The sequence below is a fragment of the Nicotiana tabacum genome, chromosome 19 (genome assembly GCF_000715075.1).
Source record: "Nicotiana tabacum cultivar K326 chromosome 19, ASM71507v2, whole genome shotgun sequence".
NCBI classification, from domain to species: Eukaryota; Viridiplantae; Streptophyta; class Magnoliopsida; order Solanales; family Solanaceae; genus Nicotiana; species Nicotiana tabacum.
The window spans coordinates 135,086,522-135,158,610 of NC_134098.1; the positions used below are offsets into that span (position 1 = coordinate 135,086,522).

The following is a 72,089-nucleotide window of genomic DNA, read 5'->3' on the forward strand; positions in this document are numbered from 1 at the left end:
TTTTAGGAAGATGGGTAACAGTGAATTCTAGGAACTATTCAATTCATTCATTAGTAGCAAAGCACCTATCAATTCTTTCTAGAATCAGATCCTGCCTCCTAGTGTACCTTCTATTAGTCCAAGTGTATTTAGACCATTTAAAGCCCAGATCAACTAGCTTAAAAAGGTTCAAACAGTTCCGAAATTTGTTACTTCTATTGGTGTTCAAACTATTGCCCCTAACTTATCCTTGACTTTTAGGACTTCATTGAAATCCCCTCTAACAAGCCATCTTCCCTTGTACACTAATGCTAGGTCCTCTAACAGAATTCACAGTTTATTCCTATCATTAACACAAATTGCTAGCATAGATAGCAGAAAAAGCCATTTAGAGGATGAGGGGAGTACCTTCACCATGATATGGACCCCCTGTGGTGTAGTGGCAACCTCCTCAAGCTTAACAAAGTCATCCTTCCACATAAACACAATACCCCCAGATTGACCAATGACAGGGGACTGGAATTGAGCATCAAATTTGAGCTCAACGGTGAGGTGTTTCTGGCCAGTCATCCTTGTTTCCAGCAAGACCAACATGGCAGAGTTGTGAAGCTTCACCATTGAGGTACAGTGTATGCGGAACTCAGTATTGTTGGCCCCCATAGCATTCCATATTATGAAATTCATTAACAGTGGATTTTGAGATGGGGCCTTCCTCTTGCTTTCCTTCCCCCTGCCCACAAAGTTTGGCTTCAACATGGTCCAGAGTTACTGCTGAGTTCCCTGAGCTTGGAGATGAGGGCACTCGAAGAGTTTGGATCCCCGCTAGATGGTCCCCAACATGGTCCACAGAGTTTGCCCATAGAGTTTGGATCCCCGCTAGATGGTCCAGAGTTACTGCTAAGTTCCTTGAGCTTGGAAATGAGGGTACTCGAAGATTTAGTTTGCATCTTATGAGCTTTTTGGGGCAAAGAGCAATAAATATTTCTCCGAACTGCTCTTTGAACTATATCTCCAGAGGCTCCTGTACGAGTAATGCCTTTGTCTTTGGCACCCATTATTTTGCTAGCATGTTCTCCAGGTCCACGTTGGATTCCTGAGGTAATCGAGTGCCATGGTGGTCCCTCTTCTCAGATGTTCGATGAGGGATAGTGGATGACGGGTTGGTTGTGGGATTTGAACTACTAGTGTCCAAAGTATGAAGAAAGGTGATAGGATTAGGGCTTCCAGGTTCATGAGAGAGAAGAATGGCATGATCTGGCAAAGCTGACTCGTGAGGTTATTGAGTTCCTCCATTGACAGGGGTTGTTGGTTCCCCATGTGCTGAGGTTGTAGCAGCGTGGACATCCACAATTGGTCTCCAAAGATTTTCAAACCCTGATGAAGCAGATGGGTCGCCATGCGTGCTAGGTAGCGAGGTTTTTAGATGGTTATTTCAATCGGGACAGCCCCCACCATCATCTGGAGATTTTGAGAGTGTCTTTGTAGTGCCATCTTTAGCCATGATTCCGACGTGTGATCCATAGTAGTGGGGTGGAGGAGATGGTTAACGTAGCCGTGGCTTGGACTTGGGTGGAGGTATTGTGGTTTTCCATTTATGACTTATTCTTCGAAGAGTCTGCTGGCTTTGTTTGGATTGGCCACAGGACTAAGGGGAGTTTGGCTATAAGCCATCTCTTTTCCGTTGGATTTCATGTAGGGAGGTTTTGCTTCTGCAGTCGATCTTGAGGGATTAACAAGCAGTGTCATCTCACTGATGGTAGTGGGAATTTGATTTGTTACCGGCACTCGATTATCTATATTGGGAGAGACATAATCAGAGAAGGGATTGGGTGAGTTGAGTGTGGTGAGGGTGCATACTCGTTATTGTGGCCTTTCGGGGGCGAGTGGGCCACCTTGGGAATGAGTTTGCACTGACATGATATCCTTTTCCAAAAAGGATATACTTTCATTTTGTGTAAGAGTACCCGTTTTGGAGGAGACAAAGTCAAAATTGATGATGGAATCTTTATTCCCTTTTTTGGTGTCTAATTTTTTATTGTGTGGGTGAAAATATTCCCCGAAATGATATCTTTGGAGATAGTGCCCGAGTTGGGCAGATGCCTCTTCAAACCTGTGATTTTGGCGTGTGGAAAGCCACCAGGTTGGACTAAGCCCATGTTATGGGTTAGGCTTTTGTCATAATTGGGCCAGGACGACCTCAATTCTTGATGGTTCCCTAATGCCCGCCCATAAGAGCCCAACTGGTTAATCAGGTCAATTTCTTTATGGGCCTTGGGGATGCTCCCGTTGTTGGTGGTGGTTGAAAGATCAAGGAACGTACTTGTGGCGTCGCTAAACCATTTTACCTGGGTTTGGGTCGCCTCTACCATTGGTCTGGTATGTCGTTGTGGGCGATCACCTTTGTGCATGCCTCGTTTGTTCTTCGTGAAGGGGACTGTCCGCCATAATGAGTCCTCGTCTAGAACATGCCTTCGTTGAGGGGAGTGTTGGTAGGTTCTAACTAACTATTATATTTTTTAGGTTTAGATAAGAATGAATAGTTTCTCAAGGTATGACTAATTATCCCACATCCATTGCAAATGATCCCTTCTCTCTCATATGGGTTGGTTATGGGTGCCAATGGTAACGGAGGTGGTGACGGGATATCAAGAAGGACTCGGACACAAATCCTGACATACCTCCCACAAAGAGTGGATGAAGTGCATGTGTCGATTTTCAGGAGCTTACCAATCATGTTTCCCACTTGTTCTAGGATTGATTTGTCGTAGAATTCTATTGGTAATTGTGGTAGCCTGATCCAAATTGCCGTTGTAGATAATTTGGACTCTACCGTAACAAAATTTGGCTCCCACCGGCTTATAGATAGAAAATGGCCAGTCACAAACCATGGTCCCTCAATTAGAATTTTATTCATGCTCTTTTCTAGTCTGAATTTCACAACGAAGAAGTCCCACCCCAGATCTATGAGAATTAGAGGTTCAATGGGCTTCCATAGTTGTGCAACCTTTGCTCGCAACAACTGATGTGGGATTTTCCCCATATAGTTTTATTATTAGGGAGTGTTTCCCGGGGTGGTATAATCTATTTTTGCCTTCTTTTGATAAGGAATGGGGATATCCCCGCATTCAATTCGAACAGAGGCCTGGGTAGCGGAGGGTGATTTAACTCATAAGAGGTGGAATAGACTAGGTTCTTTTCCAATAGGATTTCCTCAAAGGAGTTTTTTTTGAGGAGTCCTCCATATCATTTTGGGCTTCAGTAGGAATATCCGGTGGTTCCGGTGGAATTTTGAATGTTAGATCCTTTGCCGGGAGTGGGGATGTGGTCATCTTGGGATGCTGTTTTGGTTAGAGAATAGAAAGAGTGTGGTCTTTCTCTCTCCTAAATTTGTAAAGAAAAATACTGACCAAATAATTACTTGGCCAAATAAATATGTAAACTATGTAATTACACTTAATTACACCCAAATTTAATTCCCAAGTGGCTTTCCAAACATGCTTTAAAATAAATGAGTTATGAAAAATAAAACAATGATGCTCATATTTTAGTTTAGTTACTTCTTGACTTGCAACTACAAACAACAATAATAGCAAAAATTTCATTGTAATCCCACAAAGTTGGTATGGGACGTAAACCTTAGTATCTATTTATCATATTCAAAATTCAAATATAATAAATAACTTTATCAAAACATGTAGGTCAATTGGTAAATAGTATTCACTTTAATTTAAAGAAAGTAGACAGATATAAAGAACATTTAAAGAGTAAAAGTCAATCTGCTAACATATTACTGAATTCCGCTTGACACTTGAAAAATTAATTAAAAATCTTTGAACACCTTTGGCGCAATTTTAGGATTGCAATCCACCACCTGTGTAAGAGCTAAAACCCTAGCCTCACCTGAAACCAGCATCTCTCCCGGCTCCACTCTCCTCTAAAAAGCTCACCTCCTCTAAATTCATCAACAAAACCCTAATCAATTTGTTTGAAAAAGTTGAATGAAGATGAGTTATTGTATGAACCACTGTGAAAATGCTCATATCGGCTCATCTCTTCATCTTCTTCCTCTGTTATTGCTCCTTCCAAAATATATTCATCAAAAACCCACCTTTTCCCACTATTTCCCCACTCTGCGAAATCCGCAGTTTACAAAAGCTCCTCTTTTCTGCACCTCCAATCTCGGCCATCCGTTTTGGGTCACACCCATTTGCGCAAAAAGGTGAATTTTTCGATTGTCAATGAGCAAAGCCCCAGTAATGATTATGTTGTTCAAAAGCAGAAATTGGGGAAAAGAACAGATATAAAGAAGATTTTGATACTGGGTGCAGGGCCAATAGTGATAGGACAAGCTTGTGAGTTTGATTATTCAGGTACTCAAGCTTGTAAGGCTCTTAGGGAAGAAGGGTATGAGGTTATACTTATTAATTCGAACCCTGCAACGATTATGACCGATCCCGAGATGGCGGACAAGACTTATATTGAGCCAATGACACCTGAACTTGTGGAGCAAGTCTTAGAGAAAGAGAGGCCTGATGCATTGTTGCCCACAATGGGTGGCCAAACTGCTCTTAATTTAGCTGTAGTGTTGGCGGAGAGTGGGGTGCTCGATAAGTATGGGGTCGAGTTGATTGGGGCGAAGCTTGGCGCCATAAAGAAGGCGGAGGATAGGGATTTGTTTAAGCAGGCAATGAAGAATATTGGGATAAAGACTCCACCTTCAGGCATTGGCAATACTTTGGAGGAGAGTATCGAGATAGCCGGTGAAATCGGGGTTAGCAGCTAGTTTGACATCACAGGTTTTGGTTGAGAAGTCTTTGTTAGGTTGGAAAGAATACGAGCTTGAGGTTATGAGGGACTTGGCTGACAATGTGGTTATCATTTGTTCAATTGAGAATATTGATCCTATGGGAGTTCATACGGGGGACTCCATCACTGTGGCTCCTGCTCAGACTTTGACAGAGAAAGAGTACCAACGTCTTAGGGATTATTCAATTTCCATCATCAAGGAAATCGGAGTTGAGTGTGGGGGTTCTAATGTGCAGTTTGCTGTAAATCCAGTTGATGGGGAAGTCATGGTAATTGAAATGAATCCTAGAGTTTCAAGGTCTTCGGATTTAGCCTCAAAAGCTACTGGCTTTCCAATAGCTAAGATGGCTGCTAAGCTATCAGTGGGATACTCTCTGGATCAGATTCCTAACGATATCACAAAGAAGACTCCAGCTAGTTTTGAGCCATCCATTGATTATGTAGTAACAAAGGCAAGTATCTTTATCTTTAACTTTATTGCTGGTCTTAAATTCCGATCGCCTTGTGTAGTATGTTTCTCTTATGTATTAATTTTATCCCTAGGAATTTAATGAGCTGTTACTTATATAAAAGAATGTGATAATATTCATTTGGTTGTCTCAGTTCAGTTATATAGGAGTAAGAATGGTATCTTGTTTCTACTAAGGTATCTATTTATGGCCTTCACACATACTCATCTCTATAACATGCTAGTGTAACTTGACAACCAGAAATATTCACCACCCTTTTTTTTTTTACAATGAATTATTTGGTCCCAGTTATGACGAAAATGTGGCTAATATTTCGACCTGGATTGTGTAGAGACAGGGTAGGATAAAGAAACAGGAACATATGATTCTTACCAACGGCAATGATCCCTGACATCTCTGTCATCAGCTTGATTCCTATAATTTGTTCTTTGAATTATGGTAGTTTTCTTATTGTTGCTGGCAAGTTTTTACAAGAGTGTCTATGCAGCGTTGTTACAATCTTGACACACTATTTCAAAATCTGGTTGCGGGATAATACTTTAATTGGCATTTTTTATTATTTCATGATCTGGATATGATGTAAATTGCTGTTCCTTTTTTTTTTCCCCCTTCCGAACTCCATTATTTATACATTCACAGTTAGTTGTCCAAACAATGTAAATTTTCCAGATACCTAAATTTGCATTTGAGAAATTCCCTGGATCTGAGGCCATACTGACAACTCAGATGAAGTCTGTCGGTGAGTCCATGGCAGTAGGTCGCACATTCCAAGAATCCTTCCAAAAAGCAGTGCGGTCTCTAGAATGTGGTTATTCCGGGTGGGGCTGTACCCAGGTTAAGGAATTGGACTGGGATTGGGACAAATTGAAGTATAGTCTTCGGGTTCCTAATCCTGATCGCATCCATGTGGTATATGCTGCAATGAAGAGGGGGGTGAAGGTAGATGCAGGTTAAGGAATTGGACTGGGATTGGGACAAATTGAAGTATAGTCTTCGGGTTCCTAATCCTGATCGGATCCATGCGGTATATGCTGCAATGAAGAGGGGGATGAAGGTAGATGACATCTTTGAGCTCAGTTACATAGACAAATGGTTCCTCACTCAGCTAAGGGAGCTTGTAGATGTGGAGCAATTCCTTCTGCCTCTCAGTTTGTCGGACTTAACAAAGGATGACTTCTATGAAGTGAAAAAGAGAGGTTTTAGTGACAGACAGATAGCTTTCGCGACAAAGTCCAGTGAGGAGGAGGTTCGGTCAAGGCGTTTGTCTTTGGGTGTGAAACCAGCATATAAACGAGTTGATACCTGTGCTGCAGAATTTGAGGCTGATACGCCTTATATGTATTCATCTTATGACCTTGAGTGTGAATCACTCCTACCGATAGGAAGAAAGTGTTGATTTTAGGTGGAGGACCAAACCGAATTGGACAGGGTATTGAGTTTGATTATTGTTGCTGTCATGCATCCTTTGCCCTTCAGGTTTGTGGTTCTTTATGATTGATTTAGGGTCTAAATTTTGCTGCATTGCCTTTTAGGGTATACTTTTTCAACTGCCAATGAATAACTTGAATAGAATCTGAGTAGAGGCTTATGTTCTGATAAGGTTTCTTCAAATTATCTGATTATTCTGCAGTACTTTTGAAATTCAAAAGTTGATAAATTCTGGGAAATGAATGGCACGATCTACAGGTTCCTTTTAATATAGAAGACTCCTATAGCATGGCTCCAATAAGAAATATAACATTGGTTAATGGATTTTCACCTTTTTAGAATGATGAATTTCTGATTGCGCAATGCAGAAAATAGAAAAATCAGAGTTTTCGTCTTCGCATGTGGAGTATTTGAAAAATAATATATTGTTCTTTTGTTCTGTCTTGGTTCTCGTAGTTGGCGTTTTATGGTTACTACTTTGCTCCTATGTTGCTTTCCAACCTTGAAATTTGTTTTTTTCTTCTTTTCTTTTTTGGTTTATACAGGACGCAGGCTATGAAACTATTACCATAAATTCCAATCCTGAGACAGTTTCTACAGATTATGACACAAGTGGTCGTCTCTACTTCGAGCCTCTGACAGTCGAGGATGTTCTTCATATCATCGACTTGGAAGGACCTGACGGTATCATTGTGCAATTTGGAGGTCAAACCCCATTGAAACTGGCTCTTCCAATTCAGAATTACTTGGATGAGCTGCCTAAGACGAGAAGTGGAGCTGACTTTGTTCGCATTTGGGGTACATCACCTGATTCCATTGATGCGGCTGAAGATAGGGAGAGGTTCAACGCTATCCTGAATGAACTACAAATCGTGCAGCCAAAAGGGGGTATAGCAAAGAGCGAAAAGGATGCTGTTGCCATTGCGACAGAAGTAGGATACCTTGTTGTCGTCCGACCCTCTTATGTCTTAGGTGGCCGGGCAATGGAGATAGTTTACAACAATGACAAATTAGTGACGTACCTTGAAAATGCTGTTAAGGTAGATCCGGAGCGCTCTGTCCTGATTGACAAGTATTTAACTGATGCCGTAGAGATTGATATTGATGCACTTGCCGATTTGCATGGTAATGTGGTCATCGGTGGAATAATGGAGCACATTGAGCAGGCTGGGGTTCACTCAGGTGACTCAGCTTGCATGCTTCCGACACAAACAATTTCTGATTCATGCTTGGAAACTATTAGGTCGTGGACTACGAAATTAGCAAAGGCTAAATGTGTGTGGCCTCATGAATTGTCAATATGCCATTAGTGCTTCTGGTGAGGTGTTCTTGCTCGAAGCTAACCCCCGTGCATAACGGACGGTTCCTTTTGTTTCCAAGGCGATTGGGCACCCGTTGGCTAAATATGCTTCTCTAGTTATGTCAGGAAAATCGCTACATGACCTAAACTTCACCAAAGAGGTTATCCCAGGACATGTATCAGTTAAAGAAGCTGTTCTTCCATTTAAGAAATTCCAAGGATGTGATGTACTTCTTGGTCCTGAAATGCGAAGCACCAGTGAGGTAATGGGTATCCACTACGAGTCATCAATTGCATTTGCCAAGCACAAATTGCTGCTGGACAGAAAATGCCACTTTCGGGCACTCTATTCCTCAGTTTAAATGAATTAACAAAGCCTCAACTTACCACAATTGCTCGAGCCTTTTTGGGGCTTGGATTTCAAATCATTGCAACTTCTGGAACTGCACTTGTACTCGAATTAGAAGGCATGCCAGTGGAGCAAGTGCTTAAAATGCATGAAGGGCGGCCACATGCTGCGGATCTCATTGCCAATGGGCAAATTCAGTTGATGGTGATCACAAGTTCAGGGGACACACTCGATCAGATTGATGGCCGGAAGCTGAGAAGGATGGCTCTCACATACAAGATACCTGTAATAACAACAATGGCAAGGGCTTTGGCCACCGCTGATGCAATTAAAAGCTTGAAATGCAACAAGATTAAAATGACAGCACTTCAAGATTACTTTGATGTCTAGAAGGTAGCAGCTGAGCTCAAAAACCTGCAGTCTGCATCATCTCTTTCTACTAGTTGACTTGCCATTAGGTGAATCAGTCTTCTTTGGTTGCTTGTAAGTTTTTTCTCTTGTTCTGATCTCTATGTTATAGGTGTCCTTGTTGTTTTATGGATTTGGTGCCTCATTTTTCCCAAATTTTTGCTTCCTGAACTAGCTTTACAAATGTACTGGAACATCAAAATCTACTTATAGATTAACATGTTTTCCTCATTTATAATCTTGTGTATATAAATCAACAGAGATTGTCCATCTCTTTAAGTAGGTTTCTCCTCATTTGCCTCATGCATCTTCTTCTTCACAAAGATGTCCCTTCTCTTTCAACTTGCAAAGTTCGTCGACATTCATCATATGAGTGCAATTGAAATTAAGCTCACAATTTTTAAGTTTTTCTTTTTACACACACACACACAATCACACACAAACATATATATATATATATAAAATTAGTGAAAAAGTATAGAAAATTTAAGTAAGTTGTTGAAACCTACAAAATCAAACATTTAAAAGTTGAACCTTTTGTAGATCAATAAAACATAGTAGTTTAATCGATAAAAAGATTATTGTAAAGGTTCAATGAATCACTAATCTTTGCACATGCAGGGTATGAATCAGGTGAACACTTGTTCTTCCAGTGCAGCTACTCAAATGAACTGTGGACTAAACTAGTTAGCTGGCAAGGCGTTCAAAGACATGCAAGGGAATGGAGTCAGGAGTTAAAACTGGGCAATCAATTGGGCAAAAGGAAACAAAGCTGCAGATGAATTATATAGGATGGCATTGGCAAGTTTTACTTATTATATTTGGCAAGCAAGGAACCAAAGAATATTTCAAGGAAAGAAGAGAAATGTTGATACAATTAGTAGACTTGTGGTCCAGGACATTCAATGCCGAGGGAAGAACAAGAAGAAGCTAGCTGGACCCCTGAGAAATTTGAACTTTTATCCCTTGGAATTCTGTCATGTTGAATCTAATGTAATGGAATATGAAAAGGGTAGATGGGAGTAGTAGTAGGGAAGATGGTGTATGGCAATTTTGGGATGTTCTTGTTGTACATATTTTCTTTCCCTGGTAAATAAAATATAATATAATTTGTTACCACAAAAAAAAATAAAAAAATCACTGATCTGAAATACACAGTTGAGATAATTATCTGGAGATGGAATGCTAATACAATGTTTTATTAGCAGCCTTTCCTGATTCACGTCTTAGTTGGTAAATAGTCCACAGCGTCGATCTACTATGAGCAACACGATATTTCTACTATTCTAACAGTAGATCTACTATAGCTTGTTTGAATTGTGGGCCCCAAAAGTTCTATCTTTTCACATGGTAACTTTGAGTTTGACTCCATATTTTACACGTACTATTCACATGTTCCACCTCCAACTTTTTTTTGGGGTATTTGTGCTCTCACAAATTTTTTCTTAAACGTGTTTCCCATCTTTAAACTTGTAAGCATCTTTTCTAATACTACTACTATAGTCAACAAAATAAGGCTCATTTTTGTAAAATATAAAGGTTAGCATGATTAGACAGAGGAAGAAATTTGTTGTAACGGATGTATTCATTTTTAGGTTTTATTTTAGTTAAATTAGTTTGACACAAACAAATGTTGCTTTGGAAAACCAAGAATTATTTTTCTATTCTGATCCAATAAATGATACAAAATATGAAGACACACAAAGAATAACTAGAAAAGATATAAGGATAAAGTTATTTAAATAATTTTTACAACAGTGCCATTAAATAATTTTTTAATGTGTGCCAAAATCTTTAATTTTTTTTTAGGGGCAATAGTATTATTTGCAATCTATCTATAACTATTTTAAACAAGTTAACATTGTCGGTAAGGTTTTTTATTGTCAGCATATAAGTTAAATGGAAAATATACTTATGTTAATTAGCGCAACAAAATCATGAAGCGAGCTCTTCTTAAAATTTAGTTTTTAAGGTAATAATTGAGTCTAACAAAATTATAATTTGTTTACTTTTTAATGACTTTGGATGATTTATAACTTTACATTTTTTTTTTTTAGAGATGGATTCTATCACAGGGATCTTCTTTATAACACCCTGAAACTCATCTCCCTCAACATGCCTGCTTGGTTATCCAAGTTGAATAGTGGGGACATTTTAGTAATTTACTGTGAAAGACTTGTTTTGATTGGTTCACATTATTTATTCCGAAAATAGCTTTACGGACTCGATATGGGCACTTTAAATTTCTGGTGATGTTTTTTGGGCTAACAAATGCCCCACAGGTGTTCTCTTTTTTAGTATATTAATTAATTATAACACAATTAAAAACGACTTCAACTAAAATGAGCCAATGTAATATACAACAGAGGTAGACAAAGATATGATTTTTTTTTCTTCGTAACGGTAAAAATAGGATGAGTCACTGTATGATATTTCGTTAGTAAGGAATTCAAAAGTTTAAACTACTGAGAAACTTTTACGAAGATATAACTTTAATACAGAACATGCTTAATTCAAAAGGTAAAGAGAGACAAGCTTTAAACACCTACATTTGGATTACTGGAATTTTTTTTAAATTTTGTTTCATTGTTCTAACTTCTTTTATAATTTAGTGGAAAATTAATACGCTTGTTTACCACGGATTTTTCTTTTAACCCCTAATTAGCTTAATAATGAGAGGTTGATAATAAATACCTAAAAAAGATCTCCATAAGCCATCCCACAAAATACAAGCTGTTGGATGTATTAGGTTTGACAAAATCATTACAAAGAGGATGCTAAAAGTTAATACAATTACTTCCTCTACGTCTTGTGACCATACACAATCGGAAAAAAAATAAAGTCACTAAATATGAGAATGAGTGAGAACGAACCTTGTTCTTTCAGTCAAGAGATTGGAAGAATTTTAAAACCTTGATCAAAATATTTATATATAACATTAACATCTAAAAGAAATAATATATACCATGTTGATACCATGCGTCAATAAATTTGTCTATTCTAAAAAGGACGATGGCGGCTAATTGTCATCTAGGCTGCTATTCATGATATATATATACTAGAAAAGAGAAAGATATGTCATAGATACATTCTAAGTTAATTAACAGACATTGGTTAGACCAAAATTGTACCATAGATTTGAAGCACACCTTTACAGATTATAACTACGCCTAAGTAAAATGACAAAGTCATTGCAAAAGACAAATCCAAGTGTTCAAAATACCACAAACATGAGAATGCAACTTCAATCTCAAGTATGGCAAAATTATATTATCTAAGGAACATTAAATAAATAATTAAAAATTTCTAATCATATTAATAGTCTAATAGAAAAACATATGAGCTATAAAAAATTTAACCCATGCAATGCGAAAATTGAGCCCGCGGGCCAATCACTACCAGTTCAAGTTATAATGGAGAACATTGACCAATGAAACCCAATCTATGACAAATGGTTTCGAGTTATAGATGCATCATTTAACAAATTCTTGTGACTAAAAAAGTATAACATCAACTTTTCTCAAAAAAAAAAAAAAAGTATTTCTTGTACAATGTCGAATGAAACAACAATATAGTAGTAGAAAGAAGTATTTGTAAAATGTTGAATTCTACACCATTATTAGCACCTTTAAACTATTAAAACTTGTAGATTAAATCAGAGAAAACCAGGATATTAGCATAGCGTAATTGGCAATATTCACTGTCTCCTTGGCAGAAAACAGTACAGTAGGGAATATTGTCTCAAGAACTTTGAACATAAACATGTAAATATATGAATGTACAGAGTGCAACACAAAGCACCATGGCCTTGAATGAAGCAAGCTAGCTATATTACAGAGGAATATCAGCTACTACTGTATTTACAAAGTCTGATATATATACCTCTTAAGAAAGGAAACCAATAGAAAATCTGATGTTTGCCTAGAAGATTGTCAGAGCTCTTGGCTGTTGGAATGAATCAAAGAAAGAAGAAATTCTTACATCTGCCAAGATGTAATACTCTAGTATTTTTCAATTACTTTTGGTTTCCGTTGAATTGGCAATCTAGTCGAACTCCAAGTCCTCTTATTTTGTTTAGCCGGAGTACAAGTAGATGCTGTTTCTGGTTTTCATTCTACACTCAAGACTTCTAAATATGTCCCTTTTGACTGGAAATCCGAAAGCAACAGAAGTCTCTGAGCTAATATTCTTGATCAAAAAGTTTCCCAAGGCACTCAGTTACGAGAATCAACTCAAGCAGAAATGCAATTAGCTTTCTCCCAACCTCATATTTTCACCTTAGCATGTCTCCAGCAGCCAGTCGCAAGCAACTCAAGGCCGGTGATATGCTAAATGTGTTGCCATCAGCATTATAAAATGAAGGATGTCCAAGAGGTGCTGGCCTATCTGGAATTTCAGGAACCTCAGTATCTCCTTCCAACATTTTCAGTGCATCCAATATAGTTGGCCTCAACGCCACCATCACGTGGGCGCACAATATTCCAACGAGAAGAAATCTTACCATTATAGACCTTGGATTTGCGTTTCCTGAATCCTCATCATTCTTTACTAGGACAGCATCCAAAACTTCATTTATCTTTCCAGCTTTTACCTTCGACCAAGCCCAATCTGTGATCAGAAAAGCACGAGGCGACCCTGAAGTGAAATCAAGGACCTTTCTTCCACACATTATTTCCAAAACAACAACTCCAAAGCTATAAACATCGCTCTTCTCAGTCAATTGCCCATAGAGAGCATATTCGGGAGCTAAGTAACCATGTGTTCCTGCTACACGGGTGGTAAGATGAGACTGTCCTTCTCTACTTTGCTTAACCAACCCAAAATCAGCCACTCTTGCTCTCATATCAGCATCTAACAGTATATTCGTTGCTTTAATGTCCCTGTGATAAATTGCTGGCTTTACCCCATAATGCAGATAAGCTAATCCTTTTGCCACATCCAAAATTATGTTTTTTCTCTGAGGCCAAGTCAACGGTTGCTTCATCTTTCCATCTTGATTTACATGAAACAAGTGATCATCAAGATTTCCACTGGGCATGTAGTCATAAACCAGGTATCTTTCACTCTCCCCACTTTCAATCCGATTCTCATCAGTCACACAACACCCTCTAAGCGGCACAAGATTACGATGCTTCAAGTTACTTATGATCTCAACCTCATTGCAAAATTCATCTTTTTCTTGAAAATCAGATTCTATAACCTTTTTGACAGCAACAACAGTACCATCTGCTAATGTTCCTTTATAGACTACTCCAAATCCACCTCTCCCTATAAAATTCTTTTGGGTAAAATTATCTGTTGCCTTCTCAAGCTCCTGAATTTTGAACCAAACAGCAGTTTTAGGCCTCATTCTTCGCCTAGACACTGTATCTTCCATTTCCACATCATCATTTTTCCTCCACCTTTTGTTCCACCAGTAATACAATCCCAACATAATAGACATGCATAATATTGCAATACCAGCTCCAGCCAACCCAAAGATTAAAGCTAAATGTCTCTTACTTGATGAACTTTCATTCAAATCAATACTAAAAATACATGATATGGCACCAGTACTTTCAGGACCAAACTCATTGACAATTCCAGCAGCATACAAAACTGTGAAGTAAAAACAATCAGTGGAATGAGATTTATTACCATCAATTGCAATCAACTGTTGCTGAACTCTAAGGCCAGCTGCTACACATCCATCACAGGCAGTAAAATCCTCAAGATCAGACCTACAACCAGAATCCAAAACAGTTGAAGGCCCCAGCTTTTTAGTCCAATCTTTTGTGGTCTGAATTGAAGCACAAATATTTGGTGTGATGACAAACTGAGAAGGGTCAAAACAGAAAGAGGAAAGATTTGAAGGCAGAGACAAAGAATTGAGCTTTGATTGGAATTCTTGGATGCAAGAAACAGAAGTTTCCAAATTGGGCAGATGGAAAAGGGAGGTTTCTTTAAGATGTTGAGCCATAGCAACACCAAAAAGGGACAAAAGGTTCTGACAACACTGGCCTTTGCTTGATGTAGGAATATCAGAACCATTGGAAATCTGAGGAGTTGAATTCAGAACTTTGCATTTAGAACTGGACCATGGAACTCTTAGAACATAGCCAAAATCTAAGGGACAAGTTGCAGACAGATTTCTGCTATTTTGAGCTGAGGACATTGAAACTACCCAAGAAAAGAGACAGAACAACAAACACACAATCCACAAATCACCCTTCATCTTTTAGCGATCTATCAAAAGGAGGACCTTTGATTCAAGAAACCATTTTAAAGAGTTTTTGTAATGATTGATGATCTGTGTAGTTTGTCTTGTTGTGTAAGAGGGTGTGTGCCTAGAGTCAAAAGGTTAGGTTCTTTTTCCTGTTCCTGGATTTTGTTAAGGCGGCTGACTTTATAAATCAACTAACAAAGAGGAATCAAATAGGAACGTGCCTCAAGAAGCTACTTAGATGACAATTTAGGATAATGTAATTTTGATAATTAAGAAATATTTAGGTTATTTCCTAGAAACATCAGAATTTAGTACTCCTAAAAGATTTTCTAGTTATTGCCTAGATGTCATCACTAAAATAAAAGGGACAGAGATGTTTGCTCACTGTTTGAGAAAATGATAGCCGCTCTCGAATAATAGTCGAAAATATTTTTTTATATATTTTTTTTATATATATATTATATACAAAAATTATATAAATTTTATATACTTTTTCGATTTCGGAATGTAAATAGTTTCTGACGCAGACTAAAAGTGATATTTGCCCTTACTTTCTGCAAAGGAATTTTGTTATATTCTTGTTGCTATTATTTTTTTGAATGTAAGAAAAAAAAGAAAAAAACATTTTAATTAATCAGTTATGATAGAATCTATTACATGATGATAATCTCATTTTGTTTGTTGATTTCTGAATTTGTATTTCATTAATTAAAGTCAGACCAGACAACATCGATATTCTTTTAATAGTCTTATCATTTTCTTTTAATAGTCTATCATTAAAAAAAAAAAAATTGATTCTTTGTCTATCTTTTCTTTAAAAGACAAGGAATACAATTTTGAAATGATTATTTGCTTATGAAAGCATGACATATGAACTAAACAAGTTTAATTTGTCAATTCAGATTAATTTTTGCCGGTTAGATTGTATTTAGTTAAATAATCTAAAACCTTATTGTTTGAGAGAAGTTGGAAGTAGTGAAGTTGCAAGGAAACGCATTGGTTTTGTTTTATCTCTCTACTGATTCATGGTTACTAGTCAGTCTTGACGTCTTGACTTTTATGCTTTTGCCTTTCTTACACCATACTATCAAAATCGGGTTTACCCTTCGAGATTGTCATTGTAATATCGAGCCATGATGCGGAATTTGATTGTCGAGCTCGAACCCCAAAAATCAATCTAGATCGATATCGATCAAGATCGAGCTCGAGACATCGAGGTCAAACAAATAGAGATCGGCCAAGATCGAGCTCAAGCCCCAGAAACCAATCAGGATCGAGATCGGCCAAGATCAAGATCGAGCCAAGAAACAAAAAAGCCATTATAGCCGCAATTAGGGGGAGAATCTCGGCAGAAATCTCGGCTTGAATCAAGAAAAAACTAATTAATTAATCTATCATGAGATCCCCAATATGTATTTTTAATTATATCCAAATTGGAATTCCTCCACTATATTAAAAGTTGTTATCATTTGTAGAGAGGACACATTCATTCTGAGATATACAGAACATCAAGCAAATACTATCCTTTTTTGGCTTTTGATATTTAGTCATATTGTTTCTTCTACCAATCGTTCTTCACTCAATTTGGAGGTGATAAAACTTGAAGGCTTAGGCTAACTAGTTCATTCGGTTTGTATTCATTTCTTTTATAACTAATTTCAATATTCATTTACATATCTTTCCCAATTTGTATCAATTTATATCACGTATCCTTAGAACTACGTATAAATTCAACTCTATCCGTTTTTCAGGTAAACAGTTTGGCGCCCACCGTGGGGCTAAGGATAATAGTGGTTATTTGGTACGAATCTCTATAAAACGCACTATTTTACACTTGCTCTTGGAAGTATCTTTGATTTCAGGTTAAAAATGATGAACTCTCAATTAATGGCCCTACCTATCGACAACGAAACTGGCCATGAAGGTGAGAATAACAACCTGACGCCCGGGGATGAAAGGCCACTCGTTGACCCCGTTGGAACTCTGGCCGTAGATCCAATTGACATTAATTTACATGTGGCCATTGAAGCGAACCAACATTCCGACCCCGAAAATACCATTCATGGTGGAACTCGATCTGCAGTTCGAAATACCCAAAATGCTGGAGAAGACCGGATCAACCTACGTATGATTTCCGAAATGTTGCAAACTCAACAGGTAGCGATAGCTCAGTTGCAGAGCCAAACCCAGGAACCGAGCAGGCCTGAGCTCGGTCCACCCCGAGAAGTCACCAACGGAACGGGACCAGCTGTAGTAAGGTCAAATGAACAAGAATCGGGGACTAACCCCGAAATTATAAATATGCTCGAGGAACTAACAAAGCGAGTTGAATCGGGGGAAAAGAAGATTGAAGAAAACGACAAGAAGGTGGAAACTTATAACTCCAGGGTTGATCAGATCCCGGGGGCACTACCAATATTGAAGAGTTTGGATTCCAAAAGGTTCGTACAAAAGCCCTTCCCCCCGAGTGCGGCTCCCAAACCGATCCCCAAGAAGTTTTGCATGCTCAAAATTCTCAAGTATAATGGAACGACCGGCCCCAACGAGCATGTCACCTCCTACACGTGTGCGATTAAAGGGAACGATCTAGAGTACGACGAGATCGGATCCGTATTATTAAAGAAATTCGGGAAAACCCTGTCAAAGGGAGCAATGATATGGTATCATAATTTACCACCTAACTATATCGATTCTTTTGCCATGCTTGTAGATTCTTTTGTAAAAGCACACGCCGGAGCCATAAAGGTCGAGACTAGGAAGTCGGACCTTTTCAAGGTAAGGCAAAAAGATAACGAGATGCTAAGAGAGTTTATATCTCGTTTCCAAATAGAACAAATGGATCTACCACCTGTCACGGACGATTGGGCCGTTCAATATTTCACCCAAGGACTGAACGAACGAAGCTCGATGAATTTGTGACAGTTGAAGCAAAACTTGATCGAATACCCGGTTGTTACCTGGGCCGATGTACATAATCGATATCAATCGAAGATTAGAGTTGAAGACGACCAGTTGGGTTCTGGGTTCGTTATTAAAAGGGACATCGACCGAGAACCAAGGTTGAACAGGGACTGATACCAGCCGTATAATGAAGATCGTAGGGGCAGCGAACCAGGACGCAACTCCGTACGAGGTGAAAGGAGAAGTGATCGAGGCCAAGGGTCTCGAGGGCTGATGAACAAGAATGGTTTCGACAGGCATATCGAACCTAAGGAAGCACCGCAGTTATCAGAGTATAACTTCAACATTGATGCATCCGCCATCGTATAAGCTATAGGATGCATCAAATATACTAAATGGCCTCGACCTCTGCAGACCGATCCAGCCCAGAGAAATCCCAATCAAATATGCAAATATCATGGCACCCATAGCCACATAACGGAAGATTGAAGGCAATTGAGAGAAGAAGTAGCTAGTTATTCAATGAAGGGCACCTTCGAGAGTTTTTAAGTGACCGGGCCAAGACTCTTTACAAAAACAAAGAGTTCAATAGATAAAACAAACAAGAAGAGCCACAACACATTATCCACATGATCATCGGAGGGATCGATGTCCCCCATGGGCCAGTGCTTAAACGCACTAAGATGTCGATTGTAAGAGAGAAGCGATCTCGAGCTCATGATTACATACCTAAAGGAACCTTGTCCTTCAATGACAAAGACGCAGAAGGAATCATGCAGCCCCATAACGATACACTGATAATATTTGTACTTATGAATAAAACTCAAGTTAAGCGTGTGTTAATTGATCCAGGTAGTTCAGCCAATATCATTCGATCGAGGGTCGTAGAGCAACTCGATCTACAAGACCAGATCATGTCCGCAACCCTGGTACTAAATAGATTCAATATGGCATGTGAAATTACTAAGAGCGAGATAATTCTGCCAGTAAACATGGCCGGGACCATCCAAGAAACGAATTTTCATATGATCGAGGGCGACATGAGGTATAACGCCCTGTTCGGGAGGCCGTGGATCCACAACACGAGAGCAGTACCCTCGGCCCTTCACCAGATTCTAAAATTCTCAACACCAGAGGGATTAAAAACAATCTACGGAGAGCAACCAGTCGCAAAGGAAATGCTTGTCATCGATGAAGTGATTCCGATATCATCACTCTCATCGACAAAAGGATCAAATTCGAAGGAAAAATGGGATACCAAATAGCAATCACAAACGTCGGCCTCGACCCAACTAGAGAAGCAAAAGACTGACGAAGATGATGATTATGGGATCCCTCGATCCTTCGTGGTCCCCGATGATTCCGATGCTACCAAATCAACGGTCGAAGAACTGGAGCAAATCATATTAATTGAACATCTTCCCGAACAAAAGGTATACCTGGGCACATGGTTAAGTCCCGAGCTCAGGAAAAAGCTTATTCAATTTCTTATACCTAATATGGACTGTTTTGCTTGGTCTCATCTTGACATGACAGGGATCCCACCGGAAATCACCATTCATAGACTAAGCTTGGATTCGAAATTCAATCCAGACTCTAGAATGCCAGCAGGCCTTGGAGGAACTAAAGCTGTATTTACTTCATACCTCGAAAGTGAACGAACAACTTTACCTGTACTTAGCTGTCTCGGAGATAGCAGTAAGTGGAGTCCTGGTCCGAGAAGAACAAGGTACGTAATTCCCTATTTATTATTTCAGTCGGACCTTAGGTGAGGCCGAAACTAGATATCCACACTTAGAAAAATTAGCGCTTGCTTTAATAAGAGCCTCTAGGAAACTAAAACCATATTTCCAATGTCATCCGATATGTGTTGTAACAACTTATCCTCTTCGAAATATTTTAAACAAACCCGAGCTTTCGGGTCGATTGTCCAAATGGGCCATAGAAATCAGTGGGTACGATATTGAGTATCGACCCTGAACCGCCATCAAATCTTGGCGGACTTCGTGGCTAACTTTACGCCGGCCTTCGTACCCGAGATTGAGAAAGAACTACTGATAAAATCAGGGACATCTTTGGGAGTCTGGACCCTCTTTACGGACGATGCTTTGAACGCGAAGGGGTCCGGACTAGGTATCGTACTAAGATAACCCACCGGTAATGTAGTTAGACAGTCTATCAGAACTACAAAATTGACTAACAATGAGGCCGAGTATGAGGCCATGATTGCAGGTCTCGAACTAGCTAGAATCTTGGGAGCGGAGTCGTAGAGGCTAAGTGTGATTCCCTCCTCGTGGTAAACCAAGTTAACTGGAGTTTTGAAGTCCGAGAAGATCGAATGCAGAGGTACTTGGATAAACTACATGTGACTCTACATCGATTTAAGGAATGGACCTTGCAACATGTACCTCGAGAATAGAACAACGAGGCCGACGCTCTTGCAAACTTAAGTTCATCGGTCGAAGATGACGAACTCAACTCGGGGACTATCATACAACTCATGAGATTGGTAATCGAAGGTCACGCCGAGATAAACTCCACAAGTTTAACTTGGGATTGGAGAAACAAATACATAGAGTACTTAAAGAACGGGAAGCTTCCATCAGATCCAAAGGAATCGAGAGCTCTGCGCACAAAGGCAACACAGTTCATCTTGTCCGAAGATAGAATGCTGTTTAGAAGGACGTTCGATGAACCATTGGCAATATGTTTGGGACCGGGAGATACCGATTACATCTTACTGGAAATTCACAAGGGCACTTGTGAAAATCATTCCGGTGCCAATTCGCTGGTCCACAAAGTAATCAAAGCAGGGTATTATTGGACCAATATGGGCAAGGATGCAAGGGAGTTCGTTCGAAAATGCGGCAAATGCCAAAGGCATGCGCCCATGATTCATGATTCATCAACCCGAGGAACTATTACACTCAGTCCTATCCCCATGGCCCTTCATGAAATGGGGAATGGACATCGTTGCTCCTCTCCCATCGGCCCCAGGTAAGGTTCAGTTTATTTTGTTTATGACTGATTATTTCTCTAAATGGGTTGAAACACATGCTTTCGAAAAAGTTTGAGAAAAGGAAGTCATAGACTTCATTTGGGACCACATCATATGTCGATTCAGGATGCCATCCGAGATTGTATGTGATAATGGAAAACAATTCATTGGCAGCAAAACAACTAAATTTTTCGAGGATTACAAGATCAAAAGGATCCTATCAACACCTTATCATCCTAGCGGGAACGGACAAGCCGAATCGACCAACAAAACTATCATCCAAAATCTTAAGAAGAGACTGACCGATGCCAAAGGAAAATGGAGAGAAATACTACCCGAGGTCCTATGGGCATACCACACAACATCGAAATCTAGTATCAGAGCAACACCGTTCTTGTTGGTTTTTGGCGCCGAAGCTCTGATCCCGGTCGAGGTCAGAGAACCTAGTATCAGGTTTCGATATGCAACAGAGGAGTCAAATAACAAGACCATGAATTCGAGCGTAGAATTATTGGACGAAAGACGAGAAGCCGTTCTCGTCCGATTGGCCGCCCAAAAATAGCGGATCGAAAGGTACTACAATCGAAGAACTAATCTTCGACATTTTAACATCGGGGACTTAGTGTTAAGAAACGTCACCCTCAACACCCGAAATCCGAATGAAGGGAAACTGGGTCCGAACTGGGAAGGACCGTATCAGGTTCTCGAAATCATCGAAAAGGATCCTACAAGCTCGGCATGATAAATGACAAATAACTACCGAGAAATTGGAACGTATCGCACCTAAAACGATTCTACTGCTAAGGTACGACCCTTCCCATTTTTATTTATATTTCAAAACTAAACTTTGTAGGTGTTCGACCAGGAACAACGATGGATTCTTCAACACAAAGCCTTTAGGTCTGAAAGCACGTGTTACACTCTTTTTCACTTAGACCAGATTTGTCCCAAATGGGTTTTCCGGCAAGGTTTTTAATGAGGCAACCTTTGATCGTGCTAACTTAGAAAAATTCAACAGTATCCGAGGCCTCTTTACAATCAACCTCGAATACTGGGGGGCATTTCCCTCGAATATCAAGTTTGATGCAGGGAAGTTACTTCATGGCAGCAGGGTCTCGATAGAAAAAGTTTGTAAGGGCCAAACGGTCAAACGAACCGTAGTTTGCTCGAGCCCTGGCACAAAACATGTACGGATGTATAATGATTTATAAAGAGAAGTATTCTTCTTTACCAATATCTCATACCTTAGAAAAGTTTTTCTACTTTATATTCTCGATCTATTATGTAAACAAGCTTAAGGGCCGACCATGACCGGAGTTTGGATGATTACCCCCACAATCGGGGACTGCCGTCCAAAAAATAAACGAGATCGAATTATATAAACTCCGAGATCATAAGACCTTTTAGGCAACCCTCAATTTTATAGGCCACGACCACCCTACTCGGGGACTGACACTTCGGGTAAGCTCGAAGTAAAATGGGAAAGTAAGTCCAAGGGGTAAATCCCGAACTAAAAAGGCTATGGCCGAATTAACACGGGTCAGAGACGTCCGAATTCCGTAACAAAACAGGCCTTCGAATCCTCTCATAAACCAGCTAAAAAGGCTACCCCCGGCAAAATTCATAAAAGGCTTCGATAATATCAAGCCTCGAAAACTCTAATGAGTACAAAATTGTTCGAACACTCGAACAATTCCCTATTTCATGCTAAGGCATTACAGGTTTTGCAAATAAAAGCCGAAAAGGGGACAAAGCCATAAAAAATCTTTTTATAAAAGCCTAAGGGATATGTTTTGTCTTGAGTTCGAGAGACCATCCTCGCTCCAAAAAAAAACCTAAGGGTTACCTTACTTTGAGTTCGAGCAAGCACTCACTCGATCATAAAGCCTAAGGGCTATTTTTTGTCTTGAATTCGAGAGATCATCCTCGCTCCAAAAAAAAACCCTAAGGGTTACCTTACTTCAAGTTCGAGCAAGCACTCACTTGATCATAAAGTCTAAGGGCTATACTAATTCAGTTCCAATCAAATTGTCTAAATCTCAAATCTTAGAATAAAACTTCATAATTTTATAAAGCGGAAATGAAGAAAGTTTTTATATATATGTCAAAATCATTTACAAGGACAGCATGGCCCGATCAAGTTTCTCTATAAAAGACCAAAACGGTCTTAAAAGTAACACAAAAAATACTAATCCTAAAGGACTTAGTCCTCTACGGTAGCAGCATCTTCGCCCTCGGGGCCTCTTTCACTTTCAGATCCGCTCATACTCCCGGTATCATCATCATCGGAAAAGGCCAACACTCTGGTTTCGGCTTCGAGCTCCTTAGCATTCTCGATCTCGGCTATAAGATCGAAGCCACGAGCATGGATTTACTTGAGAGTCTCCCTTCGAGACTGACATATAGCATGCTCGGCAACCCAGTTTGATCGAGCCTGAGCAGCCTCGACAACCTCCTTTGCTCAAACCTGAGCAGCTTCAGCATCAGACCGATAGACGACCACCATTGCATCAACATTAGCCGTGGCTATTTCGACCTCCCGATTTGGCCGCTTCAAGTTCTGTGGCCAGTCTCTCTCGATCAGAAGTTGCTGATCCCAACCGAGACTGGAACTCCTCGATTTTCTTGGCTTGTACCAAGGTTCTCTTTCAATCTTCGGAGTTGGGTCTCAGCCGAGGCCAGTTGAGCTTGGGCGGGCTCCTTTTCTGAGGCAAGGCGGTCCATGTTATTCTTCCACTCCTCGGCCTTCGCTTTCACTACGTCCACTTCAACACGAAGCTAACTGATCACATCGAGCTTTTGCTGGACCTGTGGGACCAAACTGTTAGCCATCATTGTCATGACCTAGACCGATAGGCCGCGACGGGCACCCGGTATCTTACTCAACCGAGTACCAATGTAACGTATCATACTATTATAGGTAAATGAACCAAAAAGTCTTTCATGAGATGACTAGAATAAAGCATGAGGGAAAACTCAATATAGGTTGACCCAACTTGATATACCGACTTATACATATGACGTACAAATGAAATGCAAGGGAAAACTCTTAACCTGTCTATCGGGACCTACAGGCATGAAACGCAGCGTCCCCAGGCAAAAGGGATGTCAGTACAAATAATGTACTGAGTATGTAAGGAATGAAAATCAGTAAATAATAGATATGAGAGAAACATGGAGTAAAAGACTCAACATGTAAGTCTGAATAACTCTGTGAATCATTTCATATTTATAATGTCATGCATATGCGTATAAATGTCATACCATGCATAGGTATATGCGTTCATAACATCATCAAGCCTCTGAGGGCATCCCATCATATCATCTCGACCACTGTGGGCATATATAACGCCGTAATATTTTTCCATATCCCATATACATATTATATACATATATAAGCATATATAAAGCTATCTGGTCATGGGTCAATGTAAATAAATGCAATGCATGAGAAGTATGTCAATAAAATCTCTCGAAACGTCATAAAACCATTATGCCTTTGATTAATATCATCAAATAAACTTTATCAACTTACGTATTTTCCGAGACCCATGAACAAATGATATAATAATAAGACATATGGGGAATTAAGAACATAGGAACCTCTAGTATTTCTATGAATAGAGTCATTTATGGAAGTTGTGCATCTGCTCATTTTGTTGGTATCGTATGGATCATGCCAAAAGGAAAGAAGGGATAGCCTTAACATACCTGAGCCGATTCTCTTGGCAATCCCTCTAATACACGTTAATTGCGACAAAACACGTGACGGTAAGATCAGAGTAGGAAAAAATCCGTATGATATTCTTTAGAAAGATTGCACCGTACTTTCTTATAATTGCAAAATCTCACGTTGCTTAAGATGCTATGAAATTTCGTATGAATCTCTTGTTGAATCTATTCACGTTGCTATGAAGATAGATACATCTCTCTTTTGTGAATTGATCATATTCTTGTATGAACTTTGTAGCAAATTACGTTGCTAACACTTTGAATGAGTTTGCTGAAGCATTCTTTGACATGTAGAGATTCAAAAATAAATTAGAGAGTTTATCTTAACCTTTGGGAGTAGGCCCCACTTTGTGGCTTAGTTGTCCATAGACTTCTCCAAATTTTGCCACCTTTTGTGTGATTTTAAGAGTTACATTTACTAAGGCTCTTGTTGCCACGTGAGGTTCTTTAACTTTATCCAAAGATTATCATTAATTATCCACTAATCTCTTAATTAACTTGTTAATCTTCAACTGACCAATAATTATCAATTATCTACATAATTAAGAATTATCTTAAATTACTTATAATACTACTCACTTTTAACATACTTTATACATCTTGCTATCATGGTCATGTGGTACCTTGTATGACACTAGTCCATAAATACGTGGTATTATAACTTGGACCGCATTTTACCTCAAATTGTCAAAGTTCGACGAAATTTATTTTCTTTGATTTGCTTACCTTCTCACCTTCACGAATTTACTCATCACTTGTTTGAAATAGCATAATACTTATAATCTCAAAATAATCTCATTCCCAAGTTTACGTCGATTAACTTATGACGAAACGTTAACATACGAAAATGCGGGATGTAACATCTCATTTTCGAGCTTATATCAATTTACTTATGGCGTACTTTCACGTATGAAAATATGGGGTGTAACATCATTCCCCTCTTTGGAACATTCGTCCTCAAATGTTGACCGATGCACTTATCGTTATCATAACCTACAACTCTTGCGAATACTTTAGACTCTCCTTGCCATCTAGGCAACTATTTTGTAAATAAATCCAAAGGCCAGGGAATTCCCCCCTTTAGGCCTTTAATGCTTATTCATCACTGTTCATCTTAAGAATGATGGCCTATTCTCATCTCATACTTTGTAACTTTTATCCATCCATTGTTGATTCATCTCAATGTTGATTTGCAATCTACTACTGATAACTTGACCTCTTATGTAACACTGCTGCCAGGGCTCACGTCTCCTCAGGGAACATCTGAAATGATTAGACTGATCCACCTAGGGGCGATACTATACTTCCATAACTGTATTTCATAGCATTCCAATGTGATTCATCTTATGGGGGGGGTATTTTAATCCCATACAATTCATGAATCCCTTTTTTTCAAATCATTACTCAATCGAAGGCCCAAACGTCATCCTTTATTTATCACAGTTACACCCTTGTTCTATTATCAGGGCAATATTTCATCTCTTCTAAATACTACTAGCCTTAGACTTGTTTGAGTTCATTCAGGCTATACTGAGCTTTCTATAACTTAGACAAGCCATCAGCTCTTTTGTTTTCATAGGCTTAATCCCGAGGACTTATCCCTTCTCGTCGCCTTCTCACTCGCCTTTCCTTATCCTTACTAATGTCTTCTTAAAACCTTGCCGCTCTACCATACTTTAGCTTGCGACCTACACATATCTATTTATACTATTCACAATCTTCCTTCAACTTGCTTGCACCATAGATTTCCTTGTGTTATTCTGGAACATCAAGCGAGACATCACATCGTCTCTAACTTTTCTTTGCTCTCTTAACTAGACCTCTTAGTACTTAGAAACCATGGGCTGGAAGATATGCCAATGACGCCGCCGCTACCATTCCTGGATACTGAATCCCAGCGCTTCTAGCCTTCTATCTACAATATGGATTATTTGCAACCTTCTGCATTTGGGTATCTCGTATGTTGTTCACCTTTACCTTACTTACCTTAAAATCTTGCATCACATCTTCTATATCTTTCATGGCCTTGCTTTCACACAGGCATAATTCACATCCACAACTTGAAGCTCTATTATAATACTTGCACCTCTGGTGCATACACAATCCGGTGAGAGCTTCATACTGACTTCTTATGAGGCTGGTACTCTTCTAACTAGCTTTATCGTAGAGCCATTATAGAATATGGCTACTGTACTATCTCTCTTGTACCTCTAATATTTAAGGGTGATCCTACAATGTTCTCAATCACTATTTCTATAATTTCTTGGGTCCAATAATCAGATTCCTGATTTACTTGGTTGATGTAACTCTTTAGTTTCCTATTCCTTCTGATCAACCTTTATGTAGGCTTAAGCTATCTTCCGTTCTATGGCTCCTGGTATTAGTTATTACTTTAGCCTTTCATTGGCGCTATGGAATATCCATGATATAATCTTCTAACGATTCAATCCTTTGTGTATGACCTGGACTCAATTCTTTCTTTTAACTTATACCAGAGTCTTCTACGACTGTATGATTGTCAACATATATGCTGCATGGATAATACTCCGAAATCTTAGGTGCATTCATAATGTAATTATCTCTGGATCATTGATCGAATAATTCCTTTCTTTCCTTCTCAACTTTCTTTAAATGCAAGCAATTGCTTTTCCTGGCCGTTATGTCACTTGTTGCATGAATACTTGGCTTATATTAGTGCCCACACATATTAGAATTACATACAACCCATATGATCTTGAATATCACCTTTTGATTTTTTTTCTTCTTCCCGTTCATTAAACACGATAGGTGCCACTTTCTTATGGGATGCATACAATATTGTTGTGAGACTGTTGTTACAAGACCATTTCCTCTTTAGGTCACTGTGCTTAGGTTGAAGCCTTCTTCCTTATTTTCTCAGCTAATCTTTTGTTGTAGTACTTAGGGAAGACCATCCGACTCTTGTAAAGCTGCGAGCTTATTACATCGTATACCCAATAAATTTTTTGATGTTCGTACTCACCTATAATTATCCTTAGTTACTTACCTCCACACTCATGTGCTCATACAATTGCTTCTAAACTGAAGTTTTCACTGTCTTCCCAGTGGCACTCTCTTTTATTTCCGTAATACTCATACAGTACCTTTAACTACCCCAACTCCTATCTGATTCTCAAGTATTACAATGTCATAATTGTGAGGCTAAATTCACTATATTGGGTTTTACTATGTTCATCTTACATGATCTGCTGTCTTGTCTGTAACCTCTTGTGCCATAGCCAGGCTATTCCTAAATCAACTACTAACTACTCGTTGGCACATTCTCATATCAATATTCCGCGTGATCTTTCTTGGGTTATTTCCTTTGTCTTAACTTGCCTCTCGCACTGGCTCCTTATTTATCAATAACATCCCTGACAGGAACCCTTACTTTCTTTCCTTGATGTCGTGCTTGCATAATGTTATGAAATCGTAGCATATCTGTAGGCTTTTATGAGACGGTAATTAAGTTCCGAAAGATTCGGATAAGTGCAATCTCATTCCTTTCTCATTTTTATCGCATTCTTCCTTTACCATTCCATAGTTACTAGAACTACTTAATTCTGACTTAATGCTATACCACTCCATATTCCCCCCTTTAAGGGAGTGCTAAGATTTAGAGCTATGGAGATCTACTTCCAGATATTTTACCTCTTCATCTTTGGCATCTTTTCACATCAACGATGACCCTTACTCGCCTTGCGGTAATCCTTTTGTACCAAGGATAACAAAATTCCTTACTCACAAGGGTGACGCTTAGTACCTTAAGCTTAACTTTGCTCACATTGCTTGCTTTAGGGAAGCGTCTTCCTGAATGGCCATTCTCTGAATTTCTCCCGAATATTCTTCTGTCGTCCATTCTATTATTGCCGGAACGCAATCTCTGAATTTCTCATGATGCCGACTATTATCAAATCACTGAGACACTAATTCATGTTTAGTTTATCTTGTTCATCAGCCCATACTGATTTCTATTACTTTTGGTCTATCTTTTTCCTTTTGGTAATCACGTTAGAGTCATGAACTTATTTCTCGAAATGAGGGTATGACTTTATGGCCTATACTCTTTTGTTGTCTCAAGGCCTGTCACCTCTCGTCTTTTACTTCCCTTGACTATAAACTCTGTAATACTATCATTTTTTTGATCTACCGTTGTTATCCATGTATCACATATTACTCATAATGATTTATTAACTCTCATTATTTCCCGCTAACATTTATGTCTATCACTTTATTCTGAAAATTTCAATAAGACATCCTCTTGCTTTTAGCTCCCCTTGCTCCATCCACTGGCTCTTCGGGTTGCCTAACGTTCTCTCTCTACTAGAGACGTGAGTCATACTAAGATAATATTTAAATCTTCCAGGTTTCCACTGTCTATCTTTGTAGTACTCATATCTAGTTGTACTATTTTAGAGTGCACCATCTGGGTGTCTCATACAATCCATTCACCAATTTGGGTTACTCTAAACCTAGCCGGATCCTGATATCCCATCCTTCTCTTAAACTATATCTGTCAGCTCCCATAGTGTTAAGACCCAAAATCCCGCCAGAGAGGTCGTGATGGCACCTAGTCTCTAAGACTAGGTAAACCGATTTCAATTACATTTTGAAGCCATTTTTTTTAATTAAATAAGTTATCAAAACTAATAGCGGAACAAATATGAATATACAACCTCCCAAGACTGGTAGTACTGAGTCACGAACTCTAACTGAATACATGGAATGATCACGAGGACCGAATATACAATACCGTTTGATTAAAAATTAACAGTACAATGAAATGAAAAGACTCCAAGGGACTGCGACGACCAAGCAGCTCTACCTTGAATCCTTACGATCCCGCTTTAAGTCTGTTCAAGTCTGGTATCTCCAATACCTGGCTCTGTACAAAAATATATAGAAGTGTAGTATGAGTACACCACGGTCGGTACCCAGTAAGTATTAAGACTAACCTTAGTGGAGTAGAGACGAGGTACAGTCAAGACACTCACTAGTCTAATAGCCTGTACAATAAGATATACAAAATAATAGGAAACAAATAACAATAAGGGTAACAAGAAAACCATTAATTACGCTTAACAAATTATGAATATAAGTACACCCAATTACATCAAGTATTTCAAATAAATATCTTTCACATATAATTCTTCCGAATAAATCTCTTTCAAATATAATTCATTCAAATTAATACCTTTAGAAAGTAATTCTTTCAAATAAATCTTTTTGAATAAAATTCTTTCAATTAAAAAGTCACCATGGGACACTTCATTTCATAATCATACAACTACGGGTCTCAGCCCATTTTTATATTTTTCATAAACACGGGTCTCAGCCCACTTTCATATTTCTATGGTACTTCGTGCCTATAATAATATCATCATAGTCCCCCGGCATCTCGTGCCCTCATTTCATATCACAACTTCACAGACAATTCACGTGCCAAATATCATTATCAATGCATTTAAGATCCACACGATCAATTTATTTCCGATAAAGTAAGTTAAATTTTTTTTTTAAATCAAGTAAGAAAATCAACAAAGAAATGAATTAATTTTAGAAATCATTTGGGTGAAGAAAATAACATTTCAATTAAAATGAAGCACCTGATAGTTGCTGATTTGGATGTAAAACTTATAAGAACTAAAGCACACAATAATTTCTTTTATTCCAAACAACTTGACCTTGCAAAAATCTTAATTTCTTCCATTTAAATCCGAATTAAACGATGAATATAATCATAGATTCATGAAATATAAATATTTTAGGATATAGAACACTTACCTAAGTCAAAGTCTTGAAGAACTCCTCCAAAATAGCCCAAAACCCGAGCTCCAAAATCTCAATCGAAAATGGTGAAATGACCAATTTTGGTCCTTAAATGTTTCTGCCCAGTTTTGCACCTGCGGACGCGTCGCCGCATCTGCGGAGCCACTTTTGCGAACCAAAATCCGATTATGCAGAAGTCCACTGACCAGAGGCCCTTCGCACCTGCGGAAGATTTTCGCTTCTGCAGTCACGCAGGTGCGGAAAATGCTTCGCACCTGCGACCTTTGCCCTTCTCACTCCAGGACGCATCTGCGACCATTTTGTTGCTTTTGCGGTCGCGCACCTGCGACCATTTCCATCGCAGGTGCGATGGTACCAGAACTAGAAAAATTCCATAATTCCATCAAGCCCAATTTTGGTCCGTTTAACCATCCGAAACTCGCCCGAGGCCCCCGGGACCTCAACCAATTATACCAACATGTCCCAAAATAGAATACAAACTTAGTCGAGGCTTCAAACCACGTCAAACAACGCCGAAATTACGAATTGCGCATCGAATCGAATTATAAGTTTTCAAATCCTCCAACTTCTATATTTTGCGCCGAAACATATCAAATCAATCTGGAATGACTTCAAATTTTGCACACAAGTCATAATTGATTAAATGGAGCTATTCTCATTTCCTGAATCGAAATCCGACCTCATTATCAAAATTTCACCCTTCGGTCGGACTTTTCAAAATCTTTTATTTTCTAACTTTCGCCAAAATGCGTCGAATTGTCCTACGGACTTTCAAATTCGAATAAGAACATACACCTTATTCCAAAATCATCATACGAAGCTATTAAAATTATCAAAATTCCATTCCTGGGTCGTTTTCTCAAAAGTCAACTCCCCGGTCAACTTTTTTCTTTTAAGCTTCTTAAATTAGAATTGTTCTTTTAATTAAATTTTGAATCTTCCGAAAATCAAACTCAACCACACCCCGCAGGTCATAATATATATTACGAAGCTGCTCGAGACCTTAAGCTACTGGACGGGGCACTAATTCTTAAAACGACAAGTCGGGTCGTTACACATAAGGTATAACTGAGATGGGTGTGGCCAATTGTACATACCTCTGTTACTGTTGAAAGTAACTCAGAATGCTTATATTTCTCTTCTTGAATTGTAAATATTGTTAATCTTCATTAACTGGGTGCCTCGTACCCTTCTTCACCTTGCTTCTTTTACTTGCTGAAATTTGTAACTACCTTCCGATTCTCTTATTCCTTTTTTACCGTAAAAGTGGATAGATATTCTTCCCTTAGGGATCCTTATCAAAAAGCTAGTACACATATGAACTGTTAAATACCTCATATTCACCATCATAAGCATGATGCAAAAATCGAGTTCCTCTGACTCCACTCTTCCACGACTACATCTCTTACCAACCGTCTTTCTAGATGTAGGTATCTTCTTATTACGAATAAAATAGAGTTTAAGAGTTTGAATTTTTACAACTGAGCTCTACCACACGATCTAGAGTAAGAAGAAAGAGTGACAATCCTAAATGCCCTATAGTCTCCTACTTATAAGTGTGGTACACAACACACCCATAAACAAGACTCTACTAGACACGACTTGTAGACTCCCTAGGATGGAACTGCTCTGATACAACTTTTGTCACGACCCAAACCGATGGGCCGCGACGGGCACCCGGTACCTTACCCAATCAAGTACCAATGTAACATATCTTTTCGTATCATACAATTAGAGGTAAATGAAACAGAAAGGCTGTCATGAGATGACTAGAATAAAGCATGAGGGAATACTCAATATAGGGTGACCCAACTTGATATACCGACTTATACATATGACGTACGAGCATATAAGGCCGGCATGATCCTTAATATACTCAAAACATAGGCCGACAAGGCCATACAAGTATCCGTATATATGATATCTGTCTACAAGCTGACTAAGAGTACATAAATATCATAAAGGTCGGACAGGGCCCCGCCATACTAATCATACATGTCCAAATCATACTGACCAAATAAGCAAATCATTAATTATCCACTAATCTCTTGATTAACTTGTTAATCTCCCACTAATAATTAATTATCCAATTTTCCACATAATTAAGAATTATCTCAAATTACTTATAATACTACTCACTTTTAACACACTTTATACATCTTGCTATCATGGTCATGTGGTACCTTGTATGACATTAGTCCATAAATACGGGATATTGTAGTTTGGACCGTAATTTATCTCAATATGTCAAACTTCGACGAAATTCATTTTTTTCGATTTGCTTACCCTCTCACCTTCACGAATTTACTCATCACTTGTTTGAAATAACATAATACTTATAATCTCAAAATAATCTCATTCCCGAGTTTACGTCGATTAACTTACGACGAAACTTTAACGTACGAAAATGCGGGATGTAACATCTCATTTTCGAGCTTATATCAATTTAATTATGGCGTACTTTCACGTACGAAAATATGGGGAGTAACAATCACGCCCAAGTCAGTGTCATTAACTTCAAAGATTCTTTTTACCTGCTCGGCCAGATCAGTTTATTCTTTCCGAGCTGCTTCTAGCTCAGCCTGAAGTCCTTTCGCTTCTCTTTCTCTCTGCTCACTGAGAAGCTTGAAGGCATCTCTCTCCTCATTAACCCCTCAGATTTCGGCTTCGTACCGGCTCAGCTCCCCTCGGTATCGGAAAAATACCTCGTGATAAAGAACAAAGGCCTACAAAAATAGAAAGAAGGAATTATACAAGGAAAGAAAAATACAAGTATGAAAATTGACAAAGAAAATATGAACTTACCCAATTCAGGGTCTGTTGAGCTTCGTTGAAAAGACAAGAAGTTCCCACCTCACCCGAGCTCTTCTTCGGAGCCTCCAAGTCACTCAGACCGGTGACATCTTCTATCCCAACAAAATAACCACGGAAAGGATCTTCCTCTCCATGGGCTCCCTCCCCGTGATAAGTCTCCACGGCCTGAGCGTCACGTATCATCGACTGGGAAAATGAAGGAAACGACGGGGAATACCCGATCTCTATTGCCCCAAGTGGGTGTTTTAGGGTGCCGCTTCCATCTTGACGAGCCTCAAGCCCGGTTTCTACATCGGCATCCACCGCCTCTTCAACGGTCTCTTCGCCCCGAGGTAAAGCATCTTCGGTCCCCCTCGGCTCGGGAACTTGGGCCGGAGTCTCCTCCTCGATCTCATCGAGCCTAGACGGAGCAGTATTAACTCCCACCGGTTCCGAAGTTTTCTGAATATCGGTGCTAGCTCGTGCACGGGCCACCAACCCAGAATCACCTTCTTCTTCTTCTTCTTATTCTTCTTCTTCTTCTTCTTCTTCTTCTTCTTCTTCTTCTTCTTCGTCTTCTTCTTCTTCTTCATCCCTTAATCTTTGGACTGACTTCATAGTCAGTGGGATTGTTTTCCCCTTGGGTTTATGGGCCGCTCTCTTCTTGGGTTGTTGACCCTCGGAGTTCGAGGCCCTTTTTCTCTTAATCACCTTCGCTGGCTTTGAGATAGGCAGTAAAGCTTCTTCATCACCGGATGGGGGTCTCATAGCCGCATCCTTTTCCGAGACCTACAAAAGGAGAAAGTAAGTAAACTCATGCTTGAAAAATGCTTGAACGATAGGCAAATTGGTAAGCCAAGAAGAAGGCTTACCATGAGTACGAGCCTCCCACCGGCCCTTTGACAAATCGTGCCACGCACGCTCGGCATATGTTGACGTCGATATTAGGCTCCTGACCTAGTTCTCGAGGTGGGGAACCGCACCTGGCATCCAAGCAACGGCTGCATCGAGAAAAAAAAACACTGATAAGAAAGGATGAAGAAGTAAAAACAACAAACGGAAATTAAAGACAGGATCATACTTACGTTTCATATTCCATTTCTCAGGAAATGGCATGCTCTCAGCCGGGAATAGGTCCGTGGTCTTCACCCGAACGAACCGGCCCATCCAACCCCGATCTTTGTCTTCATTTATAATTGAGGTGAACGCCTTGGCGCCCAACATTGAAGCTTTATCAGCCCACCTCGGTAGAGTCGAGGGCTATATAATCTTACGAGGTGATCGAGGGTGAAGGGAAGCCCGTCGATTTTGCTCACAGAAAAACGGAGCTGTATCACGATCCTCCAGAAAGAAGGGTGAATTTGGCCGAGGGTCACCTGATATTTTTTGCATAAATCGACGATGACCGGATCGAGGGGACCCAGCGTGAAAGGATAAGTGCAAACACTAAGGTACCCTTCCACGTGGGTAGTGATCGCTTCCTCCGGTGCTGGTATCACAACCTCTTTGTTTTCCCAATTGCAATCTTTCTTCACCAGATCAAGAAGACTTTGGGATATCGAGCATATATATCTCGATACTGGCTCGCATAGACCATCAACCAATAAGGGTTTCTCAACCTTAAAGTCGGAATCAATAACACACCCTCGGGAATAAGTTCTTCAAGGCGTGGCTCCACCACTGGTTTCTCGCCGGCCGGCCGAGATGAGGAAGCAGCCTCTTTCTGCGGAACAGTTTTAGATGTTTTGGCCATTTAGTTTTTGTGAACAAAGAAGAATGGAGATTGAAGTATTTGGTGTTTTAGGAAGAATAAGCAAAGAAATTTGAAAACCTGAAAATAGGGCGCTTTGGAGAAGGCAAAGAACTATGAAGATTAGAATGGAAAAGATTTGAGAGTAAAAGTTTGAAATGATGAAAAAGGGGGCTATTTATTGGTTTCACAACGACGGTTCAAAACTGGTAGTGGCCGACCATCGACTGACGCACATTTAATGCCTTGGTAACTGGACCGACGGGACGTTTGTCGCATATGTCACAATCGGGCTCGTCGCTGATGTCATTGCCCATCTAGTTGGGGTTCGAAAGTTCATATAGTTTCTCGCTATTTTCTTTCCGAGAAACGAGGGGACTATCTGTATACGGTCAAAACAGGATTTGCCCTTCGAGATTGGAACATGATGGACCAAGGTTCGTCATTGTAATATCGAGGCATGATGCGGAGTTTGGTTGTCGAGCTCGAGCCTTAGAAACCAATCTAGATTAAGATCGGTCAAGATCGAGCTCAAGGCATCGAGGTCAAACAAATAGAGATCGGCCAAGATCGAACACGAGACATCGAGGTCAAACAAATAGAGACCGGCCAAGATCGAGCTCAAGCCCCAGAAACCAATCAGGATCGAGATAGGCCAAGATCAAGATCGAGCCAAGAAACAAAAAAGTCGTTATAGCCGTAATTAGGGAGAGAGTCTCGGCAGAAATCACGGCTTGAATCAAGGAAAAGGTAATTATTTAATCTATCATGAGATCCTCACTATATATTTTTAATTATATCCAAATTGAGATCCCCCCCACTATATTAAGAGTTGTTATCATTTGTAGAGAGGACACATTCATTATGAGATATACACAACATCAAGAAAATACTATCCTTTTTTTGGCTTTTGATATTTAGTCATATTGCTTCTTCTACCAATTGTTCTTCACTCAATTTGGAGGTGATAAAACTTGAAGACTTAGGCTAACTAGTTCATTCGATTTGTATTCATTTCTTTTATAACTAATTTCAATATTCATTTACATATCTTTCCCAATTTGTATCAATTTATATCACGTATCCTTAGAACTATGTATAAATTCACATATATCCGTTTTTTTTGGGTAAACACTTACCTCATCAAGGGATTAACTAATTAGCAGCGTCTGCCAATGAGAAAAAGGGCCAAAATAAATGGTTACCTCAGAGTTTTAGTTTTAATTTACCACTGAAAAAAAAAAAATTACACAATTAGTATAGGTAAACTGTTATGATATAGTATATCAAATGGTAACGTGATAATTTTTTAGTTGCTAAAGGATTATAAAAGCTAATACCAATACTACTTTACTTTACTTTACTTTACTTAACTATACTATAATATAGAAAAGCCACAGGTTTCGACCTCTGTGCTTAAAAGGAATTAAAATCCAAGCTGAGGGTAGTTCAGTCATTGCATCTATTTACTTTTGTACATGTACAGGTGTTAGAAATTTGGGAGCCACTATCATTACATGGCTTTTATTCTTGCTGCCAACACGTATTTGTACAGATCTCCTCCTTTTTTTACTTCATTTTCTTCTCTTATTATGGACCGGCGTCTCTCTTGCTCTCTCCTCTGTGCTTTCTTGGGTTGCTTAATTTTTAACAAAGGTTCTCTATATTGTTTTCAATTAATCTTTGCTCTTTGTTTTATTTTTGGATTCTGGTGAGTATTTTTCTTTTCTTCCTTTTGTTACTTCATAGTAATAAGTATTTGATGAATGTGTTAATCTTTCTATTTGTTTTTCTGTTCTTTTGAATCATTTTTTGCTGGGGTTGTATCTGATTCTGTCCTTTCCTTCTCTGGTCTCTCTATCTTCCTCTCCAATCCCGAATTATTCTTATTTCAGAATTTGGGGAAATGCCCAAATAAAAAATTACTATTTTCTGTCAATTTATTTGGCATTATCCTTGGCCCTTCTTGTTTTGATTCCTTTATCTTGCTGTCCTTTTTCTTTTAAATTTCTATAATTTTATTGGGGTATTGTTTATTAATATTGAATATATTTATTTTTAGTTATTGAAATTTGACAAGAGTGGGTTGCTCTACTGGTAATCATTCTTCGTTCCCAACCAAGAGGTTGTGAGTTTGAGTTAACTCAAGAGCAAGGTGGAGAGTTCTTGGAGGGAGGGAGCCGAGGGTCTATCGAAAACAGCCTCTCTATCAAAGGGTAGGGATAAGTTCTGCGTACACACTACCCTCCCCAGACCTTATTAGTAGGATTATACTGGATTGTTGTTGTTGTTGTATATTTATTTTTGGTGTTTGGCAGGCTACTTTTGTTTAGGCATATTTGGCAAAAGCGCACCGGTTCTTGAGCTTGAGCTGTTGCATTTTCTCTCAGGAATGCTTTTGAAATTTGTCAATGTTAGTAGCAAGACACTTTAGGTATTGCTTTGTTTGATCTTCAGGCTTTGAATTGAAATCTGACGATCCCTTACAAAAACTGCCACTATATGATTAATCAAGCTAAGGTAATTATTGTGCATGGAGATTAGGACGAGTTAGTTAGAATTGGTGATTTTGTGAAACATATGTTGTCTAAAAAACTTTATGATTGTTGTGAGCTTCCTTATCGTCCTATTATATCTATCTATACTATATTAAAATCATATATTAAAAATCATGAATCCTTAAAAGTTAAATTACTTAAATGTCCCTTTAAATAATATTAAAATCCTAATTTATTTATTAAAAAAATAACGCCTACAAGAGGACGTTTCATGCTTTATTAAGAGATACAATTTACAACCATTTTATGAGGGTAAAAACACATTGAATAGCTAACTCCAAAAGGTGTTATTGTTGATAATCTGATGGCCGATAGGTACCAATCATTGTCGAAATATGACAATATTAAAGGGTAAAAACACATTGAATAGCTAACTCCAAAAGGTGTTATTGTTGATAATCTGATGGCCGATAGGTACCAATCATTGTCGAAATATGACAATATCCAAAGGCAGATCAAATACCAACATTACCTATTTAACCGAATAAGTTGTATTTGACTCTATCAAGATATCTCTACATGTGCAAAAATATTTTAATATGTATATATACCTTGAAATTGCACTAAAATTGCATTCATTTACCATTGATCCTGAATTTCACATTTACATTACCTCTCTTCAATTTTTTACATTCACACTTTGCTCCACTATATATTATGTTCGTCAACAATCCGTTCGCAATATTGCACGCAAATCAATAGATAACCAAAACTTAATCCGTTTGATACCTTTGAGTTTGCTTTTAGGAATTATAGTTAAAGGTGGTGACTATTTTTCGAATTAGTTTCTTCATCTATGTTGCTATAACCTCATTTTTCTTCTATGTCGGAAAATTTGATTGGCAATGGATGTGGATTACACGTGAATCTACTATATCCAATCCTGCAAATGACCGAAGGTAATTGATCTAATCTAATCAAAACTACCTTCAACTTGATATACTACTTAGTTATCCATTATATTTAATTTTCATTTTGAATTCAGCCACAAAATCAACAAACAATACCTTACTTCTTCAATTAAAATTTTGGTGACAAGTATCAGCTTCTTCTAGAATTCGTAAAGGTACTGCCAATATTCTTTTGTTCCTTTCTAATTTAATTTATTTATTTTAGATTTGGCATATTAAGATGAATGAAGGAGAAGCATTGTTCAATACTGTAGTATTTTGGAATTCTAAAACAGCAATTCGGAACATAATGCTAATCAAGTTGGTGTTGAGTAATCATAGAGAATTAATTTTTTCTTTTGTCAAAATTGATAAGAAAAGTGCAATTCTGTCTTCAACTGAGTTTACTCGACTGATTCATTCACTTGAAATTTGTGTAAAAATTACTAAAACAAAAAATTATATAGGAAGAACTTTAATTGCTCAAAAAAAAAAAAATGAACTTGACAATGTTGATGCTACCACAGTTGAGGAAGAAGATAAATCAGTTAACCAAAGGAAGAGGATGAAAAGAACCAATGAAGATTAACGTTCACTAAATAAAGATTAGTGGTCTTTCTTTATAGTGGAAGAAATTATGAACTAATTTGAATTTTTAAGTTGTATTTACCGAAAAAATATTATTGTTGTTGTATCAAGCTATATATCAAATTTCGTGTTTTTCTTCGTATAAAAAGCAACTTGTGCTGGCATAATATTCAAAATTAGATTTGTATTCTTGCCTTTTTCATTTTAATCCATAATTATTCTAATATTTCTATTTTATTAATTTTCACATATTATCTATCTCTTATATATGCAGACAATTATTCAATCAAAAAGAAGCATCGCTGTAATCTGTACTATAGGTATAAGTCAATTCGATATTGTTATCTATATAGCTAAATGATTGAGGGTGTGTTGTAAATAAACTTATTTTATTGGTCTGACAATGTTATCTTGTGATATTCTTTAAGATTATCAAAAGTTGTAGTATATGATAGATCGACATAGATCATTTATAAAAATATATACTATATACTTTTACGTATAATTATTTCCTCAAAAATTTATTGTTAATAATATTGATATTATTTTATAAAACTGTATATTATGTGACGAGAAACTAATATTATATTATAAGTGTGAACACTTTAAGTCAAAGTTAAAAGGCTAAAATAGTCATGTAAAGTTGAATGACCATTTTGCCTTTCAACCAAACATTGCTTCAGAAACATTCTTATACAAACATGTAAATCCACATTCTAATAAAAAGAAACATAAAGAAAAAGTTTAATTAATTTTTGAATTCCTCAAGTACATGAAAGTAAAGTCGAACTTACCGTTTACGCAATATTAACAAAAACAATTTGGTTCTCTTCTACTTCCCTAATTAATGTTTATTAATATGCATTAACTTCTTATAATTCAAGACAAAAAACTTTGCCAACTATGTCTTATAATTCAGACAAAAAACTTCGCCAACTATCTTTTTCTCTTCCGATATCAGGGAAGAACTTGATCATCCACCCCCACTTTGCCAATACTATGACTAATCCTTGTGCTTCATTTCGCAAGTTTTATTTTTGGGACTATATGTAAAATATTGTTGAATCTTTGTGGATTATAATTTAAATATTTTGCAATATTATTGATTTAATCAGGTAATTTTGGATATATTAAATTTTTTAAGTGTGAATTTTGACCAAATTTTGCTTCTTTGCAGATACGTCAAATATAGAATACTTCGAAAAAAATATTCTCTGCAGAATAATATGAATCTATCAGTAAATTTTGGGTTGTTGAATTAGAATGTTTACCTTCAATTACTGTAATTCCAAAAATACTGTATCGTCCCATAACTTGACGTTTTTGTAAGCTCTTATTATGATACACGTACATTTATTTACTAGCATATTTTGGGAAAATTTGCCACTGTTAAAATATTTTTAATTAGTTGGTAAAATTTCCTTTAATTGTTTTTCCGCAACATTATGAAGAACTTCCACTTATTTGAATTCATCCATTAATCTTAATCGATACTAATTTTAGGATTATATATAACTCAATATAGTTTTCCTACTGGTTCAAACTTTTACATGAAATACAAAGTCATATAGGCAAATTACAATATGGATCGGAATATCCAAAGGACTTCACATGTAGGGTAGGCTTTCTTCCTCTCTTGACTTAGCTAGGATGAATAATTTATTATTTTAGGAACTTATATTTAATTATTTTATAACTAATATTTAAGTTACTTTTAAAATTTTATATTTTATATTCATTGGTAAGGGGTACACGCCAACGCGCGTGGCCTGAGACTAGTATAGTAAAAACAATCCTTATAAAGATGCTGATAATTGCATATAAAAAATTTTCATGTTGAGGTTGCTACATAAACTAGCCTGGGATAAGTTGAGCAGGGAAGAAGCAAAACCTTCTATCCACTTGATATCCCAATCATGCATCTATTTATATTCAATCTTCAAGAGTTGTTTAATTAGTGCATTAGGAAAACCTTGACATTAGTTTATGCAAAAACATTAAAATTGTACAACAGAGAACATTTAAAAGGCGTGGAGCATGCGCATTATATCATGTTCCATAATATAGATTACTTTCATTCATATGGTGTCTTGGCAAAGAATTTGAGAAGTTGTGCAGAACTAAAAGTTTTATCACTGACAAGATAAAACAGCTTGGTAAATCTCATGTATACTCATTAAAATCCATACTCAGCTCCAGTGTATTCTTTTTCCTCTAAGCTCAATAAATTTTTGTTGTTCTCTTTTATCTTCACAATACTCAACTTGGTAAAATCCCATGCATTCTATTTTTTTCCTCTAAACTTTGATCTGAATTGTTGGACAAGTGATCCTTCAAGAATTGCCTGATGAAAATACAAATTTCTAACTTGAATTTGCTTGTGCAGGGTGTTGTTTTCCTAAAAACATACCAGGTAATACCTAGAGTCTAAGTTTGCTTCGCGCATAAAAGAATGAGTTTGTTTCCTGTTCTTCTCCCACATGTTTTCCCAGTACTGTTGTAAATAAAAATTGAAAAATCTGGTTAGCATCTTAAATGAAATTTCGCATCCTATAATTTGGTGCAGCTGGTGAAATAATGCTAGAATACTAGAGAAGTAGTATGCCGACTGATAAAGTGAAAGCAAATGCATATTAAATAGCCAAAATGTAGTTATATATTTGCTCTACAAAAGACCTTTTGGTTTTTCCAAGAACATAAAAAGGAAGAGATCAACCATGATTAGCCAATTCCTTTAGTTCAATATGCTTGTGTGCTGACTACTCTTGAATTTCTACATGGCTGATACAATTATGGGTGTTTGTCCATAGCTACTCCTTTTTTATATTTTTTCTGACATAGTTTTATTGTATTAGTGAAATAAATCTCATTAGAGTGGAGGGATGTCTCTAATTCAGAGGTATTTATTGCAAGTTATGTAGCTTTGTGGAGTAGTCGTGCGTACTCACATCTCTTTTTACTGGGCAAGCTAAGTTTGAGCCTATAGCTTTTTGCAAGCTACAGCGAAGCACGAACAGGGATCTATGACAAACCATGTTTAGAAAGGTATGTTAAGTACGACCATGAAATTAGTTGTCTTCTTTTATCCCTTTTCTCTACTAATTCCATTGTGAAAGAATGAGATTGGCTAGACTAGATTAACAAATAATCCCTACAAATACAAATATTTTTGTCAGAGGCAGGCAAGAAAGGAGCCTAACTACAACATGGTGGCTGGGACCTTCTTCAACCCCAGAATGTAATGAGTCGACATTGACGTTACACCCAACAATGAACATCCTGTTTTATGTATGTAAATAATATCCAGCAAAATCCAACAATAGACATTTTGTGCTTTATGTATGTACATAATATCCATTAGTACAATATCGTCTTTATCCGATTTGATCGTCATACATGTATCAATTTTTTAACATCTATCAATTTTTTTCTGTTCTGCAGGTCATATCAAAACAAATTTGATCAAGAATAGAAGTTACAGCCTATGTTGTTGGGCCCGTGCTCGCACAGGTCATCACCGCCTACTTATAAAAAGAATCTCTACAATATGCGTGTATATAACTAAAGGATAAATACCTTTTACAGTGTAAATCATGGGGAAATGGATAAATGGAAAACTCTACAATGAGATGAAATAGGATCATTTTGTCTTAATCTCATTCATCAGATTCTATCCATTTATACATCTAAAAATCTTCATAGGTTAATTGCGACCGTGAGTTGTTACTTCTGTAACAACATTATTAAGGAATAATAAAAGTCTCATCAAATTCTAACTCAATCATAAAATCTTAATTTAACCTTGGACGACTTTGAGATTTATTATTAAGAAGTTCTCCCCTATGGCCTCAAGTTAGTTTTGTTTGTCACATTTTATTTATCAATACTCTTTTCTAAAAAAAACAAAAGAACCATGGTGGGGGTTAGGCATAGATCCCAGATAATCAAAAAGGATAAGTACACGGAAGAGGACATAGACCTTAGCCTTCAACACATGAAGAAGAATGCTTGAGAGCTCCACAATCTGATCTATGATATGCTTGATCTGCCAAGGTGGTTTCATTTTGCTATTAATCAAATTTACTATCTGCTGAGAATCATATTCAACAATGACATTTAAGGTGCCCTTGCTAATACATTGTTGCATGTCACTTAACATGGCTTTGGCCTCAGCCACATTATTACTACAAAGGCCATAATGTTCAACAAAAGCTAAAACAAATGAACCCCTACTGTCCCTGAGAATGCCACCACCTCCAGAACTCTTGGGGTTACCCTTACAACACCCATCTATATTGAGTTTAAAGAAACCTTCTTGAGCTTTATTCCACCTCACAATTTGGCTAGAGATAACTTATTGTACCTTTTCCACAGTATTGCACATCTCAATCCAAGAACTATCAGATTGACCTCTTCTTTTTTAATCGAGTATTGATAAATGAATGATAAACCTAGCAGACATATGAACATTATCAAACCTGGAGTCACACCTATTCTTCCATATCTCCCAGAAGATCATTATTGGTAGGCACTGAAGAAGAGAAACATGAATTACATTCTTTGATTTATACAACCACCAGCTCATAACAACATGCTTAATGTCCCCTTGTTTCATTGTAATTCCACAACACTTACCAAAATAAGACCAAACTTGTTTTGCAATTTGGCTTCGACAGAATAGATGCAAGATGGTTTCTTCTGTATGTACATTACAATAAGAAAATTTTGATGGTATCGTAACACCAAACTTCTTCACTAAGTCATCTATGGGAATCCTGGCATGCAATACTCTTAACATGAAAAAAGAGATCTTGAAGGGCATTTTTTTTTGCCATGTCATTTTAGCTGTAAAGGAATTGTTTCTTTGCTTCCTTAATTTTTGCCAAGCTGATTTACAAGTGAAGGTTCCTGAAGATTCAAGTTTCTAAACTGGATAGTCATCAATGTTAACATGTATATCAATATCTAGTAAGGTATGAACCATTGTTGATGGAAGAACATTGAAAAGTTTAGTAGTATTCCAATGTCCCTCCTCCAAAAATTCATGAACTTTAGTGTGCCTAGAAGCTCTCTAAAATTGGATCTCCTTGGCAAGAAGACCTCTACCAGACCAATTTTCCTACAAAAGGACACATCACCCTTTCCAATCTTCCACATAATGAAATTCTCAACATCATCTTTGATATATGTTAGTTTATAGCTATGTATATACTGTAGTCTTGTCCCACATTGGAATATCAGTAGTATGTCCTTGTATAGTATAGCTATAAATAAGGACCTCTTGTATTATATTGAACATCTAATATCAATAACATATTTTCTCACGTGCCTTCTCACATGGTATCAAAGCAATTGTGAGAGATTTATCGTTGTGCATAAATTCCAGCGATTCCAGGAAGAGAAATCAGTCAGCTGATGTCTTTTTCCGGGGACTCTTTTTTAAGGCTGTTTTGCGTCTGCTTCGTCTCCGTCAGTGTTGTGCAAAATCTAACACTACCACAAGAGTCGTCACTATCCGGCGACCAAACCCCAGTGAAAATATCCGGCAGCAGCCTCCTCACACGCCTCCACGCGCCACCAGAAGCTTACGCGTCTGTGCGTACGACCACTTCCGGCCATATTTTAAAAAAATTCCTTGAGAAAAGTTGGGTCGCCTGGTAATTTCGATCCTACCCCTACTATTTTTCATTTCATTCCGACCACTTTGAGTTTTTCCGGCAGCTACAGTACTATTCCGACAGCTACAGTAAGATTCCAGCAGCTACATTATTTCATTATTTTGTTTCTGTATTTCCTTACTCTGTTTCAGTGGATTACAATTGAATCTTTCTCTTATTTGGTAATAATTTGCAACAATGTTTTTGGAATTTGATGCTTTTGGGTCTATAAACATGAGTTATGGAAGCTCTAGTGCTATTATTACCTCGGAACCTTTAATGGGAGGTTTAAACTGCTTAACTTGGGCTTCATCTGTCGAGTTGTGGTGTAGAAGCCAAGGTGTTCAAGATCATCTAATCAAACAGTCTAGCGAAGGCAATAGCACTTTGGGCAAAAATCGATGCTCAATTATGTAGCATCTTGTGGCGATCTATTGATTCCAAGTTGATGCCCTTGTTTCGTCCATTCCAAACATGTTATTTGGTTTGGGCAAAGGCACGCACCCTATACACTAATAACATATCTCGCTTCTATGATGTGATACCGCGGATGACAAACTTAAAAAAACAAGAATTAGATATGTTTACTTACTTGGGTCAAGTACAGGCAGACATGGAGGAATTTGAGAAGTTGATGCCAGTTTCTGCTAGTGTTGAAAAACAACAAGAGCAGCGACAGAAGATGTTTCTCGTTCTTACCCTCGCTGGACTTCCTAATGATCTTGATTCAGTACGCGACCAGATTTTGGCTAGTCCGATTGTCCCGACAGTTGATGAATTATTCTCTCGATTACTCCGCCTTGTTGCAGCACCAAGTCACCCAGTGATCGCATCACAGATACTTGATTCCTCTGTTCTTGCATCCCAGACAGTGAATGTTCGGGCATCTCAAACTATGGAGCATAGACGAGGAGGAGGTCGTTTTGGAAGATCTAGACCAAGTGTTCTTATTGTCATAAACTTGGACACACTCGTGAAATGTGCTATTCCTTACATGGTCGTCCACCCAAAAATGCTTACATTGCTCAGACCGAGACTACATGTAACCAGGGAATTTCTTTATCTAAAGAAGAATATAATGAGCTCCTTCAGTATCGAGCAAGTAAGCAGACATCTCCACAAGTAGCCTCGGTTGCTCAGACTGATACTTCTATTACTGGTAATTCTTTTGCTTGTATTTTCCAGTCTAGCACTCTTGGCCCAGGGGTCATGGACTCAGGCGCTTCTAATCACATCTCCGGTAATATATCACTTTTGTCAAATATTGTATATTCACAGTCTCTTCCCACTATTACTTTAGCCAATGGACTCGTGCCCTCCGTTGTGGTATATATTTTATTGACGATTCTTTTATTATGCAGGACCGCAGTACGTGACAGAAAATTAGTACATGACATGAATCAAAAGGCCTTTACTACCTTAATGCACTCAGTCCTTCCACAACATGTCTAGTTACAAATCCTCCAGATCTAATCCACACACGTTTAGGACATCCGAGTTTATCCAAACTTCAGAAGATGGTGCCTAGTTTATCTAGTTTGTCTACATTAGATTGTGAGTCGTGTCAGCTTGGGAAACATACCCGAGCCTCCTTTTCGCGTAGTGTTGAGAGTCATGCAGAGTTTGTCTTCTCCTTAGTTCATTATGATATATGGGTCCTAGTAGAGTCAGTTCAACCTTGGGATTTCGTTATTTTGTTAGTTTCATTGATGATTATTCAAGATGTACTTGGCTTTTCTTAATGAAAGATGGTTCTAAGTTATTTTCTATATTCCAGACTTTCTGTGCTGAAATAAAAAGCCAATTTGGTGTTTCTATTCGCATTTTTCACAGTGATAATGCCTTAGAATATTTATCTTCTCAGTTTCAGCAGTTTATGACTTCTCAAGGAATTATTCATCAGACATCTTGTCCTTATACCCCTCAGCAAAATGGGGTTGCTGAGAGAAAGAACAAGCATCTTATTAAGACTTCTCGCACACTTCTAATTGAATATCGGGTTCCATTGCGTTTTTCGGGCGATGCAGTTCTCACAGCTTGTTATTTGATTAATCGGATGCCTTCATCTCCCATCAAGGATCAGATTCCACATTCAGTATTGTTTCCCCAGTCACATACTCTCTTCCACCCCGTGTTTTTTGGAGCACGTATTTTTTTCATAACTTAGCCCCTGAGAAAGATAAGTTAGCTCCTCGTGCTCTCAAGTGTGTCTTCCTTGGTTATTCTCGTGTTCAGAAAAGATATCGTTGTTATTCTCCATATCTTCGTAGGTACCTTATGTCAGCTGGCGTCACATTTTTTGAGTCTAAACCTTTCTTTACTTCTGCTGACCACCATGATATATCTGAGGTCTTACCTATACCGACCTTTGAGGAGTTTACTATAGCTCCTCATCTACTTTCGACCACAGAGGTTTCATCCATACCAATCGTTGAGGAGTCTAGTGTTGTTCCTCCTAGTTCCCCAGCCACAGGAATACCACTCTTGACTTATCATCGTCGTTCTCACCCTACATCAGGCCTAACTGGTTCTCGTCCTACACCTGACCCTGCTCCTAGTACACCGATTGCACTTCGAAAAGGTATACGAACCACACTTAACCCTAATCCTCATTATGTCGGTTTGAGTTATCATCGTCTGTCATCTCCCCATTATGCTTTTATATCTTCTTTGTCCTCGGTTTCCATCCCTAAGTCTATAGGTGAAGCGTTGTCTCATCCAGGATGGCGACAGGCTATGAGTGACGAGATGTCTGCTTTACATACAAGTGGTACTTGGGAGCCTGTTCCTCTTCCCTCAGGTAAATCTACTGTTGGTTGTCGTTGGGTTTATGCAGTCAAAGTTGGTCCCGATGGCCAGATTGATCGACTTAAGGCCCATCTTGTTGACAAAGGATATACTCAGATATTTGGGCTCGATTACAGTGATACCTTCTCTCCCGTGGCTAAAGTGGCTTCAGTCCACCTTTTTCTATCCATGGTTGCGGTTCATCATTGGCCCCTCTATCAGTTGGATATTAAGAATGCCTTTCTTCACAGTGATCTTGAGGATGAGGTTTATATGGAGCAACCACCTAGTTTTGTTGCTCAGGGGGAGTCTCGTGGCCTTGTATGTCGCTTGCGTCGGTCACTTTATGGTCTGAAGCAGTCTCCTCGAGCCTGGTTTGGTAAGTTCAGCACGGTTATCTAGGAGTTTGGCATGACTCGTAGTGAAGCTGATCACTCTGTGTTTTATCGGCACTCTGCTTTAAGTCTCTGTATTTATCTGGTAGTCTATGTTGATGATATTGTTATTACTGGCAATGATCAGGATAATATTACCAATCTGAAGCAGCATCTTTTCCAGCACTTCCAAACTAAGGATCTAGGCAGATTGAAGTACTTTCTAGGTATTGAGGTTGCCCAGTATAGCTCATGTATTGTTATTTCTCAAAGAAAATATGCTTTAGACATTCTTGAGGAGACAAGGATGATAGGTTGCAGACCTGTTGACACTCCGATGGATCCGAATTCTAAACTTATGCCAGGACAAGGGGAGCCGCTTAACGATCCTGCAAGCTATAGGCGACTGGTTGGAAAATTAAATTATCTCACAGTGACTAGACCCGACATTTCTTATCATGTGAGTGTTGTAAGCCAGTTTATGAATTATCTCTGTGATAGTCATTGGGATGCAGTTGTCCGCATTATTCGGTATATAAAATCAGCTCTAGGCAAAGGGTTACTGTTTGAGGATCGAGGTCATGAGCAGATCGTTGGATACTCAGATACTGATTGGACAGGATCACCTTCTGATAGACGTTCTACGTCTGGATATTGTGTTTTAGTAAGAGACAATTTGGTGTCCTAGAAGAGCAAGAAACAGAATGTAGTTGCTCGGTCTAGTGCAGAAGCAGAATATCGAACAATGGCTATGGCAACATGTGAGCTAGTCTGTACCAAACAATTACTCAAGGAGTTGAAATTTGGTGAAATCAGTCGCGGATGGAACTTGTGTGAGATAATCAAGCTGCCCTTCATACTGCATCAAATCCGGTGTTCCATGAGAGAACTAAACACATTGAGATTGATTGTCACTTCGTCAGAGAAAAGATACTTTCAGGAGAGATTGCTACAAAGTTTGTGAGGTCGAATGATCAGCTTGCAGATATTTTTACCAAGTCTCTCACTGGTCATCGTATTGGTTATATATGTAACAAGCTCGGTACATATGATTTGTATGCACCGGCTTGAGGGGGAGTGTTAGTTTATAGCTATGTATATAGTGTAGTCTTGTCCCACATTGGAATATGTGTAGTATGTCCTTGTATAGTATAGCTATAAATAAGGACCTCTTGTATTGTATTGAACATCTAATATCAATAACATATTTTCTCCCGTGCCTTCTCACAATATCTATAAGTCTTTTCCAGGTATGGGATTGCCCACATGACCAATTTTTTTGCAATTGGATGTTTCCTCTTGCAATACTTAGCCATTAGAAACTCTTTCAACAAGGTATTTTGAGTCCTAAAGCTCCACCATGCCTTAGCAGAAAAGGACATTTGCGGCCTTGCAAATGTCCTGGAGAGATCTAAATCCAGCCACACCCTCATGTGTGGGAAAACATAAGTTTTCCCATGATTTCCAATGATATTTGTTCTTATCATCCATCTTTCCCCAGAAAAAGTTAGCAATGATCTTATCAATTTGTGAGAGGACAATTTTAGAAGGATATAGAACAGAGAGAAGGTGTAGAGGGAGGGCATGAAGTACATACTTAATAAGAATTGCTTTACCTCCAGCTGAAAGCAATCTTCCTTGCCATCCTTGCATCCTGTTAGAGACCTTAGCAACCATTTTGTGGAAATAAACAACTTTCTTTCTCCTTACATATATAGGACAGCTCAAATACTGCATTGGAAACTAACAGTGTAAGAAGCCAGTGATGTTCTTGAACTCATTGATTTCATCATCAGTGAACCTGGCAGAAACATAAAAGCCAGACTTCTGCTTATGACCATCTGTCCTGATACATCCTCATATGCTTCCAATTTTGACATCATTAACTTCAGAGAATGTGAATCCCCCCATGAGAAAATAATTTTATCATCGGCATAATACAAGTGTGTGATCCTATGACTCTTCCTGTCAATTGAATACGGTATAAAACCATGCTCCGATAAATTATCCATCAACTTAGATAGAAGTTCAGCACCAATTACAAACAAGGAGAGGGAAATAAGATCCTCTTGTTTAATACCCCTGCTTGATTTGAAGAAACCTTGCCTGAAACCATTCAGGTTGATAGAATACCAGACATTAGAAAGCAACCTCCACACTCTATCTATCCATACCTCAAAGAATCCCATCTGTCTCAAGACTTGACATAAATAATTCCAATCAACTCTGTCATAAGCTTTAGCCATGTCGAGTTTCAAGACTATATTGCGATTTTGCGGTGATTGATTAATGTTGTGGACCATGTCTTGTGTGAGCATAATATTCTCAGTTATCGATCTTCCCTTGATAAATCCAGTTTGACATGGAGATACAAACTTCTGCATCAGTGGACCAAGTCGATGATTCATGAAGTTTGAAATGATTTTGTAGGAGAAATTACTAAGACTGATTGGTCTTAGTTCATTAAACTCATGTGGACATTCTACTTTAGGTAACATGACTAGGCATGTGTTAGTAAAAGATCTTGGCAATGGAGTACCTGCAAAAAAATCAAACAACATTAGTAATAAATCCTCATTGATGATCTCCCAGCAGGTGTGATAAACTTTTCTAGACATGCCATCAGGCCCAGGTGCACTATGACTGCTCATGGAGAACACAATGTCTTTTAGCTCTTCCATATTTGGTGGTGCAATCAATCTTTTGTTGTCCTCCTCATTTAGAATCTTAGGAATCTGTTTCAGTAATGAGAAGTTCCTCTGATGGCTATCCTTAGTAAATTGAATCTGAATTTTTTTTATAGCTTCTTGTGCAATATTGTCTTCTCCTTCAATCCATTCACCACCCTCCTTTTTCTTCTTAGTCAAGATTAGTCTCCTCTTCTTCCCTTTGACTACAGAATGAAAAAAATTGGAATTAACTTTCCCTTCTACAAACCATCTAATTTCGGACTTTTGCCTCTAAAAGGATTCTTCTTTTTTCAGGGCTCTAATCAATTCAGCATTAGCTAAATTTAGAGCAGCTCTATTAGTTTCAGAATTTTCATTGATGGACTTGTCATCCAATTCAACGACCCTTTCCTCCAATGCTTTAATAATGTTAAAAATATTTCCAACTGAACTCCTTGACCATTTTGACAATTTCTTGGAGGTGTTCTTTAATTTCATATGAAATTTCCAGAGTGGAGACCCATGCACTTATTCATTCCATGCTTGTTGGAAAATCGTCATAAAATCATCTTCGTCAGTCCAAAAATCCAAGAACTTAAAATATTTAATAGGTTCACTTATTTTTGTTTTCATAGAAATAAAGAGAGGAGTGTGATCAGAACCTGTTCTAATCAAGTGGTTCACACTGGTAGAGTCAAAAAAATCAGCCCATTGATGGTTCACAAGGACTCTATCTAATTTTTGCCATACTCTCCTATCAGGTGCCCGCCCATTGCACCAGATGAAATTTGAACCTGAGTATCCAACATCCAATAATTCACAATCCATGATACATTGAATAAATGAGAGGCTCTTCGACATTCTATGATGACTGTCCCTTTTTTTCTCACAAGGATCAATGATGCAGTTAAAGTCCCCAGCAACCAACCAAGGGAGATTGTAATTATCAGAAATACTCCTCAATATGTCCCACAACTCCTCCTTAGTACATTTTCACATTTTGCATATACAAAAGTCATAAGCATCGAAGCTCCATTAACTTTTAAACTGCAAGTAACTTGTTGTTCATCCTCCTCAACAATCACACAGTCCAAATTCTCCTCCCAGAAAATCCAAATTTGACTATTACAATTAGATAAAGCATTTTGATATCCAAGAATTCTTTTGTATTTATCCAGCTTGTTAACCTTATAAAATGGCTCACTTAAGGCAATAATTGAAAAATGTTCTGCTGATATTAATGTTTGAAGTCTCTCAAGAGCACCATTAGACTTGATGCTCCTGATATTCCAGTATAAAGACTTAATCATCAATACTATCTTGAGTATTTTTGCTCATGTGAAGCAATCACAGGTCTTTGGCTCAAAATTTTGCCACCTCTTTCTCTTGTTGATATTTTGCCTCCTCTGATGTATCCCCTTCCTTTTCCTCTAGGGGAAAGATGTCCAGTGCTAACTACATTTTCAATTTCTACGATAAGCGTTTCATCCTCCATAGGCTTAGGGATAAAAGCTTCAGCCAACTTGTCTGCACTATCATCACTATTATCTTCTTCGTTATCCACACTAGCATATTCACCACTTCCCTTTGAATTTTCTTCATCCTCATAATCCATATCTTCTGAACTCCCTTCATCCTCCTCAGAAGATTCAGAATGTTCAACATGTAGGCTAGGAGAATTGTTTTGTGTTAAATCAAGACTAGTTCCACTGATCAATTTAAGATAGTTGTTTTGTACCTCTCCTGGATCAATCACATGTGTTGTTCTTTCCTGCTTTTGCTCAGATATGTGATCGTATTTTTCTGTTGGTGTGGTATGTGGCACATGGACATCTTTTGTCAATGTCTGAACTTGTTCATGCTTCTTTGGTGTCTCATTTGCACTTCGACTTTCTTTCTGGATTTGATTATCATCCTTATTTTGGTCCTTGCTTGAACCTCCTTCGCTATTTATAGTATTCAAATTAGTTCTCTTGGTATTGGCAATCCCATTGTCCATGTTGTTAGAAACATGAACCAGCTGGAGTGAAACATTCTCTGTATTAACATCAGTAACACTTTTCCCTTTCCCAGGGACCTCCATTACTACTTGAACTTGATTGGTCATGGTAGGTTTCTTGATAACAATACCATTATACCTCCTGCTCTTCTGATTGGATCGTCCAACTTGATAGTAATTATTCTGAATAGGTTCGATGTTTTGAATGTGATTTGGTACTATCTTCTTTTCCTTTGTCGCTTTTCTTCTAGTTAGATTTTGAAAATCATCCTCATCTTTATTTCCCTTTTCTACAACAGCTTGTTCCTCCTTCTGAGCTTTAATTCTCTCATCTCTCACCCCGTTTCTGCACTGACTTTCTATATGACCTTGCATTCTACAATATAGGCAGTAACTAGGAACTCTTTCATATTCAATATCAAGCCATTTGCCATCTTCACTTCCATAAAGTCTATTGAAGCCCAATCATATTTGATCAAGTTTTGGTTTCAATAAATCAATTTCCACTTTAACTTTGTCAACATTTCCCCTGGATTTGGAATAAGTTGCTTGATCAGGAGCAACTGCAAATCCTACTGATTGGACCATCTTTGAAACAATAGACCATTTGAACAAATGCCAAGGTAGCCGATGGATCAAAATCCACACTAGTACAATTGTTGTTTCAATTTCAGGCTTGAAATCAACAGACCATTTAAGGATCTTCATTGGTACATCTTCAATGTCTACAAATTCTTTGAATAAGATGTGGTTATAGTCAACCTCATTAGTAAAGTCTAAATACACATGGTGACGATCAAAATATGCAATTTTGACGGACCCTTTAAGATGAAACTGCTAATAAAGACCCTTCTTATTTCCTCCATTGTGGGCTTTAGCCTATAAAACTTCCTAATGATAGTGAATTTACATTCTTGAGCATGATTAATAAAATAATCTTGAGTTGTAAAATAAACTGCTGGTTTACCCAAATGAGTTCCATGTTTGACCTCCACAACAGTCGAGCAATCATTCAAAACTGATAACTTGGCTTGTACAGCAACTGCAAAAGATGGTTTTGATATTCCCTGTTCAGTTATCCTGTTACCAGCAACACTTTGTGACTTCGAAGCTTGCATGTTATTTGCGATTGGATCTTGTGTTTTTGGGGTTGCACTTTGGGGCTGAAGGTTCTTGGTTGGTTGGGAGCAGTGTTCCGACACGGGCGGTCAAAATTGGAAGAGATTTTAGGATGTGTTGGTATATTATTATGTAAAGAAGTTGTGATTACGAGTGTTGTAGTGTTCTCAATGGTTGGTGTTGTAATGGTTTTGCCGGTATTCGATGGATCATCAACATTAACGGTGGTAATTTGAGAATTTTGGTGTAAAGTTATCGTTGTAGTGGTGTTCTTAGGTGGTGGGTTGATAGGTGTTGGCTCAAAGATTTCTTTGGATCTGGGAGGGTTGGTGTGGGGTCTCCGACAATGTCAATAGACAACATCTAGAGAGAGAACTAAGAGAGAAGGGAGAGCTTTTATCTTTGGGTTATATTAAATTGAATGGGATAAGCAGAATCACGTTCAATCATATTGTCTATGGGTAAAAAACGAGGCTGGTGAGTATCCCGATTTCCCGGTGAGGCAAACGGAGCAAGTACATGATTGCGGGGAATCAAAATCGAAGCCAGGAGCCTTTAGCATCGAGGCCCGAGTAAAATGCCTGCCCTCGAAACCATCGAGACCACGCCCCGGGTCCGGTTCGAGTCCCAAGACCTCGGGGAGCATTACCGAACGACCACGCACGATTAACAAAGGGCCGTGATATCCGTTTTTAATCGGATATCACAACGTGAATCTCGGTCCGTATCAACGGTAGATCAGTGATTAGGGAAGAGGAAGATTTTTACTTTTTTTAGTATTGTACTAAAGGTAAAACTCACCTACTATATAAAGGGGAAGCTAATTGTTCATTAGAGACATTGTAACGCATATACCAAGTCAATATGCATCAATTTTTCTGTTTCTAAAGGATTGTTCAATATTCTTGTATTGGCTCACAAGTTCTTCATAAACACTAGTTCAGAACCAAAGACGAGCTTCTCGTTAAGCCTTTAAGTCACAGACCCAATCGATGCCAACTCGCATGTGGCCATCGACGCCAACCTGCTGACCGACCCTGAGAACAACGTTTGTGGAGGAGCTCGACCGACGACTCGAGGTACGCCCCGAAGCTGAAGGCGACGGGATTAATCTACGGGTGATCTTCGAAATGTTACAAGCTCAACATGCGGCGGTAGCGCAGCTGCAAAACCAAAGTCGTGCCCCCAACAGAGTTGAGTCGGAACAATATTGGGAAAACACCCGAAGGAATGAGCAAGTCACGGAGAGGCCAGGTGAAGCTGAGCCCGGGACCAACCCCGAAATCATTAAGATGCTTGAGGAACTGACAAAGCGGGTGGAATCGGGGGAAAAAGAAAATTGAGGACAACGACAAAAAAGTTGAGACCTATAACTCCAGAGCTGATCAAATCCCACCCCCCCCCCCCCCCAATATTGAAGGGCCTGGACTCAAAGAAATTTGTCCATAAGCCTTTCCCCCTGAGCGCAACATCGAAGCCAATCTTGAAGAAGTTTCGTATGCCCGAAATTCCAAAGTATATTGGAACAACATATCCAAACGAACACGTGACCTCCTACACGTGTGCCATCAAGGGAAACGACTTAGAAGATGACGAAATCGAGTCGTTTTTGCTGAAAAAGTTCGGAGAAACTCTGTCAAAAGGAGCAATGATATGGTATCACAACTTACCCCCCAATTCTATTAATTTGTTTGCTATGCTCGCAAATGCCTTTGTAAAAGGGCACGCCGAGGCCATCAAGGTCGGGACCAGAAAATCGGACCTTTTCAAAATAAAACAAAGAGATAACAAAATGCTCAGAGATTTTGTGTCGATGTTTCAAATGGAACGAATGGATCTGCCTCCGGTCGCGGACGATTGGGTCGTTCAGGTGTTCACCCAAGGACTCAACCCCCGAAACTCCTTGGATTCACAGCAGTTGAAACAGAATTTGATAGAATAGCCCGCGGTAACTTGGGTCGATATCCATAATAGGTACCAATCAAAAAACATAGTCGAGGACAATCAGCTCGGGGGCCCCTCCTGTTCCATTTATCCCGTTAGAACTAATGACAGGTCTAAGAGGGTCGTCGATCATGAACCAAGACCGAACAGAGACCGGTATCAACCATATAATGGAGATCGAAGGGGTAATGGATCCGGGTGTAACCCTGCGAGAAATGAAAAAAGGAACGATCGAGGCCACAGTAGCCGGGGACTCATGAGCAAAAACGGTTTCGACAGGTTACTCGGGGACAGGGAGGCACCAAGGTTATCGAAATACAACTTCAATGTCGATGCTACCAACATCGTATCTGTTATCGGATGCATCAAAGACATTAAGTGGCCTTGATCATTGTAGTCTCGCCCTTACCGAGAGAGACCCTAACTTAATGTGTAAGTATCACGGCACTCATAGCTATAGAACCGAGGACTGCCGACAATTAGGGGAAGAAGTGGCCTGGTTGTTCAATAACGGGCATCTCCCGGAATTGTTGAGTGATCAAGCCAAAAACCACTTCAGGAATAGGGACTCCAACAAACAGACCGAACAAGAGGAACATCAGCACGTCATCAACATGATCATTGGTGTAGTCAACGTCCCCCAGGGCCCAATGCTAAAGCGCACTAAAGTGTTCATCACAAGGGAAAAACGAACCCGAGATTATATACCAGAGGGGGCCATCTCTTTCAACGATGAGGACGCTGAAGGCATCGTGCAACCGCATAATTATGCACTAGTAATATTTGTACTCATAAATAAATCTCGAGTTAAGCGTGTGCTAATTAATCTAGGTAGATCGGCCAATATCATCAGATCGAGGGTCGTAGAATAGTTGGGTCTACACAACCAAATAGTGCCTGCAGTCCGGGTTTTAAACTGATTCAATATGGCATGCGAAACTACTAAATGGGAGATAACCCTGCCGGTGAACATCGCCGGGACCATTCAGGAAATGAAGTTCTATGTGATCGAAGGGGATATGAGATACAATGCTCTATTTGGAAGGCTATGGATTCACGGCATGAGGGCAATGCCCTCCACACTACACCAGGCACTGAAGTTCCCCACGCCAAAAGGGATCAAGACGGTTTACGGAGAGCAGCCGGCCGCGAAAGAAATGTTTGCGGTCGATGAGGTGATTTCAATGTCCGCACTCTCGGCATCAAAGAACACGGAGCCGGTTAGAAAGAAAGAAACTAAATAACAATTACCAACATCAGCCCCGACCGAACCGGAAAAGCAAGAAGTAGGCGAAAATGATGATTATAGAATCCCTAGGTCATTCATCGCCCTTGACGATTCCGATGCCACAAAATCAACGGTCGAGGAGTTGGAGCAAGTCATATTAATCGAACATTTGCCCGATCAGAAGGTATACCTGGGCACGGGGTTAACTCTCGGTTTCACGAAAAAATTTATCAAATTCCTTATAGCTAACATAGTTTGTTTCGCTTGGTCCCATCTTGATATGACAGGGATCCCGCCAAAAATAACCACTCATAAGCTGAGCTTGGATTTGAAGTTCCATAGGTTAAACAGAAGAGGAGGCCTCATTCCGAAGTCAAGTACCTAAAAAGGGGAATAAGTTAAGAATGTGTGTATACTACAAATACTTGAACAAGGTGTACGCTAAGGACTCTTTCCCTTTGCCTAACATCGATCGCATGATCGATGTGACAGCCGGGAACGAGATACTCAACTTTCTCGATGCCTATTCCGGATACAACCAAATCCCGACGGACCCGGTCGATCAAGAATAAACTTCCTTTATCACTAAATTTGGCACCTATTATAATAATGTAATGTCGTTCGGACTAAAAAATGCTAGTGCCACTTATCAACGCCCATTAAATCGGATGTTCAAAGAACAAATAGGAAAATCAATGGACGTTTATATTGACGACATGTTAGTTAAGCCCCTGCAAGCAGAGGACCATTTGAAATATTTGCAGGAAACCTTTGACATACTGAAGAAATACAATATGAAGCCGAACCCGGAGAAATGCGCATTCGGGGTCGGATCCGGGAAGTTCCTGGGATTCATGGTGTCTAACCGAGGGATCGAGATCAATCCCGAAAAAACCAAAGCTATAGAAAACATCACTGTGGTGGACAATGCAAGTCCATTCAGAGGCTAACCGGGCACATAGCCGCCCTGGGCTGGTTCATATCGAGGTCTTCCGATAAGTGCCATCGGTTCTTCTCATTATTGAAAAAGAAGAATAACTTTTCTTGGACCTCGAAGTGCCAACAAGCTTTGGAAGAACTCAAGCAGTATCTTTCGAGTCCACCCTTACTCCATATTCCGAAGGCGGGTGAATAGTTATACTTGTACTTGGCGGTATCCGAGGTATCGGTAAGTGGAGTCCTAGTCCGGGATGAAGAAGGTACGCAATTTCCTATGTATTATGTTAGTACAACTCTAAGCGAGGCCGAGATAAGGTATCCTTACCTGGAAAAATTGGCGTTCGCATTGCTAAGCACCTCCAGAAAGTTAAAACCGTACTTTAAATGCCACCCCATATGCGTCATAACTTCTTACCCACTAAGGAACATAATGCATAAACCCGAGCTCTCGGGCCGGATGGCTAAATGGGCCGTAGAAATTAGCGGGTACGATATGTAATATCGACCCCGAACTGCCATCAAATCACAAATTTTGGCAGACTTCGTGGCCGACTTTACGCTGACCTTAATACCCGAAGTCGAAAAAGAATTGTTATTAACCTCGGGGACTTCCTCGGGAGTATGTACCCTCTTTACGGACGGTGATTCAAACGCAAAGGGGTCCAGACTCGGTATCGTGTTGAAGCCGCCTACGGGTAACTTAGTTAGGAAATCTATTAGAACTGTGAAATTGAATAACAATGAGGTTGAGTATGAGGCCATGATTGTAGGTCTCGAATTGGCTAAAAGCCTGGGGGACGAGGTGGTCGAAGCTAAGTGCGATTTCCTCCTTGTGGCAAGTCGATGGGACGTCCGAAGTAAAAGAGGAACAGATACGAAGGTATTTAGACAAATCGCAGGTAACGCTGCATCGATTCAAGGAATGAACCCTATAGCACATACCCGAGATAAAAATAGTGAGGCCAATGCTATGGCTAACTTGGGGTCATCAGTTGATGACGATGAATTTATCTCATGAACGGACGTACAACTCATGAAATCGGTAGTGGAAGAAGGCCATGCCGAAATAAACTCAACAAGTTTAACTTGGGATTGGAGAAACAAGTATATAGACTACTTGAAGATTGGGAAGTTGCCCTCAGATCCTAAAGAATCGAGAGCTCTACGCACGAAGGTGGCAAAGTTCAGCCTGTCCAAAGGTACTCTGTTCAGTAGAACGTTCGATGGCCCGCTCGCCATATGCTTGAGAGTTACCGAATATGTTTTGAGAAAAGTCCACGAAGGCACCTGCCGAAACCATTCGGGGGCAGAATCATTGGTTCGTAAGATAATCATGGTCGTCTATTACTGGATCGACATGGAGAAAGATGCAAAGGACTTTGTACAAAACTGCGATGGTTGTCAGAGGCATGCACCGATGATCCATCAACCCGGAGAGATACTACATTTGGTCTTGTCACCTTAGTCGTTCATGAATTGGGAAATGGACATCGTCGGTCCCCAGCCGTGGGCACCAGGTAAGGCTCAATTCATACTTTTTATGACCGATTATTTTTCTAAGTGAGTCGAAGCTCAAGCGTTCAAGAAGGTGAGGGAAAAAGAAGTCGTTGACTTCATTTGGGACCATATAATATGTCGGTTTGGGATACCAACCGAGATAGTGTGTGATAACGGGAAGCAGTTCATCAGCAGCAAGGTAAACAAATTTTTTGAGGACCATAAGATCAAATAGATCTTGTCAACACCCAATCACCCTAGCGGTTATGGGCAGGTAAAATTGACAAACAAGACCATACTTCAAAACCTAAAGCCTTGTGGTCATATCGTACAACCTCGAAATCTAGTACCGGAGCCACTCCGTTTTCATTGGTCTACGGTGTCGAAGCACTACTACCGGTCGAAGTGGGAGAACCGAGCCTCAGGTTCAGATATGTGACCAAAGAATCAAACGGTGAGGCCATGAGCACACTTCAATATAAGGGACTTGATGTTAAAGAAAAGTAACACTGCACACCTGGAACCCGAACGAGGGGAAGTTGGGGCCGAATTGGGAAGGACTATATCGAGTCATCGGGATTACCGGTAAAGGCTCATACAAACTCGAAGCAGGAAACGGTGCACAGCTACCGAACAACTAGAAATTGATGACGCACTAAAAGCGATACTACTGCTAAGGTATGATCTCGTTCACCTTTTTATAATATTATGAATCGGACTAACACTTGCATGCAATAACCAAAGGAGAATGTGACTACTAGGTCTAAAAGCACGCGTTGCACTCTTTTTCCCTTGAACTGGTTTTGTCCCAAATGGGTTTTCCGGCAAGGTTTTTAACGAGGCAACAGTAAATTGTGTTAACTTGGAATAGATGCCCAGTTTTAAATCGGAGTTAATAGTCTCATCAACATTATCTGAGCCCTCTCAAGACCGACCTCGAATACTGAGGGCCATCACCCTCGGTTAAAGCTTCTTAGCAAGGAAACTTTGTGCTTAACAGCTTAGACTCGGTGGTTAGGATTTATTGTAAGGGCCAAACGGTCAAGTGAATTGTGTCCGCGTAGGCCACCTTAGCCATAATACAAGCTTTTACACGCTCAATCTTGTACTTTACACACATAAATGAAAGAAAGTTTCTACCTTGCTATTATAAATTTTTGCCTCTTAAAGCATCGAGCTTAAGGGCTATCTCTACTCGGGGACTATCAAGCCCAAGGGCTACCCCCACTCGGGGACTGTCGTCTGAAATAAGTTCGGGCAACTCGAGTTATCAAAACCCGGAGGCACAAAACCTATTCGGTAGTGCCTAAACCTAAAAGGCTATAGCCGACCTAAAAACGGCTCGGAGACGTCCGAAACCCGTAATCAAAATGTAAGGCCTTCAATAAATATTCAAAACCTGTCAAAAGGTTACCCTCGACAAAAACATCATCTAAGAACACTTAAGTATTTTTGGAAAATTTCCAGTCACTCTGAGTTTTCAAAGCTTCAAGAAAATAAAAGCTTACATCGAGGTCAGGTTTTGTTTGGACCTCTGAAAAATAGATGACCCATTACTACATTTGATTATATGCTAATACATCAAAAATATTTGCAAGAATGGAAATTGTGAAAATATGTTAAAAGTTGAAATTGCCAGAAAGGGAAATTTTATATATTCTGGAATATCTTTACGAAAGCCCAACAAAAACAGCCTCAAAATGAACAAAACATATGTACACAACACAAAAACTAAAAAAATCCTAAGGCATTCACGCCTGATCTTCACCGGAGCCCGATTCGTCACCAGAACCATCGGGGCCTTCAGATTCTTTGTAGCCCTCCTCACCTTCCGGAATATCTTTACAAAGGCCCAACAAAAACGGCCTCAAAATGAACAAAAAAAAATGTACACAACACAAAAACTAAAAAATCCTAAGGCATTCACGCCTGATCTTCACCGGAGCCCGATTCATTACCAAAACCATTGGGGCCTTCGGATTCTTCGGAGCCCTCATAGCCCTCCCCACCTTCGGGTTCAGCTAGTTTCTTCGCCTCGGCCTCAAGTCTTTTTGCCTCCTCGATCTCGACAGACAGGTCGAAGCCTCGGGCATGGATCTCTTCGAGGGTCTCCCTTCGAGACAGCTGCCTCACGTACTTAGCAATGGTCTTCAGGCGGGCCTCGGCTGCTTCGACATCGGCCTTGTATTGAGCCACCATCTTCTCAGCATCGGGGGAGGTTATCTCCAACTTGGACCTCGTTGCTTCGAGCTCTTTACCAAGGGCATCCTGTCCAGCGATGACCGAGCCCAGCTATGTTCGGAGATCCTCATTTAGTTGAGCATGTTTATCAGCTTTCTCCTTCGCTACCCGAAGTTGAACCTCTACCAAAGACAGTTTCGCCTGGGTAGTTTCCTTCTCCGAGGCCAACAGACACATCTTGCTTTTCCACCCATCGGCCATGCCTTGTATTTTGTCCATCTCCTTTCGGAGTTGGTCGATCTTCTGCTAGACCTGCGAGGTATTGTCGTTAGCCACTACGACCAGTTCCTCGTTTCTACCTTCAAATACCTTTACCTTTTCAACCAAGTTGGCGTGCCCCCGCCTTAGGACCGATGCTTCTTTCTGAGCCCCATCCAGCTCGGCCTGAAGGTTCTTAATGACCCCTTCTTGTTGCTCGTTGAGAAGCTTGTACATATCCTTTTTTTCTAGGCTAGCTCCTTGACCTCGAGCTCGAGTTAATTGACCTCGACCCGGTACCGAAAGAAGCTTTCGTGATGATGTACTGAGGCCTACAAAAAGATGAAAAACATAAGAAATATCAAAACCTAAGTAAAGTTCAAAGGAATGTAATGATACCTTACCCGGTTCAGTGCTTGTTACGCCTCATTGAAAAGGCACGGCGCGTTCACCTCATTCATTTTTGCCCGGTCCTCCTCGGTCACATGGCATCGGAGGTAGCTAGCTATCCCCGTGGGAGAAGATAGGACCGGGGCATCCTCCGGGGCGGTCAGAATAACTGATCTCTTGCGACCGAAGTCCACACTCGGCCCTCCAGCTTCCAATGATGTGTCCTTCTTCGGAACTTCCAGGTCGCCCAACCCGGAGAAATCTTCCAAAGCGGACGAGTCCACACCATCAAAAAAGGAATGAAGGGGATCGTCTGCGCCATGGACCCCTTCATTGGACTTCTTCTTTCCTGCTTGGGCCTCCCCGAGCATGGACTCGGTGTAGGAGGTCATCCCCGAAATCTCAATTATACCGGGCACTTCCTTCGGAGAGGAGCCGGCATCCTGGGGTGTCCCGCCCCGGGTATCCATATCGACCTCCAGAGTCTGAGGGAAGTCGGCCTCACGAGTCTTTCTTTCGGATGCCTCCTGCTCCCCGGGAAGGGTCATTCCGCGGGCAACGAAAATGAGGTCTTTTTCCAGCTCATCCCTAAGCCGGAGAAGAGAGTCGGAGTATGGCACCCTGGAGCTAGAGCTCTTCCTGGGCTTGCGAGCCACCCTCTTCTTTGGTTTCTCTTCAGGGCGCGGGGAGCGCGAAGGTTTTCTCTTCCTTTTCATCTTTTCCTCCACGGCAGCCCCAGGTTGTACCGCAACGGAGAGATCAACAGACAAGGACACGTCCTCGTCCCCTTCCGAAGGCCTAAGTTCAGTGGTATTGGGCAAACCTACAATAACAAAGGGGAAGGAAAGTCAGTATGATGAAAGTTAGAAGCATGGTATTAACTATTCAAAGAGAGACCATACCCTGAGAACGGGCCTCTTATCGGCCCCTCGAAAACTTGCGCCATGCGCGCTCGGAGTACGTCATCTGCGTACAGATGCCCTCGATCCATTCCTTTAGCCGGGGGACCACATTCGGAACCCGGGTGACAGCTGCACAACCACAAGTATGAATGGGAAGAAAGAAATTGAAGAAAAATTGACGCTTAAGGAGAGACTGCACTTATGAGATGCGTTCCAATTCTTAGGGAATGGCATGAACTCAGAGGGAATCAAGACTTCGGTCTTCACCCAAACGAAGCGTCCCTGCCAGCCCCGGTCTCGGTCTTCATCAATGCTCGAAAAGGGAACCTTGCTGGCCGGGCGAGTAAGCTTGATCAGTCCCTCTCAGAAAATTCGGGGACTATATAAACGGAGTAGATGATTGATGGTGAACTGATGAGACTCGGTCTTGTTCACGAAGTAACGAAGGAGGATCACGATCCTTCATAGAGATGGATGGATTTGCCCGAGGCACATCTCGTACCTCTTGTAAAAATCCAGGTCAATCGGGTCCAACGGGTCCAGTGTGAAGGGGTAAGTGTAAACACTTAAGTATCCTTCCACATGGGTAGTAATGGCATCTTCGGGCCCAGGGACTACTACATTCTTGCCTTCCCAATTGCAGTCCTTTCGGACCACGGGAAGGACGTCTTCGGTCACGGAGCATATGTACCTTGATGCTCCTTCACCCCGGTCCTATTTGCGTGAGGGTTTCTCGACCTTAAAGTCGTCTGCAATTGAGCAGCCCCCAGGAATAAACATTTTCAAGGGAGGCTCGGGGGACGGTTCGTCGGCAACCACCTCGGGAGAAGCCGTTTCGAGGGCAACTACTTCAGGGGTAACTGCCTCAGTACCAGCGGCCGGTTGGGAAGATGAAGAGGCAACTTGTTGAGTAACAGATTTGGATGTTTTAGCCATTGCTATCTGGAGAAGTTTGAAAATTTAAAGAAAGAATACGAAGATTTGAAAGAACTAGTTTGAAGGATGAAGAACAGAGTATGAAGATTTGAAGGGAATCTGGGAAAGAACCAGGAAATCACTATGAAAGTCGAAGAACAAGGATGAAGATATGAAGGTTGAAAGAAGTTTGATGATAGCTGAGAAACTCGAAGGTAAAAGCTTGGTCGAAAAGTAGAAAAGGAACAAATGATGGAAGCTTTTATAGGGAAGCAGGCGACGCTTCGCATTTGGGGGCAACCAGCCGATGATTGACACGTGTCCGAAGTCAGAACGACGCGACTGAGGGGACGTTTCGGCTCCTTCATCGTAACGTATGAAAGAAGGAACCGGAGAACATCTATCGTTTCCCATCATTCCGGCAAACCTACGCTCTGAGAAACGAGGGGACTATTTGTATACGGGTAAAAATCGAGGCTGGTGAGTACCCTGATTTCCCGGTGAGGCAAACGGAGCAAGGACATGACTGTGGGGAATCGGAATCGAAGCCAGGAGCCTTTCGCATCGAAACCCGAGCAAAACACCTGCCCTCGGAACCATCGAGACCAAGCCCCCCGGGTCCGGTTCGAGTCCCAAGACCTCGGGGAGCATTACCGAACGACCACGCACGATTAACAAAGGGTTGTGATATCCGTGTCTAACCGGATATCACGGCGTGAATCTCGGTCCGTATTAGCAGTATATCAGTGATTAGCAGACAGGAAGATTTTTACCTTTTTTAGAATTGTACTTAGGGTTAAACTCTCCTACTATATAAAGGGGAAGCTAATTATTTATTAGAGACATTGTAACGCATATACCAAGGCAATATACACCTACTATATAAAGGGGAAGCTAATTGTTCATTAGAGACATTGTAACGCATATACCAAGGCAATATACACCTATTTTTCTGTTTCTAAAGGATTATTCAAAGTTCTTGTTTTGGTTCACAAGTTTTTCATAAACACTGGTTCAAAACCAAAGGCGAGCTTCTTGTTAAGCCTTTAACAGAGCCAAGACTCGCTATCATCATTGGTTTGGATATTTATTCTATCTTTTATTTGCTTATCTAACGTCATTAATCACTTGTATTGAATTAAGCCACATATCCTTAAAACAGCGTACAAATTCAATTGTTATCCATTTTTAAGGGTAAACACATGTGATGCTACATCAGTTAAATTCTGAACCAAATGAAAGACAATGCCCAATTAAACGGTAAAGATAATCAACTTCCAACATGCAGAAACTTATTTTTAGTTATACGAGAAATGATTGGACTCACTTCATAACAAAATTTGACAAGAAAAGATACCTCTAGAACTCAAGGTTGATTAGCCCCCAATAACTCTCCTACAATATCAGTTATGTTCAAGCGAGGCAAATCCTAGTAAATAACAAGTATTGACTTATGATTAAAAAAATCACAAGGTAAAATGGCTCATAACTAAAAGGGTTAAGAGAATTCGCGACAATAATAAGAGAGAAAGTATATTTCTATTACATCTGAATTTGTTGTCAAGGTGGGCCCACTAACATGAGATATCCTTTCTTCTGGAGGCGGACCGAGGGGCCTGCAGTGCACAGTTTTGATGCAGCAAAATGTTACTGGCTCACGAGATCTGGTAAACCACTATACGAGGTCTTCCGGGGATAGTTTTTGATAGAGCCACCAATGGGACAAGCACTCAAATTAGATAGCAGATGTCATACTGTCGATGTGCTAACATATAATAAGCCTTCTCTGGAGGCCAGGGTAAGTTATAACAGAGCCATCACATATGCTACATTAGCTGATACAGAGAACAGAGGTCGTCTATATTTAGCTCTAGGATGGAGGGATTTGACGAGCGAGAAAAGGCACTTCCACCACTGTACCCACAACATCATCACCAATAATTACAGTGTCTCCCTCAGAAGCAGCTTTCCTCTTAATATAGCCAAGTCCTAGGGGCTGAGATGCTCGTATACCAGTGGTGAAACTAGTCACCTTGCCAACCTGCCAAGTTCATAGCACCATCATTCTGCCAATTCCTTCCAAATGGTCATACTAGGATCGATAAATAAAAGGGACCTGGTTTCAGTAATGCACTTGACAAGATGGGGATGCCATGTATTGTTGTTCATCAGAATTACAGTAGTCTTAGACAATTCTTCAACGAGGCATTAATTTTGTTAGATGCAATTATATGCAAGACAGAAGACAGAACAATACAACGGGTTAATGTGCTAAAATACAATTTGTTACAATGTAGTGCTATCACCATAGGGACTGAAACAATCAATTGGGAAATCAGAAAAGCTCAAACCTTTTTCCCGTCCACTGAAATGGTGCTGCCAGGTTCCACTGGCGATGATACACGTATTCCCCACAGCCTCTGTTTGATGCCATCGTAAGTTACAAGCCTAGAAATGGTTTCTTGGCCCTTATAGCACCCTGAAATTAATTTCTCAACTTTGAGAAACCGTAATCAGAAGGAAGCATAAATATAGCTTATGAACCTTTATTCAGAGAAACAGCATTCCACAGATTAGCCTCCAGAACATTAAACTCATCAGTGAGCTCTTTCCCAGGAGCTGGTCTTCCTGCATGAATAAAGAACAAAGCTTTCCACATCAATATTGGGAATCACATCAGGCAGGCTGTTGACTGCTCAAAACTTTAGGACATGAACCTAAAGCAAACAGGAGTCAGAACATAATGGAATCATGACGTCAACAAAAGATATTATCTGGAATATTAACAATAGAAAGATGGAATAAAATTGTCCTTAATTACCTTGAAGTATCCTTAAAGTTTCCCATGCATTAGTACCCATTGGGATGGTCCCATGACCTAGAAGAGCTTTCCAGACCGACTCAGCAGCAGCTGGAGACATCATTAGTGAGTAACCTTCATCAGAGATGATATTTCCCACTCCCACAGTTATTGGCATTCCATTTACCTTCACATGTTGATGAATTTCATAAGAAAAAGTAAAAGGTTAAACCTCTTATATCTTGGAAAACTCGGGCATGACAATATGTTCAAGAAATTGCAATTAATCTACAACATATAGGACATGAGAACAACTACACCAGCAAAAGCTAAAGGGTAGAGAAGTTAACAAGCAAGTACTTCAGCGGCAAGGAAAGTAATAAATTGCGGATATTGCAGACAAATGGCAGAGAAACTGTAAAATATTCTATATTGAGAAGGTTGATTCTGACAATACAAGAACAGCCATGAATGCAGCACAAGGTTGACTTAAGAGGTTGCAATTGGAAATGACAAATAAATGGGTAGATACTCATGTTTTGTAGTCATGCAAGTGGGAATTTGGTGAATTGATGCATGAACAAAAAATGAGGGCTAATGAAGTCTGAACATTTCTTATTCAATGTGTTCAAAACCAACGTCTCTCCTTTGAAAAAGAGAAAAGAACATTGGAAATCATGGTTCAAGTTTGGATTATTTGGCACAATCTAATCACCATTTTACATTGAATCTTTTTCTTATGAAACTACTTGTTTGGTTACTTTACAAGTTAATCAATTGTCTGAGTTATTACCAATCATAAATAATTCTCTTAATTGAATACTCACTTTGATCCGACTTGTATTTTCATGGAATCTAAGAGAACAATGTTTGAATGATGAATACTTTGCATTTTGAGGAAAGAAGGTGTATCTTGCACAGACTACGACAGTAAATAGATCAAACAATATGGATTGGAACTTAGAAGGAGTATCAAATAATCACACAGTTCAAATAATTTAAACCAAACAGATCTACGATTCTTTCTTTTTTTTCTTTTGACATACATAAACCAGAATGAATCAGAGAGGGAATTATCAGATTACACTGTAATGCTTATGTGAGCCATATGGTTGTCCAACTACGTCAGCAAGATTCAGAGCTTCCATTATCTGTTTGTAAACCATTTGCATGCAAACGATAGTTTTAGCTTTTAAGAGAAGAAAAAAAGATAACAAATATTATCAATTTGTTTGACGATTAATTAGACACAGTTCTTACTTGGTTACTTCTAGGCCCTATTAGTACGAACAAGGATGTTTGTCCTGTAATATCTTGAATTTCAACTTTGTCTGCAAAGAATATGTACCTATCAATAGAAGTATTGCATATTGTTATTTAAATCAGCAGGTAAATAATGTGAACATAACTGGTTAGGTCCCAAAAATCTATTCAAGCATAGATAAGCAAGAGTGAGAGCAATCCAGAGCAAAAGCATGAACATACTTCTTAAGCATTCCAGTTATTCTTTCCTTGGTCACTGGAGAGATCACCAATGTGATTGCAGTTTTCTGTGAAATGTGAGATGGACTTCAATAATAGTCTAACATATGAAAGCTTAGGCACAAGGAACCAATTCTCAGCAAGGAACTATAAAAGATTACCATAATCCAGGCGTGGGCAATATCGATGGTTCTGGCAGTTGGTGTCACAAAAACAGTGTCACATCCCTACAATTCCCAGACATGAAATATAAAAAGCTGGACACCAGTGGAGTTTGCAACTTTCATCAGCCTAAAATTGCCTAAACCAAGTAAATACCTGCCCTTCATGAAGAATTTCAAAGTTAGCAGTACTTTGGTTGTGAAGAAACTGAACCCTGTCTTCTCCACTAACTGTGTGAAATGAAAAGATAAACAGACATCTCTGAAACAACAACTATGAATGAGTAGACTCCAAAATATTTCCAACTAAGTAGAAAAATTCTTTTCCAGTCCGTCCACAATACATACTAGCATGAGAACAAGTGTTAATAAAATTTTCACATCCAATCTCCACATGATTTGTACGAAATAAGCATAAAACCACATTCTGCAGAATCACTGAACTCAAAGGTGGGAAGAACTTACCTTTTTTATTAGAAGAGGAATGTGGATAACGAACTTTTTTTTTATTGGTAAAAATGGACTTTTTTTTAAATATATTAAACAACTCACCTAACCTCTATTCCTCCACGTCAATAGATTATTCACAGATTAAACTGAGGTTTGGTCAAGAAAACTGAATCTTTTTCAGTATGAAAATGTGTGGATGGATATACCTCTTATCCTGCCGTAGTGTGAAAGATCCACAACCTAGAACAAAATGAATGATACCATCAGGTCACATTTTGCAAGACTAACCTCAGGAGTGTACAAGTGCCCCTACAAAGCCAGGTTCAATTCCAGATATTGCAGTAAAATTTACAACATATGATGATTAAAATTGGACCATAACAATCTTTTAATCAACAGGTGAAAATCATATGACAAGAATATTCTTAATTAGGAGAAAATAACTAAAATTACCAAGAAAACCTGAATCAAACTAGATACACACCGCGACTGCATTCTCAACAGCATCTAGTGCCTCCTCGTCATTATCGAATGTTCCTATTGCTCCATCTTCTGATACCTTGGCCCCAGCAACAGTCATAGTATCCTGTAGGAAGCAAAAGAAGAAAAAGTTAAGCAAGTAAGCCAGTAAACAAAAAGTACGAGCAAAAACCAAACTGTAAGGAGAGCAAGAAAGAAAGCATATAGAAGCATCAGGTCAGTGACTTCTCATCCTTCACTTATTAATCAGGAAACATTTAGCAGATGTAACAGCATTTCCTTCTTGTACCCTCATTGTTCAGGAGAAGTTCTCTAACGCCTAACTACCCACTGAAGTGAGACATTCCAACTTCCAAGCAGGGTTGGACGGAGCATTGGCAGGAGAGGCACCCACTTACCACAAGACATGTTTCTCCCCCATCCCTCTTTATTACATGGAGTATTTGTTTTTTCTTTTCTATTTCTTTTTTGTCTCCTTTGGTGAGGTTCCTCAGGTGTAAGTTTATACTCTTTTTTGTTTTTCAAATAAGAGTGGTGAATGAAGGTGGTAAGTGGGGACGAGGTAGATCTAAAATCACTTGGAAGGACCTACAATTTCCTGGTATCCATGATGACTTAGTGAAAGATAGGGCACAATATCTATCAACCGAGAATATGTTTCGGTCATGTTAGCAACTATACTTTACATCCTATGCTTTTCTAGGAGTTGTTTAACCTTTCAGAAATTTATAAGTCAGTAGAACATAAAAAGAACTTCTAGTACTTTTATTTTAATTTTTATTTTGTATAATATTGGCCTGAGATGAGTTAAATGGAGTAACATGGTCCAACTCGTTTGGTTTTGGTACTGAGGTTTAGTCGTTGTTGTTGTTGTTGTTTGGTGTTCGGGCCAGGTTGTGCACCACAACCAATCCCCTGGTACTTGCTACCTCCAACCACCATAGGTATTGTATAATTCTGTCCACCAAGATTTTGACAAATGGGAGAATTCATCCAGTATCCCCTCGGCTCGAATTCAGACCTCGGTTCCCATGGGGTCTTCGACCTCTAGAACAACTTTTGTTGTTAGGTTCACTAATTTACTCAGTGTTTCAAGTTTTAGCATCAATAATCCAAAAATTTCAAGTAATTTTACCCAGCAAAAGCGTCTATTAAACAAACCAATTATATAAAGCACACAAAAAAGAACAGAAAAAAAATGAATATGCTTCGATTAAAGCCCACAATCAACAAATATTTGACTTAGAAAACATCAACAAATAATTTTGATTCATTCAACAATGTGTAAATTTTGGTATTATTATACTTACGAGGAGGTCGTGGTCAATGGGAGGTGGAGAAAGGTCGAAAGGCAGCGCAGCTGCAGAAGAAAAAGAAAGCCGCCGCTTAAACTTCGTCGGCGGCGCATCGTAACTGAACGGCCGGTAAGCTAATGGAGTGGGAAAGAGATGAAGAATGGGAGAGGAAGAAAAGGACTGACAAGGAAAGAGCACGCTGGCACCGTAGCAATACGCCATCGCTCGAATCATTTGGAATTTGACAATTGAGACGACCCAATTTTTATACGAGCACATGACCATCCATTTTAATTTTTAACCGGATAGGTATAATGGTTCGCATACGGTCCGTATTTCTCTTATTTTTATACAGTCATACCAAATCAATTTTTCAGTTTATCCATTAAGTATAACTAAAATTATGTTTATAAAATTATTTCAAATGATTATAACGCATAGTGATGGAATATATTGATACGTGTCATGACCACTTCACATACAATATGATAGACAATTTTGTATATTAACAATATTGCTTTCATATTGTTCAAGAACTAGTTTCTTGACACGTGTATGTCTGAGTCATATAAATTATTTTCTTAAATTTATAAAGATGAACGATCAAACTTAGTATTTATATTAAGTCTAATTCCACTATTTACATGGTAAATAAAACTGAATATCTATATACAATTACCACAAAAAAAGCTTCACACTTGATTTGTAAGTTCGAAATCATTGCAGCACAAATCCTTTGTAAAATATCATAAATTGTTTGAAATGCCAAAAACTTTTCCCAGCGTCAATAAATGAAATGCAAATTTCATCAAGTAATGAAACTTGGAGAACATATTTGATGTTAGTGAGTATTTGAAAATTTTCGTGCTAGGAATATCATTGTCGGATTTTCTTATAACGATGTTAATAATAAATGCCATTGCAACTTCTTTGCGCACTTGTGATTAGTATGATTCAATCTGACACTGATAATATTGTAGTTGTTAATTATTTGGGTCAAAGAAGTCTTTCACTTTTCTACATGATTATTGAAAATTATTACTTAGATTTTTGTCCCTTATTAAATATTTAACCAGCAATGATATCATTAATAAAGACAAAATAAATAAGCAAATTTTAAAAATGATATTATTTCTTCGTCAACTAACGTTATAGGCCTAAAATACCTTCGTGTCTTTAATTTTTTGTATGGTCTTACTAAACCTCTTTGAATACTAATACTTTTATCATCAGTCAAAAAATATTCTTGTAGCTTGTGAATAGGTACATATATTTTGTCAATTCCACATCGGTTCCCATTTTGACTGAACTTGAGATGATTAGGCGGATAAAGAAAAATAATGTAATAGTATTAATTATAAGATAGATTTTGTATTTTCTAGTATGATTAGCATTCTTGTTTGATATAAACATTACTTTGAAACAATTCTAAAAAATGTGACATCTTGCACTGACAATAGCTATTAGTATTAATTTAGGTAATATATTAAAATAATTCTAATTAATTAAAAAATAGAAGTATTACTATTTGTGTGTTCGAGTAAATACAAGTAACCTGTAATTAAGAAGTGTAGAAAAAAAATCTACAGTTGATGCAAA

General features: G+C 39.1%; 2 protein-coding genes, 2 long non-coding RNA genes and 1 pseudogene across 6 annotated transcripts; 3 read left to right on the forward strand and 2 right to left on the reverse strand.

Annotated features, from left to right (window-relative positions):
• The first annotated feature begins 3,831 nt into the window (after positions 1-3,831).
• Positions 3,832-8,810, forward strand: LOC107827257 (carbamoyl phosphate synthase arginine-specific large chain, chloroplastic-like; annotated as a pseudogene).
• Positions 8,811-12,413: 3,603 nt separating this feature from the next.
• LOC107827256 (putative receptor-like protein kinase At1g11050) lies at positions 12,414-15,122 on the reverse strand. The gene has a single exon (XM_016654354.2). It carries the CDS (start codon positions 14,952-14,954, stop codon positions 13,014-13,016), a length of 1,941 nt encoding a protein of 646 aa, XP_016509840.1. The 5' UTR covers positions 14,955-15,122; the 3' UTR covers positions 12,414-13,013.
• A 21,358-nt stretch (positions 15,123-36,480) lies between these two features.
• Positions 36,481-39,365, forward strand: LOC107827259 (uncharacterized). The gene is made up of 3 exons (XR_001657484.2): positions 36,481-38,384; positions 38,471-38,551; positions 39,238-39,365. It is a non-coding gene; the product is annotated as an uncharacterized LOC107827259 (long non-coding RNA).
• A 1,492-nt stretch (positions 39,366-40,857) lies between these two features.
• On the forward strand, positions 40,858-42,570 carry LOC107827258 (uncharacterized). 2 transcript variants are annotated; one of them, XR_012703222.1, is made up of 4 exons: positions 40,858-41,376; positions 41,885-42,008; positions 42,140-42,251; positions 42,405-42,570. It is a non-coding gene; the product is annotated as an uncharacterized LOC107827258 (long non-coding RNA). The 2 variants fall into 2 exon arrangements; XR_001657483.2 differs by lacking the exon at positions 40,858-41,376 and having other exon boundaries at positions 41,428-42,008.
• Positions 42,571-65,176: 22,606 nt separating this feature from the next.
• On the reverse strand, positions 65,177-70,758 carry LOC107827255 (putative transferase At1g60990, chloroplastic). 2 transcript variants are annotated; one of them, XR_012702976.1, is made up of 13 exons: positions 70,506-70,758; positions 69,200-69,301; positions 68,922-68,955; positions 68,423-68,496; positions 68,266-68,331; positions 68,108-68,172; positions 67,883-67,970; positions 67,708-67,773; positions 66,644-66,809; positions 66,367-66,450; positions 66,174-66,301; positions 65,939-66,017; positions 65,727-65,863 (listed from the first exon to the last, which is right to left on the reverse strand). XR_012702976.1 is itself a non-coding variant. In XM_016654351.2 (12 exons), the coding sequence occupies exons 1-12, from the start codon at positions 70,722-70,724 to the stop codon at positions 65,693-65,695; spliced, it is 1,263 nt and encodes a 420-aa protein (XP_016509837.1). In that variant the 5' UTR covers positions 70,725-70,756; the 3' UTR covers positions 65,177-65,692. The 2 variants fall into 2 exon arrangements, 1 of the variants encoding a protein (XP_016509837.1); XM_016654351.2 differs by lacking the exon at positions 65,939-66,017 and having other exon boundaries at positions 65,177-65,863; positions 70,506-70,756.
• Between the last annotated feature and the right edge of the window lie 1,331 nt (positions 70,759-72,089).

Excerpts from the sequence above, each read along its gene's own strand:
- LOC107827256 (XM_016654354.2), bottom strand. The coding sequence starts at position 14,954 with ATGAAGGGTGATTTGTGGATTGTGTGTTTGTTGTTCTGTCTCTTTTCT.
- LOC107827255 (XM_016654351.2), bottom strand. The coding sequence starts at position 70,724 with ATGATTCGAGCGATGGCGTATTGCTACGGTGCCAGCGTGCTCTTTCCT. Across the intron at positions 67,774-67,882 it reads TAGGGCCTAGAAGTAACCAA|ATAATGGAAGCTCTGAATCT; the intron begins GTAAGAACTGTG and ends GTTTACAAACAG. Across the intron at positions 66,810-67,707 it reads GCTCACATAAGCATTACAGT|GTAAATGGAATGCCAATAAC; the intron begins GTAATCTGATAA and ends CAACATGTGAAG.